The sequence below is a fragment of the Platichthys flesus genome, chromosome 24 (assembly GCF_949316205.1).
Source record: "Platichthys flesus chromosome 24, fPlaFle2.1, whole genome shotgun sequence".
Lineage (NCBI taxonomy): Eukaryota > Metazoa > Chordata > Actinopteri > Pleuronectiformes > Pleuronectidae > Platichthys > Platichthys flesus.
This window is the reverse complement of record NC_084968.1, coordinates 1,239,812-1,291,429: the sequence shown is the minus strand read 5'-3', so window position 1 is coordinate 1,291,429 and position 51,618 is coordinate 1,239,812. Positions and strand designations below refer to the sequence as shown.

The 51,618-nt window shown below is 41.2% G+C and overlaps 5 protein-coding genes across 6 annotated transcripts; all 5 read right to left on the bottom strand.

The window, feature by feature from the left end:
* Positions 1–1,332: 1,332 nt before the first annotated feature.
* On the bottom strand, positions 1,333–26,918 carry LOC133949931 (glycogen phosphorylase, muscle form). The gene is made up of 20 exons (XM_062384022.1): positions 26,563–26,918; positions 22,408–22,509; positions 19,641–19,719; positions 19,443–19,546; positions 18,545–18,676; positions 17,711–17,822; positions 17,519–17,601; positions 14,664–14,807; positions 10,896–10,988; positions 10,131–10,277; positions 9,346–9,509; positions 8,985–9,099; positions 6,144–6,245; positions 5,576–5,723; positions 5,425–5,483; positions 5,107–5,248; positions 4,514–4,721; positions 3,947–4,081; positions 3,356–3,422; positions 1,333–2,696 (listed from the first exon to the last, which is right to left on the bottom strand). The coding sequence occupies exons 1-20, from the start codon at positions 26,803–26,805 to the stop codon at positions 2,547–2,549; spliced, it is 2,529 nt and encodes an 842-aa protein (XP_062240006.1). The 5' UTR covers positions 26,806–26,918; the 3' UTR covers positions 1,333–2,546.
* A 1,259-nt stretch (positions 26,919–28,177) lies between these two features.
* Positions 28,178–39,219, bottom strand: sf1 (splicing factor 1). The gene is made up of 12 exons (XM_062383801.1): positions 38,823–39,219; positions 38,131–38,259; positions 36,335–36,410; positions 33,448–33,600; positions 32,655–32,744; positions 32,390–32,573; positions 32,117–32,232; positions 31,846–31,953; positions 31,554–31,749; positions 31,212–31,452; positions 30,838–31,002; positions 28,178–29,464 (listed from the first exon to the last, which is right to left on the bottom strand). The coding sequence occupies exons 1-12, from the start codon at positions 39,079–39,081 to the stop codon at positions 29,136–29,138; spliced, it is 2,046 nt and encodes a 681-aa protein (XP_062239785.1). The 5' UTR covers positions 39,082–39,219; the 3' UTR covers positions 28,178–29,135.
* Positions 39,220–40,609: 1,390 nt separating this feature from the next.
* On the bottom strand, positions 40,610–43,450 carry LOC133949817 (RNA-binding protein 4.1-like). Its single transcript, XM_062383818.1, has one exon. It carries the CDS (start codon positions 42,385–42,387, stop codon positions 41,542–41,544), a length of 846 nt encoding a protein of 281 aa, XP_062239802.1. The 5' UTR covers positions 42,388–43,450; the 3' UTR covers positions 40,610–41,541.
* LOC133949818 (RNA-binding protein 4.1-like) lies at positions 42,420–46,094 on the bottom strand. Its single transcript, XM_062383819.1, has 2 exons — positions 45,204–46,094; positions 42,420–43,957 (listed from the first exon to the last, which is right to left on the bottom strand). The coding sequence occupies exon 2, from the start codon at positions 43,937–43,939 to the stop codon at positions 43,511–43,513; it is 429 nt and encodes a 142-aa protein (XP_062239803.1). The 5' UTR covers positions 43,940–43,957; positions 45,204–46,094; the 3' UTR covers positions 42,420–43,510.
* Positions 46,095–46,241: 147 nt separating this feature from the next.
* On the bottom strand, positions 46,242–50,415 carry LOC133949816 (RNA-binding protein 4.1-like). Of its 2 annotated transcripts, XM_062383816.1 has the most exons (4): positions 50,347–50,415; positions 49,172–49,601; positions 48,054–48,814; positions 46,242–47,872 (listed from the first exon to the last, which is right to left on the bottom strand). In XM_062383816.1, exons 2-3 carry the CDS (start codon positions 49,581–49,583, stop codon positions 48,069–48,071), a joined length of 1,158 nt encoding a protein of 385 aa, XP_062239800.1. In that variant the 5' UTR covers positions 49,584–49,601; positions 50,347–50,415; the 3' UTR covers positions 46,242–47,872; positions 48,054–48,068. The 2 variants fall into 2 exon arrangements, with proteins under 2 accessions (XP_062239800.1, XP_062239799.1); XM_062383815.1 differs by having other exon boundaries at positions 46,242–48,814.
* Between the last annotated feature and the right edge of the window lie 1,203 nt (positions 50,416–51,618).

Here is a 51,618-nt window from a genome sequence, read left to right as displayed (position 1 = left end):
AATTGCAACCAGTCGTCCTGTCCCTGCAGCTGAAAAACACCCCCATAGCTTGATGCTGCCACCACCATGTTTCACTGTTGGGATTGTATTGGGCAGGTGATGAGCAGTGCCTGGTTTTCTCCACACATACTGCTTAGAATTAACGCCAAAAGTTCAATTTTGGTCTCATCAGACCAGAGAATTTTATTTTTCAGTCTGGGAGTCCTTCATGTGTATTTGGCAAACTCTATGCAGGCTTTCATATGACATGCACTGTGAGCTGTAAGGTGTTATATAGACAGGCGTGTGCCTTTCCTAATCAAGTCCAATCAGTTTAATTAAACACAGCTGGACTCCAATGAAGGAGTAGAACCGTCTCGAGGATCAGAAGAAATCGACAGCATGTGAGTTCAATATGAGGGACACAGCAAAGGGTCTGAATACTTATGACCATGTGATATTTCAGTTTTTCTTTTTTAATGAATTTGCAAAAATTTCAAAATTTCTGTATTTTTCTGTCAAGATGGGCTGCTGAGTTTACATTAATGAGAAATAAAATGAACTTTTTTGATTTTAGCTAATTGCTGCGATGAACAATTTAAAGGGGTCTGAATACTTTCTGTACCCACTTTATGTAAATGCAAGTTATAAAAGTTTCTTGACAAGGCTTCAAACGCTTACTATCCGAATGCAAAATAGTTTGTCAACCATGCTTAGTTAATTTTTCTACTACAGGTGTTTGTAGCCTTGATTAGAATAAAGACTTTGTAGCATAATGGTAGGTAAATGAATTGATGGATTATTGTCAGTGAGGGTAAGTAGAAATGTATATCAAGCAGTCTTGTTGCAATCATGGCCAATGGTCAGCATCGGCCACGATCATGATCCACCGCCGCCATCAGGATCCACCATCAGCTGCCACCTCGATAATGATCCACCACCACTATCAGATGCCAACTTGACACAGTATCCACCATTATCATCAGCTTCAGCCTTTACTTTCCAGTCTCTTATACGTGATCCACCATCAAAATCTGCGATGTGGCTGCAGCCGCGGCCCTGGATCTGTAGACCATAATGCATAGGGGCCCCGGGGAAGAAGTCAGGTCTTGATGAGAAAATAATTTCTTTGAAATGAATCTAGATCTCACCGACTGATTAGATTAGCTGCACAAACAAAGGTAGAGCCGTGCAAGTGCTTATCTGAATAAATTCTGACATAACATTATACAGATCACTTTGTCCAAGTCTTCTCTGATCTTGTTTTTTTCTGGGCCAGAGATGCTCCAGAAAACCTGATCTCATCATTTGTGTGCATTGCTACAGAGGTGTTGAAGTGAGACGTATGACCAGTTGATGTAATTTGTCATTTATTGACAAAAAAAGAAAAGCACAGGCTGACAGCGAAAATGTTGGGTTAAGTGTCAAGAACAGTTTTCTGCGGCACCACAGTAGTCAGTCATACAGAGCAGCTGAAGCAGGACAGGATGCTGTTACAGTACATCAATAAGGCTGATATCCACAGTGTCATACACTTGTCAAATGGTACACACACAGAAACACTACAGAATACTCACATCTCTCAGATTCCATCGTGTAGACATTAGGCCCTGAAGGCTTCATCATTCTAACACAGGGCACTTTTAGGATCAGAGTACAGCAGAAGGAGACACAGACATGCTGAGGAGATCTCAGGTAAACAGGGCTCCCCTGACCATTACTAATTATACACACACACACACAATTGGATACATTCAGCACACACCAAAACACACTAACAGAGCAGTTGGAGTCTTTTAATATGAAATATTAATGTGAACATTATTTTGCTGGCAATATGGAGAAGTGGCTTTCTTCCAACACCATCCAGTCAGAATGCTGCTTTGAGCCTCTGCTGCACATTAGCCACTGTGTGTCCTTTTCTCACTTTCATGGAAGACAGGTTATTTTGGAACAAAAACAGTTCTGAGGTCTACTGACATTTTTGCTGGGTTTTGGTAGCCACAAGGGCCCTGAAGCAAGTTAGAACTGGGGTTTGAATATCACTGTAGTGTGAAAACCAAAGTATGAAAGTCCAAGTCTGGTTAAAGACACAGTCCCAGATACAGTACAACGCTGTGTACACAATTTGATTCCACTCATGATAGGTGTTTGGACCTTTAATTTCCAAACATCACTGGCAAAGACATTTTGGAGAATGGAGGGACCATTGGACTTTGACAAAATACAGATGTATCTCTTTAATCACTCCTGCCGAAGAACCCCATGATTCCAAAGTGAAAACCAGGCTGTTTCTTTGCTGCTGAAATGCCAATGGGGAGAAACAGGGTTTTCACCCCACAGTAAGAATATACAAAGCTGGTGCACACAGGGGAAAAAAATGCATATTTTGAATGAGGCCATATTAATACATATTACTATAAGATGAAGTGGAAGTATTAGCGCGTGTACAAGGATCAGTAATGTAATGAAATAATGCCAGGGTACACAGTTAGCAATCTACAGGGTTGTCTCTCCTGGCTGGACCACGGGGCAGGCTACGGTTGGTTGGAGGCCGATGAGGTGGTTTAGCGAGGATCGTCAGGAGCTGCGATCTTCTCCAGGCTGGGCTCCATGCCCCAGATCTCCCTGGCATACTGGGAAATGGTGCGATCACTGGAGAATTTGCCACTGCCAGCAATGTTGTGGATCACCATCTTGGTCCACTCTTTGGGGTTCTGTTACAACAGGGGAGTCACATTGAGGAGCAAGATGAGACTTCATTGATTCCTGAGCATAGTATAGTGTAGTATAATATAGTGTACTGTAGTACAGGATCCCCCATCCTACTTGCTGAACTGTCCTTAGGCAAGATACTGAACACCAAATTGCGCCTGATGTCTGTGCTGACCATGTGTTAGTGATGTGTGATAAAGAAAGTGCTGCACATAAACACATTGCATGAATGTGTGTGTGTGTGAATGACAACTGTACTGTCAAGTGCTTTGAGTTATTAGGTCATCAAGACGAAAAAATGTCTTTATAAATACAGACCATTTAGTATAGTATTTAACAGCAGTATAAGGGCTATAGTATCTGCAAACTTTGACCTAGTATGAAAAAGTACAATATTGAAATAGCATAGTGACACTTAAAGTAGAAAGGTAGAGAACAGTACTGTGTAGCATAGAACTACAAGGTATATTCTGGGTAGTATTTTAATGTACATCTATTAGATAATATATCCATTAATCATTAGTCAGAAATTTGACCGAATTCTACATAAACTGTGTGTGTACAGCGACTTAAACGGCTGTAGCTCTGAGTCTGACTGCACAACTTGAGCAGATTAATTGTGACGATAGATCTACTGCTTTCCTCTTGATAACTCACTGACCTTATAGAGTGCACCAACTTTCTCCTGGCATTTGATGTAGTCTTCATAGTCTGCAAACACCTTGAACCTGTAGAACAGACACACATTTAAGATAATGCAGTCTAATGATAAATTACTTCATATTGTATCGTGGCATTTTGTGTCACACTAAACAAAGTTTGGTCCGATAAAAAGAGGTGGTTTCCGTCCAGACTGAAAAAATACATTTTGGGGATAGTTCCGACTGCATGAAGTTGAGAGGGCATTTAACAATAGAAGAAGAAAAAGAAGAGGAAGCCGCTTGCAGCATTTCTGGTAGTCTTTTACTCAGACAATATGTTTAACTGATAAGTAGAAGATTAATAAAATAATAATAAAATAATGACGATGCAGTTGAGGGAAAATTACGTTAAATGACGAAGTAAGCAAGACAATATGGTTTAGAAGACGCAGAGGTTTACAACATATAATCCCTGCAGTCATAGTCATTGAGTGGTGAAACCAGTCGCAGTGACAGTTGGATGACAGCCATACACGGATGACACTGCATGACTGTGGAGATTATGTCAGCATAGACAAAGTGCTTATTCCTCAGCGTCAGCGTGTTCTAACCTGTCATGGTTCATCAACATATTGACGAGGTCTTTGAAGAGGCCAGGCTGCCCAGGGCTGAAGAAGCCTCCTGAAATCTGGTCCATGGCCTGCTTCAGTTCTGGGATACGGTTGTAGTACGACATGGCGTCATAACTGGATACAACAGATATTTGTAAAAAAACTGGATTAGGTATTATGTTTCTAAGGACAGAAATAAAGCATCCCACTGTATTTCTTTGTCTGAAGAAGATACATCTACATTTTTGCACTTTTCCACAACGATTATTAGTTCAAAGCCATATCAGTCTCCTGAAAACAATTTAACACTGAAAAGTTAAACTCACAATCAATGCAGCATATACATAACTCAGATGTTCTGTCATAGCCTTACCTGACCAGTGGCATGACTAGTATGACCAGTTTCTAATGGTGGCTGATGGTAGCGAATGTTAGCAAATTTTAGTACTAAGCTGGTAATACATCCTATTAATCATTATCTTGTCACTTCTTGTTCCATCCATCTCTCACCCATATCATTTCCGAATGTGATTTGTATCCAAACCAATCCACACTCATGAGACTCACCCCTTCTTGTCCATAGCATCAACATCCTCCACCCTCATGCCAAAGATGAAGAGGTTCTCCTCTCCAGCCTCCTCCGCCATCTCCACGTTGGCCCCGTCCATTGTGCCGATGGTGAGGGCACCGTTCAGCATGAACTTCATGTTCCCGGTGCCAGAGGCCTCGGTGCCTGCTGTGGATATCTGCTCTGACAGGTCGGCTGCAGGGATGACTGCACAGAGAGTTGGAAAGATCCTGATTGATGACAGTTACAGCATGCAGGCACATATCGTTGAGGCATGCATCCAGTGGTGCTATGATAATGCTGAATTTTGGGATTTGAATGTGGGCTCGCCAAGTCATCAAATATGTTGAGTCTTGTGCAGATTGGACAATGTATAGTCAAATTAGTGGAATTAACAAAATTTGAAGTCGATCTGATCAATCCTCTAGGAAGAGTTTGTTAAACTACAATGAATCAACTAAAATTACCACTTAATCCAAAATGGCAGATTTCCTGTTGAGTTTGGAATATGTGTACTTATTGTATGTCTAGGCATGAAGTTTCAGTCGAATCTTTTTTCACCATTTGTCCAAAGATCAACAGTATTCATTACCTTTCTCAGCCAGAGTGACCCGATAGTTCTCCAGGAAGATGACCTTGAGGCGATCTCCCACCACTGGGTCATTGTTGACAATGTCTCCAATTGATGTGATCAGCTTGATGATCATCTTGGCAGTGTGGTAACCTGGAGCAGCCTGGAAACACACAGGAACATCACCTATGTCACATTTCTGTTAATGTTAAGCTTAAACAAATAATACATGTTAGCATCAGTGAACCTGTATTTTCTGTTGACAGATGGATAAGACAAAACCTTATATTTTCATTGTCATGTAGCTCATACTTCCAAACAACTTAGAATTCTGCTCACCTTTCCTCCGATCATGATTGTCCTGGGGGTCCATGACTTAGAAGGCTCCTTCTTGATGCCTTTTAAAGAAAACAAAAGTGTTGACCTGAACTTTTACTATGGACCTGTATAAGATTTCTGAAAGGTGGTAGGGAAAAGAAGAAACACTCACAGTTGTACAGTGTAATGATGTGGAGGCAGTTGAGCAACTGCCTTTTATATTCATGAATCCTTTTCACATGGACATCAAACATGGAGTTGGGGTTGATTTTCACCTTGTAGTGTTCTTCAAGGTAGGCGGCAAACTTCATCTTGTTCTCCTTATAGTTGAGGTCAAGCAGAGCAATGTGATTAGAGACTGTCAGAAGTAAAATTAGCGCTTCATGGTTGTCCACCGCCAACCAGTCAAGTAATAGTTTACATCAATGTCTGCCCAGACTTGCAAGTGATGTGAACTTTTAAGGAATTGAATTGTAAGGTCTAAAGGGTATTTTATAATAATTGGTTATTAAATTCTTGACTTATGGCCAAGCATGTGTTCTTGTTTACCAATATCTTTTAGTAACAAGTGCCCAGTGTTATAAAATTCCCTCGAGGCGTTCCTGAGATATAACCTTCAAAAGAATAGGACAGACGGACAACTTGAAAACATGTCTCTAGCCATGGCTATTACAGGTGTGGAGGAATAAGACTCACAATAAACACACACTAAATCATCTTTATGCTTTAAAAGTCCTCACTTGCTTGACTTTGGCAACATCTCGAATGAAGGCATCATCATCTACGAAGTCCAGAAGGTTCTTCAGCTGGTCCAGATCGCGGATGTAGTCATCACCAATCCTCTGGAGGAAAAGAACATGTCAGTGAAGCTGCAACTCCAATGCATGTGCAAAAGTTTAAATCAGACTCATCAGATAGATTTCAATTTGTTAATGTTAACAATGACTCCTCCATACACACTAAAGCTAGTTGTGAAGTTCCACAAGGTCTGTCCTTGGACCCACACTTTTTACTTAATATATGCTTCCTTTCTAGCCTGGATGCCAGACGAACTTAGCCCTGCCCACAACATTTGAGGTCGGGAAGTTCGGTCTGGAGTCGCTCCGTTGGGGAGAAATTATGCCCGACCAGGCCAATCAGATTGTCAGGGCGGACTTTATACGATGATGGACAGATGATCAACGGTAACGTAATCAACCACGTCATCAAAGTGCCCTTGAGTTGAATTCGTTTTCAACAAACATGCCTGCCGCTGAGAGCTGAGATGTGTAGATGCTGCCATTGAGTCTGTTTTAGAAGACATCGACAGCGCATTCATTTTGAAAGAGGAACAGAGAACGTGGAGGCAACGCCAAAGCACCGCGCTAATCCCTATCCCTATAAATTACGTATTCTCCACTCAAGCCTATGTGGAGAATACGTAGCCCCCCCCCCCCCTCTCTCTTTATCTGTATCACTGCTTGTGTGGCTGTAGTGGATGGGCAGAGGGGGACATTTAATAATGTCATTGGTCAAATTAAAACTCCAGGACAACAGAAGTATGGGATGCATTTCGAGGCAGCCTTGGCGCAGCGCGGTGTTTCAGCCTCCGGTGTGACCCGCACAAAGTTTTAACATGGGAGTGGATGGGAGCCAGCTGTTATTTAAGGCTTGGCGCTGCACTGAAGTGTCGCTTCGGCATCGCTTCAGAGTCCGGTGTGAACCCGGCGTTAGTAAATAACTCACAATGCTTCGCTTAACTTACGTCACATACTACGTTGCTCTGATTGGTTGTAGGTCTATCCAATTGAGAGAAGAGGAATTTTATTTCCTGGTCAGTTGAAACACGCCCCATAATCACAGCCCAATGGAGCGGTCTCAGACTCACATTCTGACTAGAATTGTGAGTCTGACAACGTCAGGCTACTTCCTTTCACCAATATGATCAGAAATCACCACATACAATTATTATCATTACATAGATTCATAATTAGTAATCAAAGTAGTTTCACTTCAGGAATGTCTTAGAGACAGAGGCCTGGAACTTTTTCACTTCTAAATTCTGACAAAACTGAAGTCATTGTACTTAGACACAAGATTTTTTGGCCAGATAGCTGCCTTTGAAAGCATTGGCTTGGCCCCACCTCTATTACTCTACTGCTCAACCCAACCAGTTGAGGCAGATGGCCGCCCACATTGGGTTTGGCTCTGCTAGAGGTATTCTACATTTCAGAGGGAGTTTTTTTTCCTCTCCACAGACGCCAAAGGGCTTGTTCGCTGTGGGAACTGCTGGGTTTCTCTATAATATTGTAAGGTCCTGACCTTACTATACCTTACGATGCCGGTTTAAGATTAAGATTAAGATTTGTTTATTTATACCAAACACATGCACAGACATGCACAACACACTCATGCAATGGTAGGTAAATTTATCCTCTGCATTTAACCCATCTGGTGAAGGACACACATAACCCATCTGGTGAGGGACACACAGAGCAGTGAGCAGCCATGTACAGCGCCCGGGGAGCAGATGTTGGAGAAGTAAGGTGCCTTGCTCAGGGTCACTAGACAGGGTAGGGAGAATTCTCTTGGTTTTTTGGACAGATCAATCCAGGTTCGTCTTTTGTTGTCTCTCCGTGGAGTCGAACCAGAGACGAACCAGAGACCTTTTCTGCCCATAGTCCAAGTTTCTGCTACTAGACCACCGCCTCTCCAGTGTTTATAGTTTACACAGTGGCCCCACTGAAACAAGTTTCCCATTACAGTTATTGTGTTTTATATTAATCTTAAAATATTGACTAGGGCATCTTTACACTCTGACTGGATGTTTGTAATCGAAATGCTCTTTGGGGGTTAAAGTTGACTGCTAATTAAATGTTCATGTACACTTGCTTTATGCCCTTGAGTTCTGATCAGATTTTACATCTAATCGGCATGTATAAATACACTCCTGATCAAAATCTTAAGACCAGTTAAAAAATTGCATGAATTTGCATTTTTCACTGTTGGATCTTAGGAAGGTTCTAAGTAGAGCTTCAAAATGCAAAAAGAAGAAATGGGAACAAGAGCCCAAAAGTTGTGAGCAGGCAATTTATTGAAAACAACAATTTAACTGAAGTAGGCTGTTCATCCGCTGATCAAAATTTTTTTTTTTTTCTTCTGGTGTCACATTGGGTGCAACGAACGTCCCTCGAAACAGAATGGACGCGTTTGGTTAGGTTGGTTAATATATTTCTCTTCTAACTCAACACTGACTGAACAATGTTCAATGTATCATTTCAATGGAGATGAATTTGTGGCAGAGATGGCAAAGAGTCATAGAATTTACTGATCAAGGAAAATATACCTCCACGAGGCGTTTCATAGAATTGTGAAAGGGGCTGGAGTTATCTTTTATACTGTGTGCAGCAGTTTCATACCCATCCAAGCTTTCGACATGATCCAAGTGTCAGTCACCCAACAGAATGATTATTTCCAGGACTCTAATATCAAAATATCTCCTTATCTCAGAACTCTCTACTTCAGTCTGCATGACAAAGAACCAACGCTCTCCTTATCTCAGAACTCTCTACTTCAGTCTGCATGAAAAAGAACCAACGCACCTCAGCGATGACCTCAGCCAGGCCAGGGTTGCACATGACCAGCCAGCGCCTGGGTGTGATGCCGTTGGTCTTGTTCTGAAACTTCTCAGGGTCGAGTTCATAGAAATCTTTGAACCTGGTGTTGGAGAGGAGCCACAGTCTCAGACAAGTTTAGGAGCTCATGTCTAAAGCGATAGCACAGGAAGACCTAACAACATGAAATATAAGTGGTGTTTTCATTTTAACATGCTACAAGCTTAAGACTCATAAAACTAAGCTGGACTAAAATCTTGATGACTCAACACTTCAGAATACCAACGTCTTACGAAACATCTAGATTGCAAAAAAGAAATACAGCAGAAAATAGATCATGTGCTCTTACACAGTGCTTTTGATGATTTCGGAGTGGATACGAGCCACTCCATTGACAGCATGAGATCCCACAATGCACAGGTGAGCCATGTTGATTTTCTTGACATCCCCTTCCTCGATCAGCGACATCCGGCGCATGCGGTCCTGATCATCAGGGTAAACCTTAGCTATGCGCTGGGTGAAGAAAAGAGACAGTTTTATGGTAATGGTAATGTCCAAAGATGAGGACAAACTGGAGACAAACCAAAAATGAGGGTTATAAATTGATTCAGTCTCAGGTAAGGTCCTGCAGTTTCACATGAGGTCCTCCTAATGAAAGATATTTCTCACTAAATATAGCACACTCAGAATAAAATTTCAGATTTCTGGATAATATTAGAAGTTTGTGGAAATTGATGGCACTGTGATGGTTTAGGAAACTACAGAAGAAGAAGGAAGATTAAACTCTGAGTCAACTGACATTTAACCTGTAAATACAGTTTGAGAAGTAATTTAGCCTGAGCAGGACAGTGTAGGTGCAACATACATGCTTTTCTCTAATGTTGCCACTATATGTTTGATGTATATCTGGTCAGGTGATTCAGGAAAAAAAAACCAATGCATTTTTGTTTGTGGATCTGGTACATTTCTGTTAGATGGGGACACCATTTCTGTATTGTTTGAAAAAGATTAGACTGCCTAGTCTCCCTTCTTTCTTTATTAGCACCAGCATAAGCATTAGCTTAAGACTGAAGAGAAAGATACGACCTAAGGACCAGATATCTGCATAAAACTAAGTACAGAAAGTTGTCAAACCTCCAGGTGTCTCCTGTTGATCTCATAGACTATCTCCAGGTGTCGAGGCAGGAGATTGTGGAAGAGGTCAACTGGCCAACGCTCCAAAGCTTCAGGCAGGACGGTGTGGTTTGTGTAGGCACAGGTACGGACCACAATGTCCCAGGCCTGCAGACAGAGAGGCAACGTGGGTTAGACAAGCCTGACAATATCACACAGACTCACTACAACTGGCAACAGCAGTAAAAGACAGCCGAATAAATTGTGGTATTTCATACCATATCTTTTTGGTAAACACAGTTAATAACATACATTTTTCTGAGAAAATTAGAAAATGGTCTCTACGAAAAAAAGGTCTCTTATAAAGAATTGTGCATCATACGTATTGTCCACACTTTTTGGAAAATAGGATTCCTACAATAGCAAGTTCAGCTGTTCACCTACTGTCGCAGACTTAACGTTGACTGACGTGTGTCATTCTGCTGCAGTCTACATCCTGCTGAGTCACTGTTAGTGCAGCCTTGAGGGATGCAAAGAGATTGCAACTGCAGCACAACTCAACCGAACAACCCAGTTAAATACAAAGTAGTTTTATAACGCAGGTTTGAGTCCTGCACCACAAAAGTATCTTGTACCCTACCTACTTTCTCACCAGCATACTGCTCCCTTGTCACCGCTGCAGGTAGCGTGATTTTCCCATTGTCAGATTTAGAAAGTCCAAAAAGTTGGTGAATGCAGCTCTGCTGATTTTACAGCCAGTATTTGACGAGCAAGACTGCATCATACCTGCTTCCAAGTGAGTTTCTCAACATCCACCAGGATCCTCATCAGTTCAGGGATGGCCAAAGCAGGGTGAGTGTCATTCAGCTGGATGGCCACCTGGAGACCAGAGTCACACAGTAGATGGTAAATGTACTGCACTTATCAAGCACTTTCTAGTTTTAACAACCACTCAAGTGCTTCATATTGAAGGTCACATTCACACATGCATTTCTACAGCACTTCTTAATATAGCACTTCTCTATCACTCATTAATACTACTACCTTCACTTTTTAAAACCTGGCAGATACTTTTATCTAAATAGTTATAATTCCACCTACCAAGGTTATGTGGTTGTAATCCGGCTTCACTGAACCAAACATGAACTTATCTGATAGCTAGTTATAAACTGGCTCAGTTAAATTTTGGTAAAATGCAAACATCTCACATCTAGAAAAGTTGATTACAGTTTTTCACAATTGTTAACACACAAAAAGCGAAAATTCGGCACAATTAGCACAACCTTCACTTCATGTACCAATCGCTCGACCCAATTTGTCACTACTTCACACTCCCTTGTCTGCATTAGACTCTGACTTTCATTGTTTACAATCTGATGTCAATTACACATCACCTTGTTGTCAAAACACTACACACAATGTTCAGTTGTTGCACACACTTCTCAAGTAAATTCTCAAAGCATCAACCTACAACACACAAATACTCAAATCTCTAAACATTCAGGTCTGTTGAGCAATTTCACCGCATTTACACAGCCGAACGTGAGACTGAAATTGTAGATATGGTTCGTGAGAACAACTCTATCACACTCAGACAAATAAAAACCAGGATCCTGGCTGACCATGCTACATTTAGAAACATCCAGACTGTCAGCCTCTCTACATTGGAGCCTATTCTTCATAGGACTGCCATGTGAATGAAACAAGTGTTCAGGGTCCCATTTGAACAGAACACAGGCATCAAGGAGTTATGGCTAGAGTTTGTGCTTGTAAGTACCAACATTCAGCACTGACACATGCATGTATTGTACCTGTAATCCAATATTGTTAATTTTCTACAGTGTCTCACTGTAGCCCACTGTGTTGACCTCTCTGTGTCCATACTGTAACTTGCATTCTCATGTTGTCTCTGTCAGCGGATCCAGGAGATGGATAGATAGATAGATAGATAGATTACTTTATTGATCCCCGAAGGGAAATTAAGTCGTCATAACAGCCGGTACATTTGAATACAATAAAATACAATACAATAGAATAAAAAAAAAATATTGAGGTATAAAGCCTCACAGAGCTAATGTGTTGTACCAGTACATCTTTATTGATGAGGTGGGATTCAACCTGGTGAAGAGGAGGCGACGGGGCAGAAACCTCAATGGCCAGTACAAGTACTTATACAGCTAAACTGCATTTCGTTGTATAAGTACTTGTACTGTGCAATGACAATAAAGTTGAATCTAATCTAAAAGTTGAATCTAATATTGTTGAGGTCCCCGGCCAGCGTGTCCCAGGAACATCACACTGTGTGCTGCAATGAATGACCATGGGATCTTGCACCGCCATGCCCACCTAGGGGCCTATAACGCTGCCCGTCTCCTCGTCTTCCTGAATGGCCTGCATGACCTGCTGGTACCAACTGGCCAGATAGATGACCCACAGCGGATCGATCACGTTGTCATCTGGGACAATGTGAGCTTCCACCGGGCTGCTCAAGTGCGTGAGTGGTTCCAGGACCACCCACATTTTTCCGTTCTATACCTTCCACCTTATTCTCCTTTCCTGAATCCCATTGAGGAATTATTTTCAGCTTGGAGGTGGAAGGTATATGAACGGAACCCACAGGACCGGGTCCCACTGCTCCAGGCCATGGAGGAGGCTTGTGGCGATGTGAGTGTCGAGGCCTGTCAGCATTTTGTGTGTGAAGTTTTCAGTTGTCTGTGTGCAGTTTTGAGAAACCCTTTATTGTTTTGAAAAACGTGTGTTAACAATTGTGAAAAACTGTAATTTTTGTGAGGGGGGGGGTTAAGCAGGCCGGTTTACAGTACTGTACTGTTCTCTGTGTGTACCGAAATAAAACTTTTTATGCTGCATATTTGAGTGCTGTTTTATGTTTGACTATGAAAAAAAGTAGGCCCACATTGAGACATTTTACAAAAGGAGAAATGGCTCATTCTCCAGAGTCACTGTCATTCATATGGTGTGTTCCATTTTGATGATTGTGTTTTCAGTTTTGCACTACAGTGTGCTGTAAATGCTTGGTAGTGTGCAAGCAAATGCTTAGTTGTGTGTACTCAATGAATGGTATGTGTGTGTCAATTGAAAATATGGCTGTGTGTACCAAATGAAAACACGAGTTCCATTTTCTGAACAGGTAAGAGATTTGATATCAAAGAGTCATCTTGCAAAGGGAGTGTCAGGTTTAGCATTTTGTGTGTGAGGTTTTCCGTTTTCTGTGTGCAGTTTTGAGAAAGCCGTTATTGTTTTGAAAAACGGTAAGTTGTCTGAGACTGACCCATACACATTTTAAAGATTTATGTGTGTGTAATTAAATTGAGTCATTAAACCAAATCAAAAGACTAAGAGTTACAACAAGCAATTTGGCAGAACAGCCCATAAACTGTGATTTGTAGCAAATAAAATGCTTGGATGTTTCAAATGACCTGACGGTGTGATGTAGCCTGGATGCCAGACGAACTTAGCCCCGCTCACAACATTTGAGGTCGGGAAGTTCGGTCTTGAGTTGCTCCGTTGGGGAGAAATTATGCCCGACCGGGCCAATCAGATTGTCAGGGCGGGCTTTATACGATGATGGACAGATCATCAACAGTAACGTAATCAACCACGTCATCAAAGCGCCCTTGGGTTGAATTCGTTTTCAACAAACATGCCTGCCGCTGGAGAGCTGAGATGTGTAGATGCTGCCATTGAGTCTGTTTTAGAAGACATCGACAGCGCATTCATTTTGAAAGAGGAACAGAGAACGTGGCGGCGACGCCAAAGCACCGCGCTAATCCCTATCGCGCCGGCGCTTGGCTGTTCACCAGACACTGAAGCGACACTGAACCGCCGGGCAGCGCTAATAATATCACCCGTTGATCCAGTAGATTAAAAGCATATACTTACTTGTTGCTCCAACATTAAGCAACAGCGTCCCAACATTTGTCTTTCTTGGTGTTGTCTTTATACAACATGTTCCGAGGATCATACAACTCACCGTACTTCTCCACTTCAATTGTTAATTTAATATCATCCATGTTGAAGAACTTCGCTGTTTGCTCCATTAAATGTCGGGTGTCGGGGGTAAATTACGTATTCTCCACTCAAGCCTATGTGGAGAATACGTAGCCCCCTCTCTCTCTCTTTTGATCTGTATCACTGCTTGTGTGGCTGTAGTGGATGGGCAGAGGGGGACATTTAATAATGTCATTGGTCAAATTAAAACTCCGGTTTGACCAGCACAAAGGTTTAACATGGGAGTGGATGGGAGCCAGCTGTTATTTAAGGGCTTGGCGCTGGCGGCGCTGCTTCGGCATCGCTTCAGCGTCCGGTGTGAACCCGGCGTTAGTAAACAATATACAATGCGTCGCTTAACATAGGTCACATACTACGTTGCTCTGATTGGTTGTAGGTCTATCCAATTGAGCAAAGAGGAATATTATTTCCTGGTTCGGTTGAAACACGCCCCATAATCACAGCCCAATGGAGCGGTCTCAGACTCACATTCTGACTAGAATTGTGAGTCTGACAACGTCAGGCTAGATGTGATGTATCTCTTACCTTTTCTGGCAGAGTAGAAAGGTCCAAGCGCACAAACTCTGTGGAGCCAAACTTGGAGGCTTTGAATCGACGGATGATGTCCTGAAGAGTCGCAGCTACAACAAAGTACTCCTGTTTTAGACGCAACTCCTTCCCCTCAAAGAACTGAAGAACAAAGACAATAAAGAACACTCATAGATCCACCATGACATTTTTAAATGCTTGAAATAACAAAATTGCTGCATATTTTTAAAAAAAAATGTAGGAACCGATGAAGGAACTGCAGATAACAGATGAGTAAAACCTTAATTGTTTGAGGCCACACTTGACAGAAACCTAGGAAGTGTATCTCAAGATAAATCAGCTCTGGAAGAAAATTGTTCTTTAGCTGCTAAATGCTGCTCTGTGTTCATTTACGGGTGGCTGACTGTGCCTTTCTGCTGCTTTGTGCTGAGCAGGTTGTGTACCGTTGTGTACTGTGGGTTCATCAGAGCTTTTCAGCTGAAAACAAAAACCTGCTACAATCCTTTGTACAACATCTACCAACTAATTCCACAAACATCTGTCTGTCTGTAGATTGCATATCTCATGAACAGTTAATCTATACGTCTTCTCACTTGGCATGTGCAGTTTGTGTGGCCTTCAGAAGTGTAGTGCCAACTTTGGTTAGATTGGACACGTGATATGCTTATTAACAAACTTTGAATAAACAGATGACCAGTGCTTTGTAGCAGTGAGTTGGGGCGGGGCAGTGTGCCTTCAGTCTGTGTGGACCAAGTTAAACATGTTTTCTTCTACAGCCTCAGATAAACTACAGCAGTGGTCAGTAAATGGGTCAAACCACATGTCAAAATCTAAAATCAAATCTTTCCCCATATTGGGCTGGATACAGACAGTCACGGGTGCAGGGGATGATGGCCTCCATCAAGGCATCATTCATAGAATCACATCCTTTTCGGCAATTAATTTTGTTGCTGTTATGCAACACATTGAGCTAAATTACAGAGCTGTTATTTTGAAAAGTTGTGAACGTGGGTCTGAAGATTGTGTCCATTGTTTAAAACAGTGATTCTCAAATGGGGGTACGCGTACCCCTGGGGGTACTTGAAGGTACTCCAGGGGGTACTTGAGATTCTTTTTATATATATTTAAAATTAGCATCCATTCAAAAATCTTTGAAAAATTGTTATTTAACAAATATTCAATAAATATAAGTGTAAGTTCATGAACTAAATTTTATATTCAGTAGGCTTTTCAATTTAATTATCCTAAAAAAAAAGAGTCTCCCCCATACCGATGGTTTGACCCAACCTGGCACATGCCACCTGTCATCACCTGCCTTGAAAACTTCAACAATGGAGTCGAGTTGAAGTGCAGCAGCAATGCTGCTGAAACACGGAGGGACAAGTACCAAAGAAGGCGAAACCAGAGCAGAGAGCCTTCCCTAAACAACACCGTGAGAGCTTGTGTCTCTTCGGAGGGGCGCTAAAACGTAAAAGTTTTCCGTTGTGAAGTTAATGATTCATAACAAGAAGTCTGCGTCTCTACCGGTACCCTTTCAAAATAAAAGCATGTAATACAAAAGCGGAAATGAAATTGTATGACCTTAAAGCGAGCAAATATGAAAGTCATGTTGGTAAGCCACCTGAGTTTTTTAAGAGGAAACTTTCAGAATTCAGGTCATCTCAACACACGATGCGAAAAGCCTCCAAGAAGCAAACGGAAACAAGCTACCTGTCAGTATTCTTTTCGATCTTTAAAGAAGATATTTTAAGATGATAAATATTAAAAAAATATGTTTTGAGCTAATCTTTTATTTAAAACTAAGTTAATGATTTATTTTTTGGGAAGAAGTTTAGCTATAATTAAGTTTATGAGTTCAGTTTGAGAACATATCTTTATTATGATCCCAAAAGAGGTCACTTTAAGTTGATAATTATTTTGAGGTGCACAAATCTTTATTTATATTGAGATAATAATAAAAGTCTTTAGTTATTTTTATATCTTTTTATTTCGAAATAGTTCAAGAGAGACCACTACAAATGAGCAATGTTATGGACATTGATGGAGTTTTAATTTTGAATGTGTCTAGTTACAAGGCTTAATAAATCACATTACATCTTTCTTTTAACCAAAAATGCTTTGCGCTGGTTAGGGGGTACTCAGCAGAATTTTTTCTTCGAAGGGGGTACGTCACTGAAAAAAGGTTGAGAACCACTGGTTTAAAAGACCTCTGAAACAGCCGACATGTTATATATGAAAAAAACAACACCACCAGTAAATCATTAAAACTTATATAAGTGAACAATAATGAAGAATATTCAATTTCATTTTATGAAAATCATAGACTTTGGTGAATGCTGCAGACTTAATGGGTGTTTCTTGTGGGTTCATCATTATTGACCACTTTACATTAGAAACAGCAATTTGAACTCATCCAATGATCTGACCATAGTAGCTCCTTGGACCCTTTTATTTATTCTATGGAAACCATCTTTTTTTGATGGGTGCTTATTTCACCATCTCTAACCGTCTGAGATTATTTGCAAATTCTAATCTACCAATATCCTCTAGTTTAACTTCTATTATCTTTCTGTAAAATATTTAAATGCAGATTTTGCTTTAGTAACTCATACCTAGCCAAACTTATTTGGAGGAGTAATGAAAGCATAGTACCACAGTATTACTCAAACTGAGAGTTGTTAATACCCATCACAGCATACAGACTTCCATCTACTCTACTTTCTGTATTAGTGTGTATTGTAGCTCTTTAACAACATTTCTCACACGCTCATTTTGACCAACACAACAAAGATGTTTTCGATCAGTTGGTTTGTTTACAGCTCAACTGTCAGATGTTTGGTCAATCCACTCACGTTGTCGTTGGGGTAGAGAACCCTGGAGATGTTCTCTGCCAGGTTTCGGTCCAGCACAGCTTGGATGTAACCACCAACATTAACTGTGGGATAACAGCAGTTTGAGCAACTCATGCTCAGATTCTTCACTTTCTAATTTTTGTCTTATTGGATAAGATTCCGTAGATTTGTATTTAGAATGAAAACACTCACAGTCTTTGAGGTTGAAGTCACAGGGGGCCTTAGCAGACCACAGTCTCATGGTGTTGACAATGTTGTTCCTGTAGCCGGGCACTGGGGTGTCATAGGGAAGAGCCAGTACAACCTAAGTTCAAAACAAGGAACACATGGATTACAATTACATTATTCATTGTGAGATCAACTTCACAAATTCTTTAACCACTCCTTTATGCTTTTTATGAAGCGCATGAGACGAAGAGGCTGCGGTACACAGAGATGTTTTTCTGAGAGGAGAGCAACGTAGCAGGAAAACAATATTCGCTCCAGTGGCGGTTAGCTGCAGGGGTTTTATTGCAACATCCACCTCAGGTTGCTCAAAGAGCTAGGAATCAGTATGAATAAGAAACATCACAGGCTGCAGAACAATGCAACCAATGGCTCTGGATCAGGAGGAAAGACCCCAGCTAGGCCACACAATATTAGAGACACACACTCCGGTCTGATCAGCCTGTGGTGGGTTCACCTTAGAAGAGTGTGATGTGATTAAAAGGCCCAAACACCAGATGACACTATGGTTCAAAACTGATTAACGTCCCTAAAAGAAACTTTTACGCGGGAAAAATTTCATATAGGACCTTATTGCTCATATTTAGAAGTTGCATGAGAAAAGCAAGTTTTCATAGAGTTTACATCAAACATCAAAAATTCAGTTTCCCAGAAATCATCATATGATCATAATAAGTAAAATTGTTATTTGTATTAATTAATCTGACCAAAATGTTTTGCATCCGTTCCAATTAACATACTCCCACAACTAAAAGTAATGGTCCTGTGACTTATGTCAGATTTATGGCCACTCCAACTCACCTGTGTGTCGACCCACTTCACTCCTTCATCTGTGTGTTCCACTCTTCCATAGTAGTGGACTGGGCGCATGTACTCAGGGCGAGCCTTCTCCCAGGGGTTACCATAACGCAGCCAGTCGTCAGCTTCTTCCACCTGTGGGAACATACCACTGGGTCTTCACTGCTTGTGCTCTGAGACATGCTGCTGATTCTTCCTGATGTTCACATTCACCATATTTACATGGATTTAAAAAATGTGCAATTTGAAATACAAGTATTGAGGGGACATTTGATTCCCATGAAAACATTTAATTTGACCTCCATAGTAGAGTATCAGGTCAGTTCATTTAAGATTTGTATAGTAATATTAATAGTGACATTCGATGACATTTACACTCTGTCTTCTAATAAAATAAACTAATTTAATAAATAACAATACCATCTATCCACATTACATTCACAAACCAACAGATGGCTGTGCATATCTCATGACTCCATCATAGTTTGTAATTAATGTATGATGTATTTGAACAACAACTCGACAGGAGCTACCAGCATGGTGGAAGTGTAGCTGGTGCCAAAAAGGGAATGAATGTCAGTAGTGTGTCAGTGGTAAAGCTATGACCAAATTGTATACAGTAGTTATCTTATTGTATATGTAAATGTGTCTCCTGTGCCCTCCTGGGATTATATCTCAGTTCCTCGCTCTATATGAAAAAAATATATAATGTCCTTTTGACTATACAGATGTGTCCAATGTCAATGTGTCTGAGTAAGAGACAGTGACAAGAGTGTCAGCTCTACTTTACTATGAAATACAATTTTGAAATAGTAAAAAAATAGAATATCAATATGTATAGGTCAGAAAACTAGAAAATATATTTGTAGTGCATCCCAGACGCACCAGCAGGCCAACATACCTGCCAGCCGTTGACCATTTTCTGATTGAAGATGCCAAACTCGTAGCGGATGCCATATCCGTATGCGGCCAGACCCAAAGAGGCCATGGAGTCCAGGAAACAAGCTAGAGACAGGAGAGGAGGGGTTGAGACAAGACTGTCCACTGCACTAAACATCACTGTCTGTCAGCAGCCAATCAGCAGACAGCACAAGCTCACCAGCCAGACGCCCCAGTCCACCGTTGCCTAGACCGGCATCTTCCTCAATGTCCTGCAGCTCCTCCATGTCCAGGCCCAGCTGAGGAACAAAAGAGAAACTGGCATGAATACTGCAGCTTCCTCTGGGGTCCAACTATATATATATATTCATCATTCCTTTCCTCTTTAGCAGAGAGGTGTGACGCAGCTCGACCTTTTGACCTTTAACTGAAGAAGATATCAGGCCAAGTCTTTTCTCAATGCTCCAGCCAGAGGCTAAAACCGGGATGTATAGTAAAATCTGGGATGTCATAACCGGGCTTCTGAAGAAAACTTTTTTCGTGTTTGTGTTGATGTGAACGCTCAAGAGAATTGATTCCTGGCCATTAAAAGGACATAGGACACTCAGCTTGTGGAGACTGTTGTGGAACGTCTTCTGTGAGACAGCAGAACTTATAATTCTGAAAATAAATCACGATGATCATCAGGGTCACCTTAACTTGAGCTCAGACTAATGTACTGTGCGGCCACGTCTGCATGATAAACCAAGTCATGGAGCTTCAAAAAAACTTAGTAACTAAGTACATTTACTATAGCACTGTACTTGAGAAAAAGTTACTAGTTACTTTGCTGAATGTAAATATTATAGTACTATACAAAAGATAAATCAATAGATACATTAAGCTGCATAATTATAAATTAACCTGCTCAGCAATATGCATTACTCCATTGTCATTACTTTACTTTGGGTATTTAACATATGCAGTATTTTGATGCCAATACTTCTGTTCTTTTTTCTAAAGTAAAGTACATTTGCACCACATGTAAACTCCTCAATTTACTTAAGTGCTACACTAATTCACCAGAGTACCCATTCAATGCTTTTCTACACCAACTGTGGCCCAGTTCCATTCTAGCCCCTTCCGTTCAGCCCTACCCTCTCCAGTCACGGTGGAGAAATTATAATTTAAACCATTCGACTACAAGTCTACACTAGAGCTGATATGTCATTCATCACTAACTGGTAGAACAGGTGCTGGATGGTCAAGTTCCATCTTGCTGCTTTGCTGCAAATTAATGATTTTGGTTTTGTAAATAAAAAGGCTAAAACGGCTGCGTCACACCATCTGTTCCTGGGTTTAAAAATCACCAAAATAACAATGTACCGACCGGCATCTCTGTTTCATAGGACATGTTGAATGTTCTGGGAAGACAGTTAGTCCTTTTGGTCTGTTTTATTTTACTTAGTTTGGGTTGCAAAATTCCAGGAATATTCAAATTGGGAAACTTTCCATGGGAATATACGGGAATTAACGAAAAAAAAAATGGAAATTGTGTGGGTAATTTATACTAACTGTATTTACCTTGTCATATACAGACATAAATATAAACATTTTGTTTTGTCATAGGCTGATTTGAGCCCTGAGGAAACTTTGGGCACTTGACTATATGCTTCTGGATCTTTGTGTCATTCTCAACATAGGTCTTTGCACAGTATTTGCAAATGTACACAGCCTTTCCTTCTACATTGTCTGGGGTGAAATGTCTGCACACATGAGATAGTGCACGCGAAGTGTTCTGTAGAATAAGATGAGAAAAAAAGCTTGTAAAAAAACACTAATGCAATGCCAGAGATATAAATAGTTGGCCAAACAATTGGAATCGTCTTTAAAAATATTTACAATTGATGGATAAATGAATAGAAATAGGCTAGATGAACAGATGAACAATCCTCAATCATATTTCCCCCAGTAATATCATCGAAACTTACCTGACTAGTCCTGCACACTACAGCAGGCCTCAATAGCCCTGCTGTAGTGTGCAGGATCCTGGGAATTATCTGTGCATGTGATGGAGAAATACACAGTGCAGGGTTGAAATTCAACGTGCAGCGTGTGCTGCATTCCATACATCTTTAAAATAGAGTTTTGAATGATGTTTTTATTGCGCAGCGTTTAACTTTTTTTTCAAAATTCCCAAGACTATCCATAGAAAAACAACGTACTGTCCATAGAAAAACGACGTACTATATCCTTTGTCTCCCTGCTAGCTAGGCGACTGATCCTGCTCAGGTGGAGGGATGCCTCCTCCCCCACTCACGCACAATGGCTAGAAGAAATCATATCCTGCTTAAAATTGGAGAAGGTTAGATACTCGCTTAAGCAATCAAGTGGGAGATTTCAGAAGGCGTGGAGCCTTCTCTTAATGCATTCCAGTCTTTGTGAAAACTTCGCCATTAGGTGCAGCTTAACAACACTATGTACTCTTTGCTTATTCTTATTGTTAGCGCAGGCTCTAGATGTGACAATGTGCTCATATTATATTGTATTGGCAGTGACTGGGAAGGGATTATTTTTTATTTGAAGATTCTATTTGATATATTCTTTCTTTTCTGTATAACGTTGCATTTGGGTTTTTTTCTGTTTCTCTTTTTCTGTTGTTACCTTGTGTTTTTTTTTCCTGAAGTAATATTGCCCAATTTATGTCTGTCTGGACACATTGGTTGTGATTGTTGCACTCATGTTTACCTCCTGTCTCTGTAATGTCCACTTTTTGTTGCACTTATATATATTGAAAATCCTTCAATAAACAGATTTTGATTTAAATTCCCCAAAAGTCCAGAGCTCAATATTCCCATGGAAAGTTTCCGGAAAATGTTTGCCCCTTTGCAACCCTAGTTCCAGTGAAGGGAAATCAATGATATTTATAACCATTGTCGTTTTTTAGATTCCTCTGGGAGAAGCCCAGCATTCATATGTCAGTTCCCCCCCAAAATCCTTTGCCTCACCTGGTATGTAGCCTCATCACAGGCATTCTCCAAAGCCAGGTTCACCATGGTGTTCTGCAGAGTCCGGCCCATGTAGAACTCCAGGGACAGGTAGTAGACACGCTACAAAAAGAAAAAAAAGGAGAGAAGCAATTCATATAGATATACTTTTAGGTTTTTTATCATTACATGTCCAAAAACAGACAAATACCATCCATTGTTTTTTTTTTTAAACCAAACAGAGCAATTAAACTCACCACACATTCTCAGGAGGACACCAAGAATATCACACACGTGCTCCTTTTAGTTCCCTTAATGGCCCTGCGACATTATCTCTGCTCGACAACAGCTGCCGCTCTCAGAGACAGCAGAGCAACTACAATATCTCTACACTTCACACAGAGGCCAATCAAACCACGGGAGCACAGTAGCCTCCTCACCACACTCAAATTGAGAAGGGCACCCAGTCGTGCACACACCTCTGCCAAGGCCAAACAACCCTTCACGTGATCGTCGGGTTCTCATAGTAGAAATATAAAGAAAAAAAGAAAAATGTACAATAACCTAAATGATTTCTTTCTCATTAAACACAGTCAGAGAAAGGGTCCCATACCTCCACCAAGTTTAGGGCCAATCTGTTGAGATGTTTTTGGGAAATCCTACTGACAATCAAACAAAGGTAATACATGGAACAGGAAACTATGGATATGAAGCTTCAATCAGGAAGACCGTCTTAATGACTCACTTCTTCACAATCTCCATCTACCAATCGTGTTGTTGTTAATCTCCTAATCAGTCTTCTTTTCTGCTGTCAGCAGCCATTTCCTTGATTCACTGTGACCCTCCTGCACCTCATTCAGTCTTCATATCCAGCCGACTCTTCATCACATCACACTACCAACAGTGGCTGGGTCACGGGGACTCTGCACAGCCTCAATCATAATGACATCACGATAGGGTCTGAGCGCCCAAAAGATTAATTTATAAATCACACCACATGTCTCCTCTTGCTGTGCACAGCATTTCAGATTTTGTTCATCTGTCAATTGAAGTCTCTCCTGATCGATTTAAACAGCAGATTACTTGTGCAGTGTTATTACCAAGCTTCTGATCATCCACACAGTATGTACATATGACAATGGTAAGATGATAATGATAAAATGATATGACAAGGGGTCAGGCAGCTTACGTTCACTAAGAGCACTTAGTTATAAGTGACTGCCACTATGACTCATTTGACGTCCAACGGTGACATACACAAAACATTTCTCAAACTGTTCTGATTTTTCTGCACTTTTACTACTGAAGTTGACTGTCAAACCAGCTCCAAAAATTCCACTTTAATAGTATTGGTATTATTTTTAGCGGCGGATTAATACACATTTGGTGCTGCAGTTAGGATTGACTAAAGTGTGTGTGTGTGTGTGTGAAATGAAGAAAAATGTCCCCAGTGTTTTGACAACACTTGGCCTCTATGGCACAGAGGAGTGAAGAGTACCAGGTTTTAAATACACACACCGAACATTCCAGTGGGACATATTCAGGTTTTATGGTGTTAAATTGTACTTTTAAACAGTAATGAGAGGAATGTACAATTATCCTTTAAATAGGGGTTTCACGTTAAAATTACCTTCCTGTGTCACCTTCTGTAATCAGGTTGTCAACTATTGTTTTTGCTGGGGTACATATTCAAACCCTGGACTCAATACTTTTTATGGCTGCACCATTCCATCCAATGGATACATGTTTAATTTCTCGTGAAACTTCGTTCACAAGACATTTAACATTTATAACCTAAAGGAAGCCACAATTTGAACTTTTAATAACTTTCAAATGCACATATAAAGATCAATGGAGCTGAACTGCGCCCTGGCAACAGAAGCTGATGTGGTGTTAATGAAGCCATCAGAGTTTCCAGTGGCATTACCAGTGAAGCTCAAGGCTGACAATCAACCTCAAATCACCCTCACACGATGCAGCAGACTGTGCAGAGCCAGGTGCAGACTTACACACTGGCCATGACTAATTTATCATACAGCATCGACCTCCTGTTGCTGGTTTGCAGGGGGGGCCATTGCAGGGCTCTTTGCAAATGTATTAAACTTCTAGGAAACATTTATACAATTACTTCTGATAAATGTACTACTTTTAATCAATACAAGTTTGTTTTCCTCAAAAAAAGGTAAATAGTGACTTTTGACCAAAAAATCATGTCTGTATCTGAAAATTATTATTCAGCATTTTTCTTGATTATTTAATTTGTGTCAATATTTTCCACCTTTAATTGTATATTTCTATCATTGTAAATACAAAACACAACCACAAAATAAAAAATGGTTAGCCAGTGTAGACACTCTAAAAGATACTTGCCAAAGGTTTAACTTAAAATAAATTGTAGGAAAATATATGTATTCTAATATTTGGCTTAGCCATTTACATAACCCATCTAAGTGGAAAATACTGTTAAAAATACTTTAAAGCAGTTTGAAAACTCGTTGTTTGGTCTAACAAATTAGACCAGTTTAAATGCATTGCTCTGGACTTAATAATATGTATTACATCTATACTGAAAATATATTTTTCTGGGTTATTTGACATTGACATATATGCATTTAAAGAAAACCTGAATAAATGGAGAGAGAAATAATAAAGACAGATTAAAGAACTGAATAATTTTTGCATCTCATCATCCTCTGGCAGGTATGAAAATGTTTTAAAATGCTGAGCAGGCTCAGTTAATTCGGATTCTGTATGAAGGTGGAAAGTGGAGGAGATTGAAATGACTTTGAAAGAAGATCATTGTGAGGGCTCTAAATGCAACAGCTCCAGTCACAAAGACATTCAACTGGCTGTTAAAATAGATCAGCGAGTAAAGTGACTTTTACATTTTGGTCTAGAACCGGACATCAGGGGATTGAGTGAGAAACTGTTCATGATGAGCGTGTATTAGAACAAAGAGGAGCAACCGTTCCTCAGGTGACACAGGGTCAGTGCAGGATAGGATCAGACTGTGTCGGCGACATCAGTGCATATACATTTACATAACTGTATAAAAAGCTTATTGCAAACACTGGTGTGTGTGTTTTTCAACTTCAAATCTATGCTGTGCATGTTCATGGGGCCCAACAAACAGGGCACAAACTTTACAGTTGGAGGAGTATGACAATGAATGCAAATCATATGCTGTGTCCTGCGCAGTCACCATATGGGAGGTTCTACACTGAGTCCACAGCTTGACCTGCCTCAGTAACAGTGTGTGGCCATTTTGTGATGTGGTGGTGGGGTTGGGAGGGGGCACGACTCGCAGTTACGTAATCTCCATTTCCCCAACCAGTTGAGACTCCGGATTCCATGCTGCAGTGCCAGTTAAGGGTACTCTCAGTGAGAGTGTGTGTGTGTGTGTACAAGTCTCTCTATAGTCATGAGGGACCGTTTTGGTTCATTGCCAACTTATTTAGGACATTTTGGCCTCACAAATTCAAGGGGGCTGTGTGAGGGTCGTGACTTGGTTTTAGGGTTAGGATTAGTATAAGGTTTAGGATAGGGTTAAGTTGTGAAGGTTACAGTTAGGGCAAGGGGCTAGGGAATGCATTATGCCAATGAGTTTCCTCACAATTATAGAGAGATAGGTGTGTGTGTGCCGGTACTTAAATCTTTGTGAGGACCATGTAAAGCATAGACCATACAGAGTGAGGACATTTTGACTGGTCCTCACTTTTCCAATTAGACTGTCTGGTGGTTAACACTTGGTTTCAGGGTTAGGGTTAGAATTAGGTTCGAAATTTCAGTTGGATGGTTAAGGTTTGGGTAAAGGGCCGGGGAATGCATTATGCTAATGAGCGTCCTCACTTCAACATCGAAGTACAAGCGTGTGCGTGTGCACCAGATCAGAGCCCGGTGATGGAGGCGGATGCAGATGTATTACGTAACGTCAGCTCGGACACCGGGAGGATGGGACACCCTGTTGAGCCGAGCGCTCACTCAATCTGTCTCGCACACAGAGCAGCTGAACACTGTCTATTTATGGAGATGAAAAGTGGGTAGGAACACAAATGCACTCACATGCACACGCGCGCACATCCCTTGTGATACTGCAGCACGGAGCCGAGCATCCCCTCCCGCCCCCCCTCTCAGCTGTGTGTACGTGCAGGGCTGCGGCATCAGCCCGCCTCTTACTTTGGGGTCCTTCTCATAGTAGTGCTGCTGCGTGCGGATCCAGCGGCCCACCAGGTGGTCCCGCACCGTGTTGGCCAGGGCGAAGTAGTAGTCCCGCTTGGTGGCCACGTTCCGGTCCTTAACCAGCGTGAAGTGGAGGTGTCGGTTGAAATTCGCCTTCAGGTCCGTGACGTTCTCCACGCCGGCCAGTCCCCGCACCGATATCTGCTTCCTCCTGTCCTGGTCCGTCAGCGGCTTCGCCATGGTTTCGCTCTTCCGTGTTCAATGGGGTCAATGGGGTTGAATGTCACCGGGCCGCAGGTCGAGGGTACTCGTTGCTGCGTCTCTCTTCCTCCGCCGAACACAGATAGCAGGAGGGGACCAGCCCACTTTATATGTCACGTTCGCGCTGTCAAGCCGCAGCAACCATATCCGACGCACACTTTCAAAATAAAAGTTGCGTCAGCCAGCAAACCTCGAAACAATGAACAAGTGCGTCACAGGTGTCAATATGTATATTGTCGTAAACAGCAGAACACTTAATAAACCGTATTAATGTCCGAATTAAAGAAAGCTTTACCTATCCCCATATGTGAAGGGTATATTTATGACCTATTTTCGATGTCTATCATTTTATGAGTTTTAGGGGTAAACAATGTTGCAGCCAAATCCAATAAAAAAAATATATCCGGAGGATCATAAAGGACATTTAGATCACAGAGGACATATAGGCTAAAAACACGTGTAAATTACGTTTAAAGTCAGATTTGAAAGTTAGGGCTTATGGACACTTGGTTGACACCACACAAGCAGTATGGGGGCATGTTATTTTTTTTTCTGTTTGAAGAACAAGTGTACTTACCGCAGTTACTTATATTGTTTTGGATTTGGATGCAATTCTTTTTCCCAACGTGTTTTGTGGACCCTAAAACTTCACCCATCCCTCCATCGATACAGTGGTGAGTAGATAATATTTGCATTTTGATGTTAACATTCAAGTCCCGGTTTGGTTTGTATGTTTTGCTATTGTTTTAAACTCAAATCACTGATTATACGATGACACCCTATCAAATAAATATATTTGACGGCTTGTCTTTATCAGTGTGGTCGCTCAGTTGTGGAAAACATACTCAATAAACAATTTTTTTTTGACTAAAAATATAAATCATTGTTATTAACAGTTCGCTCTTTAGACATGCAGGGACCAAAATATAGAACTAGAATAAGTAGGCTACATGTGGTGTACTGAATAAAGACATGTTGGTTTAATGGCAACTGACCAAACTTCATCCGGTGAGCACGATCTCGAGATGTTAATAAAAGCCAGGAAACATTTGGACTCTATTTAATAAATTAGTATACTAATCACCATTACTGCTTCCATCAGGTTTAGGTAAAACCAAAGACTGCTGTTGATGTCAATAGATGAGGACATGAGCAGATTATCTACCTACTTGCACAATATGGGTTATAAACACTGTGCATTTCCTTTTAAGTGAAGGCTTCCTGGAGACTTGAGAAGCAGAATACCCCTCTAGACAAAAAAACTTGTTATGCAACATGTTGAAGGAGGCAGCCTAAAAGGCCTTGCCTAAAAGGATATCCCTGAAATGAGACAAGTCTGCACAACAGGACAAAAAGGTGAAATGGATCAGTTTAATTCTAAACCAAGCAAGATTTCAACTGCTATTCATTCAGACTAGGGCCAAAACACTACAAACTAATTTCCAGAAAGAGTAAAACTATCATTTCCCCCCTCCAATTACTCGATGGCCACTGATACTTTTGTCCTTGAAGAAGCAACACTGCACACAGCATCTTATCAGAGCAGAGAGATGCAGAGAAAAGGGATATCAGATTCCCAACATTCAAGTAGTGCAGAGGTTCAGACACCAGCAGACTGCAATACCAAAGCCCCTTTTCAAACTCAGTGTCACCACTGAGATGCAGACGATTAACAAAAGTAATACATTTAAAAAAGAAAACTGGGAATTTCTGGAAATTAATCTGAGACAGTACTACAGAAAGGTTTTTCTGACAGAACTAAGATACACTTCACATCATGTTATTACAAAAATATCAATCTTATTCAACTCAAAGCAAACGTAAGGAGCCTGAAAGGAGTACAAATGTGGTGCTTAAAATTAAACATGCAAACTGAAGTTCAATATCTTAAATCCAATGAATCATGTTTTCAGGTTTGACTTAAACATTTGAGGCGATGAGACTATTCAGCATAAATGTTATCAAGCAGTTAATTTGGTAAACCAAGCATTACAAAGTATTGTAGAACAGCAGTACAAGTGGCCAGGAGCATCTTTTGTATGCACACAAGGATCTTTGTATTAATGTGAATTTAAAAACAAGAAAAATAACTAAGTTACACAAGTTTACAAATTGAGCTGACAGCCTTTCAGTAATTCAGAGAAGGCTTCACAATATCAAGGATCAATAAAAAATAAAGCACTAGTTATATTTTTTTCTGTGAGCATACACACAGAATTGCTCTATATAATATCAGTCCATTGGATACAATAGAACAATGTGCTGCAGCGTTGAAACTCTTCCGGGACGATGGTTCTTCTGTGGCAGACTTAATTCTGGGGTGGTGGAGGTGGGGGGGCAGGAGGCATGCCGAAGGGTGGCATGCCTGGTACCCCCATTCCCATCATGACAAAGTTGGAAGGGTCCATGGGTGGTGGGGGTGGTGGTGGTGCATACATCATGCCAGTCGAGCCGGGAGGTGGCGGAGGGGGAGGAGGAGGGGCGCCAGGGGGCAACGGTGGCTGGACGCCAGGGGGAGGCGGCACCATGGATGGGGTACCCATGGGTGGTGGGGGCTGGGCTCCCGAGACTGCAGGCTGCTGGGGCTGCTGCCATGGAGGCAGGGTGCCACTGCCAGGGCTGGACGTAGTGGTGGTATCTGAAGGGAGAAATAGAGGTTAACTCTTTACTGACATCGATAAAGTTTATTCCCCCCAAAGAACTTCTGTCAATCAGATCATCTGGCTCCAGAAAGAGCAGCCAGTATGGTTGCTTCAGACATTATAAAGTCCAGAGATGCCTTAGGGATTTGCATAATTAATCAATGAATTGATCATTAAGAATTTCATCGATGACATTATATTTTCATCGATGAAAACTATTGCATGTTCGCTATATGACAGGAGGTCGGAATATCCGAGTTGCCCTGAAGGCAGCACAGCGAGGATGTTAGCAGCTCGAGGAAGCAGCCCGATGCTAGCCTCCGCTGCTCGCTCGGCTTCATGTCCGCACACGGACCCTCAGTCCACGGGAAAGGGAACCCGGACAGACCTGGGTCTGGTTGAGGGGTTCCGGGAGTGAGGGCGTGACAACAACCGGACTAAGAGGTCGAGAACCGTCAAATCGAGCTAGCTCTCAGCAGCTAGCTGCTCTCTCATCGGGACTAACGAGTACAGCAGCGCATATTTTCAAGTGTAACCATTGAACTGATCCCGTTTAACTGCCACAAGAGTTGCTCACCTTGTAATAAAGATCACAATGAGGAAACACGCAGTGTTTTTTCTATTTTCACTGCATTTTTATATAGCCTATAAATAGTGAATTTTAATACAAAAATATTAATGATTAATCGTAAATCGATCGTTAATTCTCCCGACGATCGATTAAGAACTTAACTTAATCAAATGCCCATCCCTAGTAATCCTGTGGAGCAGGAGATGCTCCACAGGATTCTGTGGAGCAGGAGATGCTCCACAGGATTCACCCAGAGCGGTGATGCGATTTATAACACGTGACAGACACACACTCAAGAATAAAAACGCTCTGCAGAATTGTACTGTTGTGCATGCGTCTGAGCAGAGAATCTCCTGCTGCGTTGTACATGTGTGAAAGGCAAATGTTGGAGAAAGTCCAGACCCAAACTCGCCAGAGATCCTCCAAAGCTCATGTTCGAAATCGGCTTATGTGATGTTAAGTTGTGACCAGATTCAGATGACCTGAACTTTTTGATGACCAAACTGCATTTATTCAGATTTTAAAAAATAAAGATGATTAGTCTTCTGACTGTACCACTGTTAAGCAATTTTATCAATCCCATTGTTAGGGCCATTTTAGCACTTAATGCTAAACAGAGAACATTGTTTGCATTTCACTGTTTAATAAAGATAGTTTTGGCTTTTTTTTTGCGAAACATTTTATACCATATATAATAGACAAAACAATGCAACATACATTTTGCCATTCGACAGTTGAGTATACAGTACAGAGTGTATGACGGACAGGTTTTTTTATCAAGTTTTTGTGGGTTCTTACTCTGTTGCCAGGGCAGTGGTGTACTGGTTGCCATGCTGCTGGTTGGAGGGGGAGGTGGAGCCTGCTGTTGCCACGGAGGCAGTGGACCAGAAGGCGGGGGAGGTGGCTGGTTGCTTGGGGGAGGAGGTGGAGGGGGCATCATACCCATTGGAGGAGGCAGCAGACCTATGGAGGGGTAAAAACAGTGTTGTTATGGTCCCAAAGGTTGTTTTCTTTCTTGCCAAATTGAATGATCTTCATTCATCAAGCCACATTGAGGAGCTTGTAAATAACTGGATTACTCTTCTGGGCATTTCAAGACATTCAAGGACATGGAAATCTCAACAGTGATGTCTTAAAATCATTCAACATCTGCCAATTAAAAACGCTCTTACCCATAGGGTGTCCATGAGGTCCTGGACCCTGGCCCATGGGGGGAGGAGGAGGCTGCATCCAGGGGGGAGGCAGACCGTTGGGGTTTGGGGGTAGAGGGGGACCTCCCATGTTGGGCATGGGTGGAGGGTAGTTGTGGTGTCCTCCATGCCCACTGTGTCCTCCATGCCCACTATGTCCTCCATGCATGCCATGGTAGTTCCTGTTCTCAGATGGGGCAGAGTTCATCCAAGGAGGCCGGTTCTGACACACACACACACACACACACACACACACAATTAGGTCACAAAATAAACTTTTCTGTGGAAACCACAGCATGGAATCAAATGTGTCAGAAAACTTACCGGAGGTGGCTGGTTGTTGTTGGGGCCTGAGGATCGAGGTCCCCCCCCCTGGTTGTTGGAGTGTCCCCCTCCAGATGTGGGGACCGGGGCCTCTCCCAGCTCAGCCATTAGGGACAGGTACTCCTTGTCCATACGAGCCTTGTCCTGGGCCGACTGAGGAGGCTCACCACCTGTTGCTCTGTGGGCAGCAAATGTGCTAAACAGGGCAAAACAGCAAACATCGTTACAAAAACATAACTCATAACCAAACTGGAAATTTTTTACACGTTTTGTGGCTTGTTTAAGTGATCACCTGGTGTATTTGCAGTCAGAGGAGATGTGGCCAGCTCCACCACACTTGGTACAGAGGGTGGTGTTGGTAATGCTGCGTGGCTCTGCGTTTTGCCAAGGACGAAGGATCCTAAAGAAACGGAGACAATCGTCACTGGTGGACTGTAGCCTACACAAAGCAGAGTTGACTTTGCCCATAACTTAATATTTTCCCCTACTTCCACATCTATCACCAATGATCTGATCACTGAAATGTACATGCGGATTCACCACTGAGAGACATGTTCACTGACCTGTTGTCGTCTTCCCTCAGTGTGCCATTGAGTCTGGCAAGCTCCCTCAGCTGCATCTTTCGTAGGTCATTCTGATCCTCAGGTGTCTCGATGCCTTGCTTCAGGATGTTGCGTATCTGTAAATTTTGCAATATTAGCAATACATATTATACTTTACATAAGGCATGTTCCATGTATAGAGATAAATTCTGAAATGTTCACACGTGTGAAGCACTGAACAAAGATGGATCATTGAAAGGCAACAAGATAATCCGCACACTGGTGTTATCTAACCTGCTCCACAGCTTTCTTGACGTTCTCCATTGTGTTTGCAGTGACCAGGGCATGCAGAGGCTCATCCTCCCCTGGGAGCATCTGTCCATCCTTTCGGCCAACCTTCCCCTCCTTTACAGAACCTTTACCACGGATCATGATCTTGGCACAGCACTCTTTCTCAATGTTCTTCAGTGTGTTACCCCTGGTGAAACAAAAGGGAAACTTGGTCATTAACCAGCTTGTTTGTAGTATATAAAAACATGCAATATTAAGTCCAACTTACCGTGGCCCAATTAGCAGACCAACAAAGTTGATTTCAGGGTATTCATCCTGGGGAATCATAACTTTGTCATTGACTCTGGTGGCTGGAGGTCTGCAAGAATTGGATACAAGATCAGCATATACTAATATTACTTTAATACTTTCAGTACAGGTCACAGATAGAGTAGGGCTGTACATTTCCCCCAAATATCAAGTTAGACTAAATTTGACTGGACACAATTTGTTCAAATGTATTCAATCCAACTCCCAAGTTCCCCTAAACTGCTGCTAACATTTGAGACCACAGATTTACTGTGAGGCTGTCATATAATGCCGACAAACCGTCTCACTGTTAACTATTACTTTTCTGGTACGGTATAGAAGCCGAAATGCGTCCACACACCACTCCTCACATGCTCTGGTATCATGACGGTCTGTTCAGGACTTCTTTTCTAGCTAGTATCCTCCATTTTCCTGACAATGTAACATTACTTTCCTACATGACTGATAAATCAAGAGGGTGTACAGTAGGTCAGACTAACAGTGATCGCCCTTTGCTGGATTAGGATAAACTACTTCAGATGGACTGATGCGTTTCGAGCCTTAAAATATTGAAGTCGAATAGGTCATACAGGCAGGTTTCCTCGATGTTTGTGTTCCCCCAAAAAAGTGACAGCCCTAATACATATTGATCTGATTAAAACCAGTTACTGGTTTAAAAAGGTTGTCGCCAATGGTTGTATTCTATTTAATTAAAACTGACTGTTATGACAGCAGAAAGCTGAACATTTTTATAAAACACAGATAAATCTTACTTGTAGTCTGCAGGAGGCTTGAAGTCAGGGTTGAGTCCAACCATCTCAGTGATGAGGGAGTGGCGCTCTTCCTCGATCTTCTTCCTTGTGCGATACTCACGGGTGTTTAACCTCTTGCCCTCGCTGTTATATATGGGCTCAGGAGAGGGAGACCTGAAAACGGCAGACAAAAGACAGGAAATACAACATCAATACCTTTCTAGAATTGGAGCTCTGCAGGTTAACCATTACACTCGTCCTACAGCTAACTAAAGCTTTAGAAATTTAAATTCTTCCGTAGCAATTTCTAATCAACAGGTAATGATATATCTGATAAATTATGTTAAATTTAAATAGACATTTGGATCTACTGAGATAAATCTCAGAAAGAATGACTGATTAAGGGCCAGTGCAAGAGCAAACTAAAAGGAAAATAAAATTATATGGGAACTCTGCACTGACGTTTCAAAGGCTAGAGTCGATTAATTTATACAATTCAGGGTAAAACGGGGGCAACCAAAGCTGTATAGCGGTAATTAACCCAAAACAGTGGAGGGGAATCAACCACACAGAAAAAACGAAAAACAAATGAATGGCCATAACTAAACCTGCATACAGGATTGTTGGCCTATAAGAAAGGAAAGCTGGAGGTAAGAAAAAGGAACCAAAGCAAAATTCGCACTCCTAAGCAGAAACGCTGTCTTTGAGAGTTGCTTGGTGTTGACGTTGCGGAAGAGGTCCGTACCTCCCCTTGGATGCTGAAAACCTGTGTTGCTGCGTTAAGGAGGCTCTGTGCTTGAAAAAGGGTTAGGTTGACGTGGGGTAATTTGGGTTAGAGAAAAGGAATTAAGATTAGATATCCACCTTTTCCTATGCTCTCCCACCTGAGAGCCACATTTGTGTCCATGTGACGTGAAGAGGGGAAAAAAACGTTTTTCCTTTTATGCTTCAAACTTCCAACGGTGACAACCTGAAACATCCCCAGTTGGTTCTGTCACATAAGATTGGGGAGTGATTTATAAGAGTTCTGCTGCTCTGCAATTGACTTATTGGTTGCTGTGGAAATGTCTGATTATGATGAGGAACACTATGCAGTGTACAGATGGCAGGGACTCTAGCTAACAAAGGTCAATGTCACACACTCATGAGAGCAAGCCATTTCCTGTGGGAACAGATCCTTATGGAAACTATGTTATAAGCTATTGCGTCTTCGGCACCTAAAAAGTCCAGACTGAAAACTGGCACACGCCCCCCACTTTCCCTTCCCCCTGGTTGGAAATGTTAAGCCCTGCTACGAGAGAACTAGTTATCAGTATTGAAAAACCTATTGATCACTGATATAGCACAGTGAAGGCCACAAGTCATTACTGTCAAAAATATATAATTTCCAATGTGCAAGTCAGGAAAAGCAAAAAAAACTTGAGTCTGAATTATGAAATTAAATTAATTATATTCAAAGAGCCAATTCTATTTCAACTACAAGCCTAAAAAAGATCTTCAATGTCATTAAAACAATTATAAGTAGTGTATTGACCCAAGCCTGTTTCAAAGGAAAACGGTAATACATTGTACGTGTATTCATTCATAGGTTCACACAGTACTCTACATCAGACGAACAAGCAGTGGTTTTAACCTTCATGCAGTAAAAAGTGGGAGGCTAAATTTGAAGCAACAACTCCACTGACATGTCGAGTTAAATAGCAAATAGTCCTAAAAAACACCTAAACTCAACTAACATTGAACTACCTAGAGTGGGTTCCCAAAGCATTCATAGTCTACTCCTTTCCATTTGGAATACCATCGCCGGCAAAACTATTTTCATCTAATGTATTTGGCTTTCAAATACATAAGATTCAAACTTTGCTTGACGCTACACTGTGGTTTAACATAGATCTCACCAAACTGTAAACATTTATCTGACAAATCAATAAAAGTAAGAAACCACTCAACTCAAGGTCAACTTGCTAGCTTTTGGAAGCTTTAAAATTGGATCTCACCATCTTCTTCAGGAGATGGTAGTTTCTATGATCCTCTTCCTCCTCTGAGGAAGACGAGATTTTACTAAAACCTCCAAAAAAGCCAGAAAGTTAACCCGTCATTGAGTGTTTCTTTAGGTCAACTACTTCTGCCACAGTCAAGGAGAAATTGATGTCTAATTTTAAAATACAATATTTCTATTCATATAAATAAGTACTTAAAAAGGCACAAGAGCTACATTTTAACAGCTAATTATAATCTGCCCATTTCACTTTAATATATATAGAAATAAAAACTAATTTATGGACTGAACATTTCAGATGTATGTGGGTTTTGTAATTGTACACTGCCTGGAGTAAAAAAATGACTAAATGGTCAGTTAATTAGGATCTATTAGCTGAAACTAATGCAGTTTAATCAAACAGTCTTGAAGTTTATAATTATAATGTTTTGTTGAAACAGTTACTGACGGGCATTTACCAGTACATAATCGTTCTGCAGGCTGCAGCTCTGGTGCTGTTCACAACACAGCTGTCTAATTAGTGTCCAAATGTTTCACTTATCGTATTTTCAGAAAATCTAAATTTTTATTCAAGCCTTATTTAAAATGACGGACACTGATATCAGTCCCAGTATATGTAGAAAGATGTCTGCTTACTAGTGAGCAACTCATTAATTGACCTAATAAAGATAATAATGTAGATCAATTATCCTCTGGCATTAGGTTTTGGATAAGTGCATTAACCTAACATATTAAAAAAAAACTGCCCTTCAATTAGAAGATACCTAATTAAAATAACTACAAGCTTATTACTATACAATTTGATATTTAGACTAACAACCACATATATACAGAAAATCAACATTTTTCTTCCAAAAGTCAAGAAGGTAGAGAAAATGTTACTGTGCGAGGGTTTAATCGTTTTCCGACCTGTCCTCAGGGTTAACAGGGATTCCCAGGTCTCCTGTACGCAGTTTACGAGTCAGGTCTTCAATCTGCAGTTGGACTGGAAGAATTCAGGTTAGGAAAGAAAAACAAGGATGGAGAGAAATTTGGTTACCACAACAACATCAGGGAGACAACGCTCTGCACATGAGAGCACTGTCCCATTTATTACTAAGGTTAAACAACAAATGGTGAGTCTGTTTAGAAAAACAAAGGGAGATCAAATGAACATCTCATAAGACTAAGGCATTTCCCCAATACGTTCTAGAGGTAAATTTACATTAGCACAAACAGGACTAACCCTTTCTCAGACAATGAATCAACATGGCAACATGTCAGTAAAGGACTAGACTGTGATTCCTAAAAATGCCTTTACCATTTTTAACACCGGATGAGGTTTTTATCCAAGGAGACGGGGCTTCAGATACTGTAGTATATTGTGTTAAGAGGCTTTGGCATTTTAAGGACACAGCTGGTCTAAAAAAATATATAAATCACTGATTGGTCTATTTGTTTTCCAAGTTTCAATAAGAAAACGGGTGATGACCATCGCTCTTGTCACTCCATAGATCTAATACTGAGGGGCTGCAGTGACAAAGAAACAATCCTTATATATTGAAGGCAGTGAAAAAATAAATCAATCAGTCATCTCATGCACATCATGAAAATTGTAATGAAAATAACCCCCAAACAGAGATTAACTGATCACTGCAATGATTAGTCTGGATTAAAGAGATGAATATGTGGTCTGTGAATCGTGGCTGACAGAAATTGCATCTTCAAATGTTTCCCTTGGATCATTTTAGGGCGTCTACTACATGAGCAAAGGAAATGATAAATATGACAAGGAGAGGTGGGCACAGATGAATGTTTACATACCAAGGAAGTACAACCATTACCAATGAGTGAACATCAATAACAAAGTCAGTTATTGACAAAAGGTTTCATTTGCTTCAGAACACCCAGCTGAGGGCCTGTGAAGACAGTGTGTTGGTGCTTCACTGCTGCTGAAAGGCATATGTAGTACAAAACTGGAATCATATGATCCCCCTTTTTTTTTTGCAGGCCAAACTAAGAATACAATGAAATTGTTTCTCAATTTGATATGCCCACTAAACCAACTGGTTGAATAGTTTAAATATGATGGACTGTTTTGCCATTGAAGCAGCATTGCTCACACTTGGACCAATATAAACAGAAGCATACTTTAGCATGTTAGAACATTATGAGGAACGTCTCCATGCACAGGAACATTACTGATGATGTGTAAAGGGATCAGGCAAGACATGTAACAGTGACCTGCATTTCAGGACAGATATCAGCAAGCAGTGGTGTTTAATCATCTATGTCAAACTCCTCTTGCTAATGGGTGCCCGATGGTATGCAAACTGTAAGTACACCACAACGATCCTACATTAAAAGAGACATAAGCTTAATTGCCACCTTACATCATCAAGTTATAATCACTATGCATCAGAAGCTATTGCTTCATCTCAACAGTTGGAGCAGAATTAGACATTTCACTTTTGGTGTAACACAGAAATGTTACAGTGATTAGATGAAAGGGTAATTCAAAGTTGCTAATGCATCTTGTTGGTTCCTTAAGAGAGCTCTAGCTGTTGGGAACGCAGCAAACAGCACAGACTTGTAGCATTAACACTGGTATGCATCAAGTAAGAAAACTACAACCTCAAACAGATGCAATTGATGAGACATAACAAAACTGCATTTTAAATCAACGCAGTGACATTTTTAACCAGAGATAATTAATAAACATTTACCTATATAAGCTCTTTCCTGATCCCGGGTCAATCCAGGTGGAATAACAGTGGGCATGCCTGGTATGACCGTCTTCTGGTCAGGCGTCTCGCTGCTCCAACGACTCTTCTTCCTGGATTTCTTACCGAAATCTACCGAGAAACGGGGGATTTAGTGCATTTTGGTTGCGGCTTCGACGCACGTTACAGGATGAACGTCAATTGAAGCACCAATTGACATGACCTTGCAAAACAGCGGAGTTGACAAGCGATGAGAAGTTACGATCCATAAAGCTGGGCTCAACATATCATCCTTTAAATTTGAGAGAAATAGCAGAGTGCAGTCGTCAAGTATTATATTACTCATTAAACATGTAACTTACATCTCAGCTCTGTGTTAACTTCCTCATGATACAAGAAACGTTTAACTGCAGCCATATGGCTAGCTGAGCCTTTGATTTGAGTTCAATGTGATACATGTTATCATGGTAAAAGCAAATCTCTAAAGTCACCAAACTAACGTTCATGTTGCACTTATATCAATTTATCGATTTACATTGGCATTGTCTTCTCCATTTCGTGCAGGGCATGACGCGAGGCCTCTGACGTCAGGCCATGTTAGTTAGCTACATTAGCTGGCTAGCTAGCTAGCATTAACCCATGCCGCATCAAGTGCTTGTTGTGTTCGCGGGATATTGCGTTGGTCGTTAATTTACCTGGGCTTACTAGTCCGGCCCCCGGCGGCGGTTGTGGAGCCTGGTTCGAAAACCCTGGCGCCGGGCTGAACTGGTGTGGCTGTGGAAAAGTTGCGACAGGCATCGGGGGCTGGAAAGCTTGTATCGCAGGGAAGGATGCGGGTGGCGCCGGCACAGGCATCAGCCCGTTCCCCGAACCAGGCCCAGCGTCAAATCCTCGTTTAGCGCCGATACTGGGGTGCAACTTCCCTAAGGGAGTCGCATTTGCTCCCGTGGCCATTTTCAAAAAAAACTGCAAAGTTTCTGTAAAACGTCAGTCGACTCAGGTATAAATTGGTTTAAAGTGGGAGAATATCTTACGGAGCATCCGCCGCAGACACTACTCACAATTCTTCAATCAAAATGGCGCCGCACAGAAAACCACAAAGAATGATCCGCTGTAGATTAAAGGCATTCCTATTGGCCAGGCTAAGACACTCCCCTTGATCCTCATTATCTATGATGATTGGCTGATTCGGCTATCAATAGTAATAATATATTATTACGGACACGTAGTCGTGACGCCATATCCGACCTGCTTTTGTTGGTGATTGACGAAACAGGCAGAAAAAGAAAATCATCCACGACACAAACCAAATCTACGACTCTTTAAAATCTCCAAGAAAAACTCTATTTACAATGAAGAAGTGTAATTATAAATGTCATTACCAAACAACAGAAGTCCGAGTCATTTTTATTTTGTTAAAATTAAATTCATTTAGAATACATGACTTTAGATGTTTTGTTTTTACCAGTGTTTGGAGTTGGATCTTTTTTATTTAAAGATTTGGAAAGGTATAGTCAATAATTACTGCTCAATCAACTGAACACTAAATAAAATTACAAAAACACGGTGTTTTAATAACAAGAACTGTTACTGAATCTAACTGAGATACTTTTCAATGATAACATAATAATACATCTTATTGATATAGGGCTTTCAAAGTCGCTGGACACATGGTGAACATGCACTTCACTTTTTTCATATCTTGTGCATGTACATTACATTTCTTTCAATGATCCATTTTTGCCTTATTCCCATTTGCACAACTCTAATCCTATAAACTGTGTGCCCTTTAACAGCATACTGTGTTGTACTATGTTTTGATTACTCAATATGTTGTGTACATGTTCTATATACTTACGATAAATTGAATTATACCACTTATGTCCTGTACATAGCAGAACTGCCCATAAAGTTGACTCTGACATTGGATACGTTAATATTTCAGCTTATCTGGTCAGAATTATCTTTTTACATTAAAAAGAAAACCATTTCTGTACATTGTCAGACAGCGTATACATAATACAATTTTTGAGAATGTGATTTAACCAAACAACGATATCTGCCAGTAGGAGTGCCTAGTGTCTGGCTGTGGCTGAAAGGGTGCAGCGGTCCGTCTCCTCACCAGAAGGTGGGCATGTCTGCAGATGGAAGATGTTGATTCAATCAGCTGAATCAGAACTGTGATATTGTAGGTAAAAGTTATAAGAGCAGAAAGCAGATCATTTAGAGTTCAAAAAGTGTCATGTGGAGATTGAATATCCCTGCAAGAGAACACACAACTACGTGTTCAATATTATTATTATGATTCTTACTCACAATTTAACTTTACTTCATATAACCTGACACCAACTAAGTCCCTTGCTTGTGGTTGCGATCACTGAGCTAATCTTCCAATTTTAACTTTCTGTATTGAAATTCCAACTGATGAGCATTAATTACATGGATCATAATACCGGATTATTCAGTACAACACACAAACGACTCACAGTCTATGAACCGATTTTAATCAAGACAGACAGCACAAGCAACTGATGTCATTTTCTCATTGAACTAAAACATATGTTTAAAGCTTGAAGCCTCATATTTATCACAGCACTGAAAATAAATTGAATACAAGTGATGTGACTACTAAAAAACAAGACCAAAATGCAGCTTGGAAAGTTCTTCAACATAATTTCACAAATAAGTTTCATATTACCCAACTATAAAAGTATAATAATTTTTCATTTTGTGCAGGTCTATATTTGTACAGGTTTGACATTTGACCCCCATCCCTCCCATTGAACAATGTAGGTGATGAGGCATAAGGTATTGAGATTTATTTAGCCATTGCTTTATATATGCAGTAACAAGGTAAACATACATCAATACAAATAAGTAGACAGAAATACAAAAAAAAAAACCTGGAAATAATTCATAAAATGTTATAAACATAACCCTAAGACTCACCTCTAAAACATGCACCATGCATTAATTTGATGTGTTTTTATTAAATGAATGAATCATAAATATTGTATGAACATACAACTATTATCTGGGGGGGGGGGGGGGGGGGCTTGTTCATCAGTCTCTGCACTTTCACATTAAACTACGCCATTTCAGAACTGCACCAATATCACAACATGTAAATAGGAAGATGAACGGACGTCAACTGAGCATTAGTTGCTCAGCATTTTGTAGTATAAGCTGGAATGAGATCACAGCGTAATGTGAGTGCATTCAACCATTTCCACTGAATTCTAGCTTTTGGAATATTGGAAAGCTTTATTGTCACCTTGTCCACACTACCAACACGTGTCAAATATACAGGGCTGACATTCCCCCTAATATTACCAATGAGACACAGTGTAACATTTCATTTTTAGTAATTCCAATTGAACATGGGCTATCCTATCTTGCTGTATGGGACACCGATTAGTATGCATATCTTGTCCGCTCAGCACCGGGATCCCGAGGATGTTCATAGGCAGTGCTTCTTGGGAGGGTCAGCCCCGGGGAAAGGCGCGAACGATCAAATGCGTATCCATCTGCCTCAGCAGGGACTCTCCGTATCGGACTCCGGTCACGTGCATAGTATGAGGAGACTGGGGCTGGTGGAGGAGGGAGGGGAGGGCACTTGTATGGGTCAAGGCTAGAGGGGGGCAGACGGTCCCGAATAATAGCTATGGAGGCGGTTGATGGAGCAGGTAAGGGGACGGCGCCGCGTTCCTCGAAATAACTGCCTCCGTAAGAATTGGCCCTGTACTTTTCATAGTAGTCTCCAACACTGTACGGATCCCTTTCCTCGTAAGGTGACCGTCGCATCGGGTAGGCTGGTACCGCGCCATAGAGTGAGCCATTGCCCCGGTATGCCACCTCGCTCCCATACATCTGAGCCATGCTCTGATCAGCAACAGAGCTTATGCCATAACCTGGGTGCGGCCCGTATCTCATTGCACTCTCATAGCCCGCACCCCTTCTGTACCCCGCCATCGTGCTGTGACCAGAACCACGGGAAAAAACATGTACAGGAGCATAGCCGCCACCATAATCGGGTTCACCAGTGAAGTCTGGATGAAAACCACTGTCGTGACCACGCCCGCCAAATCTCGAGGCATCGTATCCATCAGACTCTGGCTCTGAACCGTTTTTGAGGAGGCCATTTTGGTCTAGAGGGCACTCTTTGGACCAGTGGCCTTCCTGCCCGCAACGATAACAACCCGATCTTTCTCCCATTCCCGGCGCAGTACGCAGGCGGCTAGTCGAAAGCTTCACGCTCATCAGTTTGCCTTAAAAAGAAAAGACTCAATAAGGACTTATGCCTGCATTTATTCCAAATAATATATTTGACATTTCTTGTCTGGTATACAAAGGTCCCATAATCCGTCAGTCAAGGAAAAAAATCGTCACTCTACGCCAATGTCACAATAAAACATGGCCTATGATTGGTGAATTAGACAGTCCAGTTATTAAAGCTGAAATCCGTAACATTTCAATTCTTTTTTGCATCCCGCAGTAAAAAACTGTATCTTCATGGATGTTCATTCATTAACAAGTACTGACCAAACCCTTTGAAATGATCTGCATTGTGAACTCATTTACAATGAACCAACACAATCTATTTGAAATAAAAATGATCTAAGCTGGTTGCTGCCAAAGGACGATCAACCAGTTATTAAATTCAAAACTTCACTCCCCTTTTCACCAGCACTGGGAATGTTTAATGGATGTGTTGAATTCTTGTTATAAGCTTTAGCAGTTTGTGTTTGTCTGTACTCAGTAACTCAGATGATATACGATTTTATGAATATTTAATGCAGAAAATCTTTCGTACAACAGTACACCAAAACCGCTGAATTATCACAGAAGAGTGCCAGGAAGCTTGAAATCCGAACTTCCTCATCAGTTTGTCAGCTCAAATTATCATTTCTGCATCTGCGTGACGCAGAAATTATCATTTGAGCCATAATCTGTCCACGTTTCAGAGAGCACCGAAAAAATGACCGCACAGAGAAACACGTGCATGCTGACCATATGAAATATAAACAGTTTTGGTGTACATCCTGTCCTTACTGGATGCAGCTGAGTTTTGATTGGTTAAAATACACAGATGGTTTGTTCCTTCTAGTATAAAACTGACCGGCGGTGGAAATCATAAATTACAGTAAGTGTCTAGTTGTGTTTTTCTACAATGTACTAAACAGACGGATATTACCAACGACATTACGGATACCAGCTTTAAAATTAGTATTTGGGTCAGCATTACTTTCTTCAGCTTAGCAATATCCCTTCATCTTTCTCTTTGTACTCACCTGAAACACATCCACAACTTACCTGTCAATTCATAAGAACATGATTAAATAATCTACATACAATATATATGTAATAAAGGGAAAGGTCCCCATTAAGCCCGGCCCAAGAGTTCACCTTTAAAAGCTGTGTTGTCTAAATGATTAATGGCCTCCATGGCATCCTCCATTTGCTCCATGTGAACAAATGCATAGTTTTTTACTATGTCACACTCCACCACGGAACCAAACTCTTCAAACTTAGCCCTCAGCTCCTGGTTGGTACAAGCGATGTTGCCAACGTGTAGTTTGGTGGATCCTTTTATATTGCCACGGCTCAACTCTACATTCATGGGCTGGCCATTTAGCTCATAATGGTGGAGGTTGCGGATGGCCTCTTCTGCCTCCGATTTGTTATCCATGTGCACGAAGCCAAAGTTCTTGACGATGGTACATTCCGAAATCTTGCCGTACTGGGAGAACAGAGAACGTAGCTCATCTGATGTGGTGTCAGCGGACAAGTTCCCAATGAATAGTTTTACCATTTTGGAGATGCCAGGTCACTAAGGAAGGAGAGGAAATCAAGATTATTGGTACGACAAGTCTGCTGACGCAATCAAGAGATATATCAGTTAATTTATGGCTAAAATATTATTGATGTATTAATGTTTTTACCTTGATTAACATTTATTCATGAACGATTCGGCAAATTGTATTGAGACAATCACCACCATAATATGTTAAGTGATGTAATTAAAACCTACTAACAATGGATATCCACTAAACAGTGACAATATCCACACTCATTTATATTTTGTGGGAGAAAAAAAACCCACTGAATCAAAGATAATTTGACTTAGGGTTTAATATCTATGTGACAAGCTCTGTCTTACAATAATACAACCGCATGCCATATGTGTATGTTAAGTCAATAGAAATAAATTGAATTTGGAGAGGTGTGCACATGCATTGAGAGAACAATTAAAAAAGTGATGCATGCTTAAACAAATGCACAAAGTTGAACATTTACTGTGTTTGAAGCCAGAGTTATCTACACATACATATGGTTGACAAGTGTAAATACCAATATTCCATGCCCCACTTAGTACATACCTTGTTTACAATTGGTTATAAACCAGGTATGGAGAATGTATATAAACAAATATATTTGGATATAGCTGTATTTAAGCTGCAGGTACCTGCATTTCTCCCCCTGCTAAACTGGGTTTACCTGTACACACATCTAGCAGCTCCAAATAACTGGGGCAAATGAGCCAACGGTGAATATTATTAAATGTGTAGTTGATTTGGATCTGACTGACACTGGTTAGCATGGATGGAGACCACTGATTTATTGAGCCCTGTACCGAGTACCTTAAATGCAAAGGCAACAACTTTTTAACAACAACTCCTCACTTGTCTTTGGCCTCAACCGGAACAATCTGCAGACGTGTGCTGCTTTGTTGAATTGTGCACATGTCCCTAGTGGCACCCATCGCCCGCACGTTGTCCATTGACAGGAAGAGCAGCTCGCTTCTATTAGCCGCAGCGAGCTAACCAGGTCGGTTCACTTAGCACGTTTGGCGCAGAAGTCTACATCCCTGCTTCACTCGATCCAGTTCCGTAACACGCTCCCCCACGTTTAATGTGCTGGACGCCCATTGTACATCTCTGCGTTATCTTAGCACGTATGAATGAAAGAGGCTAAGTTCATTCTATATCCCCTTCCAAACTAAAACGCTCTGGCTAACTCTCGTAGCAAAGCTAGCGTTTTGTGTTGCATTCATTTCGCGGTGCCATATGTCCTACCTTCAGCAGCTGCACTGTGTGTTGGGAACCTCGCAGGATGAAATGGCGGCTGCTTTTTCACCCAGTGACGAACGCTACGCTACATTAGCGGCTCGTGACCAGGCACACACAGTGCTACACACGGAGCTGCGGCTAACTGTTAGCTCCGCTGCGGAAGAAGCACACCCTGGTGCCCGCAAAACCATGGTTATGGGCACGTACCTTCAGTGTTACTACTCTGTAATAATTGCTTTTAAGAAATAAAACGCCTTTGAAGAACCAGTTCTTTCTATAGAGGGCAGATTTATATTCCACATGTCATCAAATCCCCATTCTTGTTTCTAGCTGGAGTGAGTGTGACTGTTATTTTTAGCAGATTATCACTGTCACATCTGCAATTATTCAGGGAATGTGCCAGTAAAACCTGTGATTGCTTGAATTTAAGTTTAAATTCTTTCCATTATGTCTATTGAGTAGTTATAACCTTAGATTTATTTACAGGATAATACAAGAAAGTCGGAAAATATGTATGTTTTACGAGGTTTTCTTCCTTTCGCAGACAATTGTGACCAGTGGCTTGCGGCTGATTAGATTGTACTTTGTGGAGTTAGGTTTCTTGTGTTTGTTGTTTTGGTCTGGGCTCCCCCTGGGTAAAAATACTTTGATGCTGCGCTCCTACCCTAGATGGGAGCGTATCAAGCATAATACTTATTACAGTACATGTTCTGCGATGGGTATTAATTCTGTCTGGTTTGAAGCAATATTCCATCTGGTTAACACTGAAAACCCACATCAGAGCACTACTGCTTGTGGCATAATTTTTAATGACTTACATTAATGTCAGCAAACATGGGTTTCAACTTGTGTAAATTATGATATCGAAAACACATCCAAATTTCCCATGGAGCTGAATTTAACACGGAGAAAATTAAGTTATAAAACTATGATCTTCATGACGAAAAACTCCAAATGAGAGAAGTTGGAAGAGCAGTCCCGCTTCACCTACAACCAAAGTTAGACAAAACTAAACAGGGTTTCAAAAACACAAAAACAAAAATGTCAAGACCAAAATTATTTTGGCTTTATTAAAAATCATACTCAGTTTAGTTTTTTTTGTGTATGCTGGTACTTCCACAGCTAGTAAGAAAAATATAAACTCCAAAGCCATCTATATTCAAAACTTACACAGGCACCCTTAACAAAGAAAGTACCTCATGACTTGTACAGCCGCAGCCCTGCCTCACATTTCTGTATCTGCTTTAGCTTTAATACGTATACAACACACATCCACCCCACACTGAAACCCTACCTTTGATGGGGTTTGTATTATTTTCAGTGGGAAGAAAACTAATATTTTGATGCACAATGCCTAACAGCCAATATTCTGGTTTGGTTTTACCATTTTTAGTTCTTTTATATATATATATTTTATGAACACATTGCAACTCTGAAAAAATGAGAGGCTGGAATGTTTGAGATTATTTTTTCTTACCTTCAATTTGTTCACTCAGCACCTTTCCCAAATAATCACAGTTCTATTATGTTTCCTAAATGAACACAAGGCCAAGTCAGTTACATGGATATGGATTCAATAATCGGTTGTCTTCTTCAGTGTGAATCACTGTCCATTCATTTTCTACAGAGTTTTGTTGTACACCCCAAACCAGGGAGATTTCGGTGTTTTCACCCTCTCAGGGGAAAACTACTGGTTTTAGCTGTCAAAGAGTACGAACCAGATTAAGATTATTCAATACAAATTTTCCTCTTTATCCACATCCATATAATGGACTTGGATCAAATGAGACGTGTGCTGAGGGGTAAGATGAGGCTATACTGCACCACAAGCAAATGATTCATAATACTACATGGGTTAACCTGATTCCCAATTGGAAAATAAAGTCAAATGTTTACATATTAAAAAAGGAACAAAAGCACTTCAGCTGGATTTATAGTCAATTCAAATAGTTAAAAGGAGTTCAATGTGTCGACTTACTGAATAAAGAGACTTCTTCCATGGGATTGCTGTGTTTATGTTCATTAATCTTTACAGAGGGTCCATCTTTAACTTCCATATTGTTGTCTTCCCCATCTACATCAGAATCAGCAAGATGTGGGGGAAAAAACTCAATCCCACAGCCAATCGCAATTCTTGCTGTTCCCACATGGTTTCTTCAACCCTGCACTATTTTCATTTTTCAGAAGATTCACACCAACTGTAGTGTAGCCAATTGTGTAATCTTATAGACTATGTGTATGGCACAGCTTCTTTACATAGAGGTATAAATCCAGCTTTCTTTAAGTGAAAAACAAAATCCAAGCAATTCACATTTGCTCAATTAAACAATTTGCAAATCGTGAGGAACAAACACGGTTAAGAAAAAAAAGACATGGCTAAAAACTGAGCTGAAAAACTGCAGAACAAGTGAAAAAATTATTGTTTTATACAACATAAATGTTTAACAGTGCAGTTTTCTAATCACCATCATCCTTATTGAAAACAGAATATGTGAATGTGACTGGAAGGACAATTCATCTGCAGGCAACTGGCCTCTCAGGTGCCCTGAAGATGCCAACACAATTTCCAAACTTTCCGCATCTCATATGCTTAGCCGCACATTGCGCGGATAGATGGAATCATGTAGATCGAAGATATGACGGCAAAAGAAAAGTCCCGCAGTTCACAAATAGACCTACAAAGAGAGCAAAGCAATACCCTTTCAGAAAGGGGGTTTAATCCCTAAATATTTGCAGCACAGCCTCTAACAAATTAGCCAGATCCCAGTGCACACAGAGCAGAAGTGTTTTTACATAAAAATGTCCCCTTATCATTAAATCAAATATTCTGTCATGGATGTTTACTATGCTGCTCACCTTGGCCCCGTGGTTTTAGTAAGGCGCGTAACGTGGCGCATAATGATCCTTGGGTCGCGGAGTAGCGTAGGTGCTCCTGGAGGACACCGGTGACAGCCGTGTGCGCTCATAGGTGTAGCCGGCCGCAGAGACGGGTACTCGTCCGATCGGGTTGCGGTCTTGTGCATAGTAAGCGGCAGCTGAAGCGGCCGCTACAGGTGGAGGCGGTGGCCGACGGTCGTACGGATCGACACCGGAGGAGAGCTTTGAAAGGGAGGAAGGGGGGGGTGGGGGAGGGGGGAGATAAGACATGCGACGATCCTCGAAATAGCTTGAGCCATAAGGCCGAGCTCTGTACTTCTCATAATAGTCAACACTGCTATAAAGGCGGTCACGATCATAAGGTGATGGCCTGTCAGCATAGGAGCCTGCTGGTCTGCCTCCATATCTATCCCCCAGCTCAGAGCCGTAGCCACTGAGCCTGCGAGGGGGTGGAGGGATACCACCCGCATAACTACCCAGACTATACGCAGAGCCACCCATGTAATCAGCTCCTGGAGGTGGGGCCATTCCGTAGCTGCCCCTGCCATAACCTGGGGGACCGCGTGGGGGGACCCGGCCGCTGTGACCTCTCTCGTCATCACCGTGGCTATCGCTCCGACCGTTTGGACAGTCTTTCGACCAGTGACCATGTTTCCCGCAGACATAGCAGCCGGTATGTTCTCCCATTCCCGGGGCAGTGCGAAGCCGACTGGTGGACAGCTGTACGCTCATCAGCTTGCCTTGTAGGGAGAGAGAAGAAACGCATGAGACCGTAGGATTCTGATACGAAAAGGCTCTTACCGTCTATAAAACACGTTAAATTAATTTAACGTTTAACGGCAATCCCTGGGCGAAGCGAAATAACCTTCAGGGCCATGTGCAGAGGATTATATTCACCAGTCACTGGTGCCAAAGTTACAAGAGATTACTTTCAGTCCACCTGCAATGAAGGCAAAGTTTATCCAAACTTTCTCTCTCTGTGTAAAATGAGCTAGAGGATTTTACTAGGCCTGAGAGCTCTACAGCGACAGAACAGCATCCAAATTTGAATCTACAGACAGTAAAGACAACAAATGTTCTGCTGCCCGAGAGTTCACCTTTAAAGGCTGTGTTGTCCATCTTACTGATGGCATCCATGGCATCCTCCACTCGCTCCATGTGAATAAATGCATAGTCCTTCACTATGTCACATTCCACCACTGAGCCAAAATCTTCAAACTTTGCCCGCAGAACATCACAAGTGATTCCTTCGCCAAGGTTACTGACGTGCAGCTTGGTGGTGGACTTGGGCCTCCCTTTGCTCATCTCCACGTTCATACGCCAGCCATGCAACTGGTGTTGGTGGAGGTTCTGAATGGCCACCTCTGCTTCCGAGATGTTGTTCATATGAACAAACCCGTAATTTTTGACGATGTCACATTCCGCAACTTTGCCGTACTTCTCGAAAAGTTCGCGCAGCTCCTCGGGTGTGGTGTTGCAGGCCAGATTGCCGATAAAAATCTTCACCATGATGAAGTTCGGTGTGTCCTGGTGGATTCAAAATGATATGTCAGTCACAAGGGAATAACCACAACCAATAATAAGTGGGTACATTGCACAGTTTCATGTTCATTTTGGATTGTGTACTTTATGGGGCTGGTGACTGGGAGAGCAAAATATATAGTTGCTGTTATTACACCTTCCTTAATAGAGAAAACTGGATTGCAATATACTATAATGCACTTTTTCGACCATAACATTATAACTCAGATAAGAGGCAGAATTGGTTAGAAGGCTGTTTCCTTAGATTTAATATTTTTTGCTTGTTACTGAGATAAGCTAAGTGTCCATTCGTATGCAACTTCATACCATGTATTTTTACATTGGCCAAGTACGTCATTATCTCTCTGACGTTAGCAAGCGTAGCGTAAACATGGCTAAGCTAGCGACTTGTACCAGCTAGCTTAGCCATATTGTAGGCTGTTAAGAGTTTTCGTTGTGTTTGACATTTCTTAGAAAAATAAACTCATCTGATCTCACTGTGCGTTAAATTAAGCAAACAATGCTCACTTCGCACTGCGTCAGTATGTCAGTGTAATGGCGCTCTGATAGAGATGCATGTATTCAGGAAGCTACTACGTTAGCTGGCTTGCTAACAAGTTACGGGCAAACATCCGCCCTCCAGCTCAGCCCGTATGTTTAAGATTTATAACAACGTCACAGTGAACGACACATATATCAACTTCCTCGAGTATATCTAACTGTTTTTAATAAGCATAAATCTCTATCTCACCAGTAAACCGACGTAGGCCTCGACACAAATGAATGAAAGTGAAATGGCGTTGTTGCAGACGGTTATTCTTCCCTTTTTTCTAGATTTATGCTGTAGGCTACCAGCGTCATTGGGCCTCTACCGCCACCTAGTGTGTTGGAGTCATTCAGCCCCTACACCAGGCCTCTTCAATTAGTTTGGAGCTGGGCCGGTTCTTGAAACTGAGGCAAAGTCAGGGGCCGGAGGATATGAGTGATCACGGTAACAAGAAATTACAACAACATACTGAAGGAGTCAATCTATTTTATTTTGTAAAAGCTTTACAACATATGCCCAAGGATTCAAAAATCTAACCAGGTGAGCAATAACCAAGCCATATTAACAGACAATTGGAGAAATGCAATTTACTAACAAAAACATGAACTTCATTGTACATAGCTGTACCAGCAAAATTTTACTGGTCATTATCCTCAATACTTAAGATTAAACTGATTGAGTGACAGGCAGAATCAAATGTATCTCCACCAACAACGTGCACTGCATGGAACTGAATAGAATTGCAACAACTTAAAAGTGCATGGTAGTCTATCAAGGAAATGTGTTTCAAAATGAATCACTCAGATCAGGTGAACTGTATCAGTTGTTTAGAATTTACTTAGAACAACTTCCAAGTGCACCAACAAATACAAAATAAAACTGCATAGTAGGCCTCTGAATCGAATTACCACATGACAATGCATGACAATTAATGAGGTGAATAACATCATAATTAAATCATACTGTTACAAAAATGAACCTTAATTGCTTGCTTGACTAACATGCCTATTAAATTGCATGTTATTTGCCCATATCTGCCATAAAGAAAATTCAACCTATGTCACTAGAAGGGCTCCGTATGTGGCAGATAAATACGACAAGATATAATGATATACGACTAGCATAAAAACTGGGGTATTTTCTAAATATAATAATAATAAATGTGAAACTGAGGTGTATTCTTATGCAACTTTATTAGCAGCGTACTCGTAACATTGCACCAACAACACAACAGTGAGTAACAATGATTTAATCACAAATAAAAAACAACAATAAGTGCATGAAAAATATAACTAACCACAACGCTGAATCAGTGGAAGCCCTGAGCCTGTTTCTCTGCAACAAGGCGGTCCCATCTAGGGCTAATAGTGACAATAACACCCAAAGTGTGTTGCTGATGTCCAGTCTACAGTGGCGGTTTTGGGCACGGGCGAACCGGGCAGCCGCCCGGGGCGGCACTTTTTCATGACACGTGGG

Coding starts and splice junctions, on each gene's coding strand:
- LOC133949931 (XM_062384022.1), bottom strand. CDS start 26,805: ATGGCGAAGCCGCTGACGGACCAGGACAGGAGGAAGCAGATATCGGTG. Junction 19,547..19,640: donor TGGACTGGGGCGTCTGGCTG/GTGAGCTTGTGC, acceptor TCCTGTCTCTAG/CTTGTTTCCTGGACTCCATG. Junction 10,278..10,895: donor AGAAACTCACTTGGAAGCAG/GTATGATGCAGT, acceptor CTCTGTCTGCAG/GCCTGGGACATTGTGGTCCG.
- sf1 (XM_062383801.1), bottom strand. CDS start 39,081: ATGGCCACGGGAGCAAATGCGACTCCCTTAGGGAAGTTGCACCCCAGT. Junction 33,601..36,334: donor CCTGTTAACCCTGAGGACAG/GTCGGAAAACGA, acceptor TGCCGTTTTCAG/GTCTCCCTCTCCTGAGCCCA. Junction 32,574..32,654: donor GGTCTGCTAATTGGGCCACG/GTAAGTTGGACT, acceptor TTGTTTCACCAG/GGGTAACACACTGAAGAACA.
- LOC133949817 (XM_062383818.1), bottom strand. CDS start 42,387: ATGAGCGTGAAGCTTTCGACTAGCCGCCTGCGTACTGCGCCGGGAATG.
- LOC133949818 (XM_062383819.1), bottom strand. CDS start 43,939: ATGGTAAAACTATTCATTGGGAACTTGTCCGCTGACACCACATCAGAT.
- LOC133949816 (XM_062383815.1), bottom strand. CDS start 49,583: ATGGTGAAGATTTTTATCGGCAATCTGGCCTGCAACACCACACCCGAG. Junction 48,815..49,171: donor GGACAACACAGCCTTTAAAG/GTGAACTCTCGG, acceptor TCTCCCTACAAG/GCAAGCTGATGAGCGTACAG.